This window comes from Bidens hawaiensis, unplaced genomic scaffold (genome assembly GCF_021521415.1).
Source record: "Bidens hawaiensis isolate Kalapana, Puna unplaced genomic scaffold, B.hawaiensis_p1.1 tig00024461_1, whole genome shotgun sequence".
Classification (NCBI taxonomy): Eukaryota; Viridiplantae; Streptophyta; class Magnoliopsida; order Asterales; family Asteraceae; genus Bidens; species Bidens hawaiensis.
Genome location: NW_027493864.1, coordinates 1,859 through 73,947, shown reverse-complemented (window position 1 = coordinate 73,947; position 72,089 = coordinate 1,859). Strand labels below are relative to the sequence as shown.

The following is a 72,089-nucleotide window of genomic DNA, read 5'->3' as shown; positions in this document are numbered from 1 at the left end:
AGGGAGAGGCTCTAGAGTGGTGGAATAACCTTATCATGAGCAAGGGAAGGCAAGTATTATACAATCTGATGTGGGAGGAGTTCAAGGAAATGATGATGGAGAAGTTATGCCCGATTCATGAAACTGATCAAAACGAATAGAAATTCCTTAATCTTAGGGTCGTAGGAACTAATCTTCGGGAATACAACATGAAATTTCATGAGTACTGCCGACTCGTGCCCCAGCTGGTAACCCCCGAGTCCAGCAAAGTCACTTGTTACATTTGGGGACTCCCGCGGGAAATCTGCGACATGGTAAGGTCTCACCTTCCACAAACTGCCGAATCCGCAATGGAATTGGCTGGTTATCTAATCAACGGTCTCATTCGCAATAACGATGAAGATAAAACGGTGGTACCGTCAAGCGAGCACAAGAAGAATGGAGGTGCCCGATTCAAGGGAAAGGGTGTGGAACAACGCGGAACCAACTCCAATTACACCCAATGAAAGACATGCAAAAAGTACTACAAGGATAAATGCCACTTTGCTCCGTCCTCAACCACAACTATCTGCGACTAGTGTCACAGACCCGGCCACACAACAGCCGATTGTTGGAAGAAGACGATGACTTGCTATAACTACAAGGAGATGGGACACCTAAGTTTTGAGTTCCCCAAAAACAAACCCGCTGCTGGTGGTGCGGGTGGAAGTGGCCAAAGAAACGAGGCAAAGAAAAACAGCGCAAGAGTCTTCATCCTCGATACAAAGAAAGCGGCTGACATGCCGGAAACCATCACCGGTACGTTCTTAGTTAACGACACATATGTTAGAGCTTTGTTCGATTCAGGTGCCAACTTAAGTTTCATAGATTATAAATTTTGTAGTCTATTAAACAAACCTTTAACAAAACTAAATAAAACTCTAAGCGTCGAGACCGCTAGTGGCGAAATTGTTAAACTCTTAGAAGCTCTAGAAAACGGAAAAATCTTATTAGCTGGTTACGTTCTGCCTATTCAGTTGTTACCAATGACTCTTGCTGATTTTGACATTGTACTTGGTATGGACTGGTTATCCAAAAATCAAGCCCGTATCATTTGCAATAGCAAAACTGTTGAACTTCGAGCCCTTGATAAACGAACCATTCGAATTAAAGGGGACAAAGATGCTGGCCAAGTTAGCATAATTTCCATGATTAGGGCTAACAAATGTTTAAATCAAGGTTGCCTAGCATTAATGGCCTACGTTACCGAAGAACCCAAACCCAAAGAAATAAAAGACGTACCTATCATTTCTGAATTCTTTGACGTCTTTCCCGATGAACTTCCCGGTATTCCTCCTGAATTTAGGATTGATCCTATGCTCGGAACTGCTCCAATTTCCAAAGCCCCATATCGTCTAGCTCCAACCGAAATGAAGGAATTGAAGAAACAACCTGACGAGTTACTCGAGAAAGGATTCATTCGTCTAAGTTTATCCCCGTGGGGAGCACCGATTCTGTTCGTCAAGAAGAAGGATGGATCTATGCGTATGTGTATCGACTACCGTGATCTAAACAAAGTGACCATCAAGAATCGATACCCTCTACCTCGAATCGACGATCTATTCAACTAACTTCAAGGTGCGATCTATTTCTCAAAAATCGATCTTCGTTCTGGCTATCACTAACTCAAAGTTCAATCCGAAGACATTCCTAAAACCGCATTCCGAACAAGGTATAGACATTATTGTTGGAATTGATCTGCCCAAGACACATATTAGAGTTGATGTGGCTAGTACGTATTGATCCAAGTCGGGTCATATCCAATAACAAGCTAGACAAACACCGAGAATATTTGTTTATGTATGATATGATCATAAGTAAATGAATATTGACACTTGAGTTATTTGGAAAAGGGTTTCTAAATAAAAATGTACTTGTGTAATAAACAAATCATATGGATGATTTATGTTTTATGAGAGAACATTACATGTTGTTAATTAAGTTGGTTAAATAACAATATGTGAATAATGGTTACTAAGCATGTCACCCAACATGTAATAAGTTTTGTTATATCTTATAAATATATATATGGATATATATTTATGTTATAAAATAAAATTAATAATATTAATAATGTAAAGGAATCTCTTACACTTGATATTATTTTATTATTAAAGTTGAGGTAGTGGAGACATGCAATGGATATCATTGGTGGAGAGAAAGATGCTTTTGAATAAAACCAAGTCTTTCTCTTTCCTTTTTTCATAACACATAATTAATTATACACAAGTAACAAAGGTTTCTCTATTTCTTTTCCTCTTGGATTTTCGGCCAAGGAAGAAAGGCAAGGAAGAAAGGGTTATCAAGTGTTCAAATCCTAGCTAGAAGTGGTGTCTTGTTGAAGCTTGGGGTATACTAGCTTGAGGAGCTTACATATTCAAGTTCTTGCCTTTCAATCATCATCCTTTTCACACTTCTTTGGTTACTTGAAAGGTAGTTTAACATGCATGAACTTATAGTGACATGCATGTGTTTGATAGTGTGTAATTCGTATTTGGATCCGGGTTTGGGTTTTGCATGTATTGAATTGGTTCTATACACTAAAACTAACAAGATTTAAAACGTATATCCGCTGCGTTTTTGGTAAAATAAGGATTTTATCACTTTGATAATCTTGTTAAAACCCAACAATGGCATCAAGAGCCGCTTATACGAATGCATGCTTCATTAGACCCAAAATTTTTCGGTTTTATGGTGGGTTTCACCATTTGGCCGAAAATTTTAGGGGTTTTGGTTACCCCATGGTTTTTCAAGGTTATACTTTACATGCATGTCGTAATCTTGAAAAACCAAGTCATTTGGATGATTGTTTAGTTTGTTTGGACAAAACCCGAAACTTTCGGTTTGCTTAAGCTTGGCCGAAAGTTTTGAGGCAAAAAGGGGAACCATTTTGGTCTTGTATTATTGCATATTTGGATGTGTAATAGATGCTCATAACCTAGCCATGGCCTTGTGTTTGGTTGAATGATTGTGTTGGTTGTTTGTTCATTCGATTTGGATGTAATATTTATTTGGGTTTGTAATCTATTTATTCATTCATATGGCTTGTAATAATAAGTAGATTAGATGTATTTCTTCTACTAGAAAAATGTATTAGGATATATTTTGTAAAAGAAGATGCATGGATGGAAGCCCAAATAAAATGATGAAGACCACAACACCGGGAGTAAACACTTGAAGCATATGGATGCGGAATCAAGTGGGAGTTCACCGACACAAGTGCATGTTCTTTTGGGTCCCTTAGGAGAGACTTTTTGACACACTTGTCTTCGGTCAACAAGTGTGGTCAACATTAGGAGGCTATGGTTATGAACTTGTGGTTGTGTATATTTTATGCTTGCATGGTTGATTTACTTATTATTTGCAATATGGTTTGCTTAACAACTTAAATCCACTAGCATAAAATTGGTTTCTTAGAAATCGTTAGGTAATAAAAATTGGTTTTATTAATAGCTAATGATTTCATAATAAAATGGGTTTTATTAAAATGAATTTTGAAAATGGGTTTTTCAACTAAGTACCATACATTTGAATGCATGCAAATGAAAGGTACAATAAATAGTTTTCCAATCTAGAATTTAGAAAACTAAAATCCCTTTTAAAACAAGTTAAACACCATCCTTTTATACGACACTTAGTCACTTGTAGACTTGATAGTGGGTTAGGATCACCTAAGCACTTTTAAGAAAACTTGTGATCTTAAGGTGATTTTACAAGTACTTTTGGCATTAGGATCACCTAACCACTTGTATGAGTAAACTCACACGTGTGTATAAGTAGGACGACTTGATTTGAAACCATGACTATAGGATCACCTTAACATGGCGTTCAAAGGTGTTGATGGGATTTAACATACCAACTAAACATATGATGTTTAACCGATCCCATAAAACTAGAAGTTGCAAAGGGTTGCAATTGTCAAACGTTGACTACCTTGTTAATTCGAATAGTAGGATAAAGGTCACCTAACTACTATTTGAATGAAACGTTGGGTTCTAGATTTTAATCAATAATTGTCTTGGAGACATTAAAGGGTATTAAAGATTAAAATTTTATTAATATCGAAAATACTAATTTGAACTTTGTTAAAATTCTTTTAGATGGCCGCAAACAACGCACCGAACGCAATTATCCCACACGTGCATAATCTATCACTAAGATCCATTCTGGATAAGGATCGTCTAAACTTTAACAACTTCATGGATTGGTATCGAAACTTGAGAATTGTTCTCAAGCAAGAAAAGAAGTCTTATATTTTAGACGATCCTATTCCCGATGAACCCGATGTCAATAACTTGGATGCCTATGCGGATTGGTTAAAATACACCGAGGATTCGGTGCAAGTTTCTTGCCTCATGTTGGGAACAATGATTCCCGAGATCCAAAAGGATTTCGAGAATCTTGGGGCGTATGACATGATAACCCAACTCAAGGAAATGTTCCTTACTCAAGCTCGGGTTGAGCGATTCGAAACGGTTCGAGCGCTTCATGCATGTCATATGGAAGAAACCCAATCTGTTTCATCTTTTGTACTTAAGATGAAGAGCCACATTGATCGGCTTGAACGGCTTAACCGTCCCGTCTCAAAAGAGTTAGCCACGGATTTAATCCTAAATGGCTTAACTAAAAGGTTTGAGACATTCGTCATGAACTACAACATGAATGGATGGGACAAAAGCATTGGTGAGCTTCACGCAATGCTTAAGACAGCCGAAGCCGGCATGGGTAAAAAGGTTTTACCCGTTCTTGCGATCAATGAGGGTGGCTCAAAGAAAAGGCATCACCCGGAACCAAAAGCAAAGGTTGCCGCTGGCAAGGGGCAAGTCAAGAAGGGGTTCAAGGGAAAGGCAAAGGCGGAACCAAAACCAAAGAAGCTAAAGGTTAGCGCTGAGGATCCGTGCTTTGGTTGTGGTGAGATAGGTCATTGGATGAGAAACTGTCCGACCTATCTCAAGGAGTTGAAAGCTAAGAGGGATGCGGGGAAAACCTCAGGTACAACTTTCATGATTCACATTGATCTTAATATTATTTCTTCTAACACATGGGTATTGGATACTGGATGTGGAACTCATATATGCAATTCATTGCAGGGGTTCAAAAGAAGAAATGAAATGAAGAAAGGAGATATAAGTCTTTTCATGGGCAATGGAGCAAAGGTTGACATCCAAGCCCGAGGAGATTATGTTTTAAAACTTCCAAATGGTTTGGAAATTATTTTAAAAAACATTTTATATTCCCCTAGTTTGACTAGGAATATTATCTCTGTTTCCGTATTAAGACAATCTGGTTATGATTTTATGTTTGTTGACAATGGTATTTATGTTTTCATGGATAATGTCTTTTATTTTAAAGCAATGCCGTTTAATGGCATTTATGAATTAATTCATGATGACTCATACATTGATAACTCGTTGTACCAAGCTAACACCAAAAGACTCAAAATGGATTTGAGTAATACTTTTATTTGGCATTGTCGTCTTGGTCACATAAACAAGAATCGTATTCATACACTTCGAAAGAATGGTCTTTTGAAATCAAATGTTGATTCATTTGATGAATGTGAATCTTGTTTATTGGGAAAGATGACCAAAGAACCCTTTAATGGAACAAATGAAAGGGCGAAAGACTTATTAGGTGTCATACATTCGGATGTATGTGGACCTTTTAGGACAATGACAAGAAATGGTGAAAGATACTTCATTACCTTTACCGACGATTATAGTCGCTATGGGTATGTGTTCTTGTTAAGACACAAAAATGAGGCCTTTTAAATGTTCAAAGTCTTCCAAAATGAAGTACAAAATCAACTCAACAAAACAATCAAAGTACTACGTTTTGATAGAGGAGGTGAATACCTCAATGATGCGTTTCTAGAACATCTTATGAGTTGTGGGATTGTCTCACAACTTACTCCACCTGGAACACCACAACATAATGGTGTGTCCGAAAGGAGGAATCGAACTTTATTGGACATGGTTCGATCCATGATGGCTAGAAGCTCATTACCTCTACCATTTTGGGTTTCGCTGTGATCTCTGCTGCCCGTATTTTAAATATGGCACCAACCAAGAAAGTGGATAGGATTCCTTTTGAAATATGGCATGGAAAGGCTCCAAAATTTTCATATTTAAAGGTATGGGGTTGTGAGGCTTATGTTAAGATCTACACCCCTGACAAACTTGAATGTCGATCCACTAAGTGTATATTTGTAGGATATCCCACGGATTCGATGGGATATTATTTCTACAATCCAAACGAGCATAAAGTGTTTATAGCTCGAAAGGAAAAGTTTTTGGAAAGAAGGTTCCTTATGGAAGGAACTGACAGAACTGTGGAACTCGAAGAAGATCGTGAACTACATGCCGATACACGTTTGATTGACACTAGCAATCAACAAGAGGTTGTTGAGGATGATCAAATGGTTGATCAAAACACACAAAACATTCGCAAATCTGGTAGAATTAGCATTCCACATGAGAGATATGGATTTTTCATGGACGGATGCTACGGGGTAGATTCGGATGAACCCACCACATACCGAGATGCAATGTCGCAATCTGATTGTGACAAATGGCTAGAAGCCATGAATGTTGAGATGCAATCCATGCATGACAATCAAGTATGGGACTTGGTTGCTCCACCTCTAAATTCCAAGCTGGTTGGAAGTAAGTGGGTTTTCAAGAAGAAAACTGATATGTATGGAAACTTGGATACTTATAAAGCTAGACTTGTAGCAAAGGGTTTCACTCAAACTCAAGGGGTTGATTATGATGAAACTTTCTCGCCCATGGCGATGCTAAAGTCTATTAGGATATTGTTTGCCATAGCCGCATATTATGACTATGAGATATGGCAAATGGATGTCAAAACTGCTTTTCTAAATGGGCATCTTAATGAAGATGTTTATATGGTTCAGCCTGAAGGTTTTGTCGATCCACAACATCCTAACAAAGTATGCAAGTTGAAGAAATCAATCTATGGATTGAAACAAGCATCTAGAAGTTGGAATCACCGTTTTGATGATGAAGTTAAGAAATTTGGATTCATCAAAAACGCTGATGAAGCTTGTGTGTATAAGAAAGCTAGTGGGAGCATCATAACCTTTCTGGTATTATATGTCGATGACATATTACTGTTTGGAAATGACATTCCAACCTTGGAAGGTGTAAAAGCCTGGCTTGGAAGCTGTTTTTCCATTAAGGATCTTGGTGAAGCCGCCTATATTCTGGGAATAAGGATCTATAGGGATAGATCAAGGCGGTTGATAGGTTTGAATCAAAGTGCATACATAGACAAGATCTTGAAAAGGTTCAAGACGGAAAACTCTAAGAAAGGTTTGGTACCTATTCAAAGAGGAACGATGTTGAGTGCTTCTCAATGTCCAAGCTCAAAGATGACAAGACAAAATGAGTGGTATCCCATATGCATCTGCTATAGGATCCATCATGTATGCCATGATTTGCACTAGACCGGATGTGTCATGCGCCTTGAGCATGACAAGTCGATACCAACAAAATCCGGGAACTAGCCATTGGATGGCTGTTAAGAGCATATTGAAATACCTTAGAAGGACTAAGGATATGTTTCTAATATATGGCTCTGGTAAGGAGGAACTCGTTGTAAAGGGTTACACTGATGCGAGTTTCCAAACTGATCGAGATGATTCTCGATCACAATCGGGATATGTTTTCGTTCTCAATGGTGGTGCTGTCTCATGGAAGAGTGCAAAACAAGATGTGGTAGCCTTATCCACCACTGAATCAGAATACATCGCCGCCTCATTGGCAGCTCAAGAAGCTGCATGGATTAGAAAGTTCAATACCGATCTAGGGGTAGTCCGTACCATTCAGGACCCTCTAGAAATCTTTTGTGACAACGAGGGTGCGATTGCTCAAATCAAGGAACCCCGCGCACATCAAAAGACTAGGCACATTGAGCGGAGATTCAACTACATAAGGGATGAAGTTGAAAAGGGAAAGATATGTATTCGCAAAGTTCACACTGATCAAAACATTGCGGACCCACTCACGAAACTCCTTGAAAGGCCGAAGCATGAGGGTCATACTTGCGCCTTAGGACTTCGATATTCTAGTGATTGGATTTGATCAAAATTTGTATTTGGATATTAGAACAATTTTATTTTAACTCAATCATATGGTTTTGGTTATGGTCATGTTCTTGAGTTATGTTCCATTTTAGTATGTTTAAATCCGTGATTAATTTGAATTATTCTAAACGTCCGTAGTCGTTCATATTTGTGGGAACAAATGTGAAAGTAAGACTATTATGAACTTGGATTGGTAGATATTCATGAGGTATGAATATAGCAAAGGGTTGATGCCAAGGTTCATAGATATTTATGGGATAAATATTGGACTGACCCGCTCTCAATTTTACTGCATGGAATCCTTGGGATTTGTGATCATAAGTAAATTTGAGTAAAGGCGAACTTCATAGTATCCTCCGACCTGAGATACATATTGGGTCTTGATATTCATCGACTATTATGCTTTGACTTAGTTCCTCGCTGCTCTGAAATATGTCAGTACATAAGGCTAAGCTCAAGTATAGTACAAGGTGATAGTGAGAGACGTATGTAGTCAATATGGGATTTGTCCCTCTTATTCATTGAGAGTTAAATGTCTAAGGTCTGACAAGTTAAATCAACAGAGAATGATCACTCTGTGTCTCTGGATTTAACATGACATTTGTGGTAAAAGGATAAATGATAGTTTCACCTAAATCATTTTCAAGTATGGGACTTGAAAGGGATGATGTTATTGAATGGCACTTCGTCATGCGTATTAGGGGTAGTAACCGTAGTTAGGCGGTATCTGCTACTTGCATCAATCTTCTATGTATCTTGTGCAAGTGGGAGATTGTTGGAATTGATCTGCCCAAGACACATATTAGAGTTGATGTGGCTAGTACGTATTGATCCAAGTCGGGTCATATCCAATAACAAGCTAGACAAACACCGAGAATATTTGTTTATGTATGATATGATCATAAGTAAATGAATATTGACACTTGAGTTATTTGGAAAAGGGTTTCTAAATAAAAATGTACTTGTGTAATAAACAAATCATATGGATGATTTATGTTTTATGAGAGAACATTATATGTTAATTAAGCTGGTTAAATAACAATATGTGAATAATGGTTACTAAGCATGTCACCCAACATGTAATAAGTTTTGTTATATCTTATAAATATATATATGGATATATATTTATGTTATAAAACAAAATTAATAATATTAATAATGTAAAGGAATCTCTTACACTTGATATTATTTTATTATTAAAGTTGAGGTAGTGGAGACATGCAATGGATATCATTGGTGGAGAGAAATATGCTTTTGAATAAAACCAAGTCTTTCTCTTTCCTTCTTTCATTACACATAATTAATTATACATAAGTAACAAAGGTTTCTCTCTTCTCTTTTCCTCTTGGATTTTCGGCCAAGGAAGAAAGGCAAGGAAGAAAGGGTTATCAAGTGTTCAAATCCTAGCTAGAAGTAGTGTTTTGTTGAAGCTTGGGGTATACTAGCTTGAGGAGCTTACATATTCAAGTTCTTGCCTTTCAATCATCATCCTTTTCACACTTCTTTGGTTACTTGAAAGGTAGTTTAACATGCATGAACTTATAGTGACATTCATGTGTTTGATAGTGTGTAATTCGTATTTGGATCCGGGTTTGGGTTTTGCATGTATTGAATTGGTTCTATACACTAAAACTAACAAGATTTAAAACTTATATCCGCTGCGTTTTTGGTAAAATAAGGATTTTATCACTTTGATAATCTTGTTAAAACCCAACAATTATGAGTTCACGGTCATGCCGTTTGGTCTCACTAATGCGCCAGCCGCGTTTATGGACATGATGAATCAAATTTGTAAACCTTACTTAGATAAATTTGTTATCGTATTCATCAACGACATACTTAGTTACTCAAAGTCTAAGGTAGATCATGAAACTCACCTCCGAATTTTACTTGAATTACTTCGAACCGAGAAGTTGTACGCAAAGTTCTCGTAATGAGAATTTTGGCTTCACGAAGTGCAATTTCTTGGACACATCATAAACGTGAATGGAATTCAAGTCGATCCCGCCAAGATTAAAGCTATCTCTAAGTGGGAGATTCCTAAGTCACCAATCGAGATTCGAAGTTTCTTAGGTTTGGCCGGCTATTATCGTAGGTTCGTTGAAAATTTCTCTCATATAGCCGTTCCTCTAACTTCTTTAACTCGTAAAAACATCAAGTATGAATGGGGAACTAAACAACAAGAGGCGTTCGATATACTCAAACAAAAACTCACCCAAGCACCTATACTGGCCTTGCCAGAAGGTACCAAGGACTTTGTTGTCTTTAGTGATGTGTCTCACTCTGGTTTGGGATGTGTACTAACGCAATGAAAGAAAGTAATTGCTTACGCCTTTCGTCAAATCAAGGTACACGAAAAGAACTACACAACTCACGATCTAGAGTTAGGTGCCATAATCTTTGCGTTAAAATATTGAGGTACTATCTCTATGGAGTCAAATTTGTCGTGTATACCGACCACAAGAGTTTAAAACATATCTTCGAACAAAAAGAGCTCAATATGCGTCAACGACGCTAGATGGAAACTCTAAATGACTACGATTGTGAAATCGTCAATCACGAAGGCAAAGGCAACGTTGTGGCCGACCCTTTGAGTCGTAAAGAACATGAAAAGCCAAAAAGATTTCGAGCTCTACGATTAGAACTCCAAATAGATCTCCTCGAACAAATCAAATCTTCCCAACTTCAGAAATCAATGAAAACAAGATCTCCGACGAAAAACGTAACGGCACCATTGACTATCTAGCCAAAGGTGAAGATGGTATCCTTAGACTTGGAAATACGATTTGGGTACCAATCGTTGGGGACTTACTTGAAAAGATCTTAAGTGAAGCTCATAAGTCCAAGTACATGATGCACCCCAGTAGTGACAAAATGTATCAAAATCTTAAACCGTACTACTGGTGGAACGGAACGAAGAAAGATATCGCTTTGCATGTTGAAAAATGTTTAACGTGTTTGAAAGTCAAGGCTGAACACCAAAAGCCATTGGGATTATTTCAGAAACCCAAACTTCCCATTTGAGAGTGGGAGTTAATAACCATGGAATTCATCACAAAACTCCCGAAAATGACACGATAACATAATGCAATATGGGTTATCGTCGATAAAATAACAAAATATGCACATTTCATACCCATTAATGAGTCATATTCGATGGATAAGTTAGCACGAATATATGTTAACAACATCGTTGCTTTGAATGAAGTGTCGTTGTCTATCATATCTGATCGAGACAGTCGTTTTACGTCTCATTTCTGGAAAAGCTTCTAACAAGCGTTTGGCACAAAATTAAACCTTAGTACCGCCTATCATCCTCAAACCGATGGGCAAAGTGAAAGGACAATACAAATCTTGAGGACATGCTCCGAGCTTGTGTGATTGAATTAGGTGGAAGTTGGGATGACCATCTTCCCCTAACGGAATTCTCGTATAATAATAGTTATCACACAAGTATTCAAGCCGCACCGATCGAAAGATTATACGGCCAAAAATGTAGAACACAGGTATGCTTGTATGAAACAGGAGATAATCAATTGGATGGACCCCAAATAGTCCAAGAAACCATCGACAAAGTCTTACAAATCCTAGAACGACTTAAGATGGCACGTGACCAACTAAAGAGTTACGCTGATGTCCGTCGTAAGCCGTTAGAATTCAATGTAGGAGATAGAGTTCTATTAAAAGTCTCGCCATGGAAAGGCGTTTTTCGCTTCGGTAAGAAAGGAAAGTTAAGTCCACGTTTCGTTTGACCTTTTGAAATACTCGAGCGAATTGGTACCGTCTCATACCGTTTGCGACTACCCGAAGAAATGAATGGGATACACGATGTATTCCACGTCTCTAATCTTCGAAAATGTCTAGCTGATGAATCTTTGTCTATGCCTTTAAAAGACGTCGTAATAAATGAAAATCTAAAATTCGTATAATGACCAATACAAATCGAAGATTCTAAAACAAAGAAACTAAAGACACGAACGTTGAAAATTGTCAAAGTAAAGTGGGACTCACGAAGAGGCCCCGAATACACTTGGGAACTTGAATCTGAAATGACGAAAAAGTACCCCTACTTGTTCTAAGAGCAAATACCGGGGACGAGATTCATTCCAATGTGGGAAGGATGTAACATAATGATATTTTCGGGTCAATAATACCAAGTTCAAAAAGTTAAAAGACCAAAAATGCCAAGTTTCAAACTACAAGGACCAAAAGTGGAAAATATGTTTTCCTGAACCATCTCGATACGCGATGGATCAGAAGGCAAGCCCATCGCGTATCGCGAAGAGCCTATTTATGAAACCAATGAAGTGGGCGGTGGGCGATACGCGATTGCCAAAGTACCAACGTCACTGCGTATCGCAACGTCACTGCGTATTTACAAGTACTTTTGGCATTAGGATCACCTAACCACTTGTATGAGTAAACTCACACGTGTGTATAAGTAGGACGACTTGATTTGAAACCATGACTATAGGATCACCTTAACATGGCGTTCAAAGGTGTTGATGGGATTTAACATACCAACTAAACATATGATGTTTAACCGATCCCATAAAACTAGAAGTTGCAAAGGGTTGCAATTGTCAAACGTTGACTACCTTGTTAATTCGAATAGTAGGATAAAGGTCACCTAACTACTATTTGAATGAAACGTTGGGTTCTAGATTTTAATCAATAATTGTCTTGGAGACATTAAAGGGTATTAAAGATTAAAATTTTATTAATATCGAAAATACTAATTTGAACTTTGTTAAAATTCTTTTAGATGGCCGCAAACAACGCACCGAACGCAATTATCCCACACGTGCATAATCTATCACTAAGATCCATTCTGGATAAGGATCGTCTAAACTTTAACAACTTCATGGATTGGTATCGAAACTTGAGAATTGTTCTCAAGCAAGAAAAGAAGTCTTATATTTTAGACGATCCTATTCCCGATGAACCCGATGTCAATAACTTGGATGCCTATGCGGATTGGTTAAAATACACCGAGGATTCGGTGCAAGTTTCTTGCCTCATGTTGGGAACAATGATTCCCGAGATCCAAAAGGATTTCGAGAATCTTGGGGCGTATGACATGATAACCCAACTCAAGGAAATGTTCCTTACTCAAGCTCGGGTTGAGCGACTCGAAACGGTTCGAGCGCTTCATGCATGTCATATGGAAGAAACCCAATCTGTTTCATCTTTTGTACTTAAGATGAAGAGCCACATTGATCGGCTTGAACGGCTTAACCGTCCCGTCTCAAAAGAGTTAGCCACGGATTTAATCCTAAATGGCTTAACTAAAAGGTTTGAGACATTCGTCATGAACTACAACATGAATGGATGGGACAAAAGCATTGGTGAGCTTCACGCAATGCTTAAGACAGCCGAAGCCGGCATGGGTAAAAAGGTTTTACCCGTTCTTGCGATCAATGAGGGTGGCTCAAAGAAAAGGCATCACCCGGAACCAAAAGCAAAGGTTGCCGCTGGCAAGGGGCAAGTCAAGAAGGGGTTCAAGGGAAAGGCAAAGGCGGAACCAAAACCAAAGAAGCTAAAGGTTAGCGCTGAGGATCCGTGCTTTGGTTGTGGTGAGATAGGTCATTGGATGAGAAACTGTCCGACCTATCTCAAGGAGTTGAAAGCTAAGAGGGATGCGGGGAAAACCTCAGGTACAACTTTCATGATTCACATTGATCTTAATATTATTTCTTCTAACACATGGGTATTGGATACTGGATGTGGAACTCATATATGCAATTCATTGCAGGGGTTCAAAAGAAGAAATGAAATGAAGAAAGGAGATATAAGTCTTTTCATGGGCAATGGAGCAAAGGTTGACATCCAAGCCCGAGGAGATTATGTTTTAAAACTTCCAAATGGTTTGGAAATTATTTTAAAAAACATTTTATATTCCCCTAGTTTGACTAGGAATATTATCTCTGTTTCCGTATTAAGACAATCTGGTTATGATTTTATGTTTGTTGACAATGGTATTTATGTTTTCATGGATAATGTCTTTTATTTTAAAGCAATGCCGTTTAATGGCATTTATGAATTAATTCATGATGACTCATACATTGATAACTCGTTGTACCAAGCTAACACCAAAAGACTCAAAATGGATTTGAGTAATACTTTTATTTGGCATTGTCGTCTTGGTCACATAAACAAGAATCGTATTCATACACTTCGAAAGAATGGTCTTTTGAAATCAAATGTTGATTCATTTGATGAATGTGAATCTTGTTTATTGGGAAAGATGACCAAAGAACCCTTTAATGGAACAAATGAAAGGGCGAAAGACTTATTAGGTGTCATACATTCGGATGTATGTGGACCTTTTAGGACAATGACAAGAAATGGTGAAAGATACTTCATTACCTTTACCGACGATTATAGTCGCTATGGGTATGTGTTCTTGTTAAGACACAAAAATGAGGCCTTTTAAATGTTCAAAGTCTTCCAAAATGAAGTACAAAATCAACTCAACAAAACAATCAAAGTACTACGTTTTGATAGAGGAGGTGAATACCTCAATGATGCGTTTCTAGAACATCTTATGAGTTGTGGGATTGTCTCACAACTTACTCCACCTGGAACACCACAACATAATGGTGTGTCCGAAAGGAGGAATCGAACTTTATTGGACATGGTTCGATCCATGATGGCTAGAAGCTCATTACCTCTATCATTTTGGGTTTCGCTGTGATCTCTGCTGCCCGTATTTTAAATATGGCACCAACCAAGAAAGTGGATAGGATTCCTTTTGAAATATGGCATGGAAAGGCTCCAAAATTTTCATATTTAAAGGTATGGGGTTGTGAGGCTTATGTTAAGATCTACACCCCTGACAAACTTGAATGTCGATCCACTAAGTGTATATTTGTAGGATATCCCACGGATTCGATGGGATATTATTTCTACAATCCAAACGAGCATAAAGTGTTTATAGCTCGAAAGGAAAAGTTTTTGGAAAGAAGGTTCCTTATGGAAGGAACTGACAGAACTGTGGAACTCGAAGAAGATCGTGAACTACATGCCGATACACGTTTGATTGACACTAGCAATCAACAAGAGGTTGTTGAGGATGATCAAATGGTTGATCAAAACACACAAAACATTCGCAAATCTGGTAGAATTAGCATTCCACATGAGAGATATGGATTTTTCATGGACGGATGCTACGGGGTAGATTCGGATGAACCCACCACATACCGAGATGCAATGTCGCAATCTGATTGTGACAAATGGCTAGAAGCCATGAATGTTGAGATGCAATCCATGCATGACAATCAAGTATGGGACTTGGTTGCTCCACCTCTAAATTCCAAGCTGGTTGGAAGTAAGTGGGTTTTCAAGAAGAAAACTGATATGTATGGAAACTTGGATACTTATAAAGCTAGACTTGTAGCAAAGGGTTTCACTCAAACTCAAGGGGTTGATTATGATGAAACTTTCTCGCCCATGGCGATGCTAAAGTCTATTAGGATATTGTTTGCCATAGCCGCATATTATGACTATGAGATATGGCAAATGGATGTCAAAACTGCTTTTCTAAATGGGCATCTTAATGAAGATGTTTATATGGTTCAGCCTGAAGGTTTTGTCGATCCACAACATCCTAACAAAGTATGCAAGTTGAAGAAATCAATCTATGGATTGAAACAAGCATCTAGAAGTTGGAATCACCGTTTTGATGATGAAGTTAAGAAATTTGGATTCATCAAAAACGCTGATGAAGCTTGTGTGTATAAGAAAGCTAGTGGGAGCATCATAACCTTTCTGGTATTATATGTCGATGACATATTACTGTTTGGAAATGACATTCCAACCTTGGAAGGTGTAAAAGCCTGGCTTGGAAGCTGTTTTTCCATTAAGGATCTTGGTGAAGCCGCCTATATTCTGGGAATAAGGATCTATAGGGATAGATCAAGGCGGTTGATAGGTTTGAATCAAAGTGCATACATAGACAAGATCTTGAAAAGGTTCAAGACGGAAAACTCTAAGAAAGGTTTGGTACCTATTCAAAGAGGAACGATGTTGAGTGCTTCTCAATGTCCAAGCTCAAAGATGACAAGACAAAATGAGTGGTATCCCATATGCATCTGCTATAGGATCCATCATGTATGCCATGATTTGCACTAGACCGGATGTGTCATGCGCCTTGAGCATGACAAGTCGATACCAACAAAATCCGGGAACTAGCCATTGGATGGCTGTTAAGAGCATATTGAAATACCTTAGAAGGACTAAGGATATGTTTCTAATATATGGCTCTGGTAAGGAGGAACTCGTTGTAAAGGGTTACACTGATGCGAGTTTCCAAACTGATCGAGATGATTCTCGATCACAATCGGGATATGTTTTCGTTCTCAATGGTGGTGCTGTCTCATGGAAGAGTGCAAAACAAGATGTGGTAGCCTTATCCACCACTGAATCAGAATACATCGCCGCCTCATTGGCAGCTCAAGAAGCTGCATGGATTAGAAAGTTCAATACCGATCTAGGGGTAGTCCGTACCATTCAGGACCCTCTAGAAATCTTTTGTGACAACGAGGGTGCGATTGCTCAAATCAAGGAACCCCGCGCACATCAAAAGACTAGGCACATTGAGCGGAGATTCAACTACATAAGGGATGAAGTTGAAAAGGGAAAGATATGTATTCGCAAAGTTCACACTGATCAAAACATTGCGGACCCACTCACGAAACTCCTTGAAAGGCCGAAGCATGAGGGTCATACTTGCGCCTTAGGACTTCGATATTCTAGTGATTGGATTTGATCAAAATTTGTATTTGGATATTAGAACAATTTTATTTTAACTCAATCATATGGTTTTGGTTATGGTCATGTTCTTGAGTTATGTTCCATTTTAGTATGTTTAAATCCGTGATTAATTTGAATTATTCTAAACGTCCGTAGTCGTTCATATTTGTGGGAACAAATGTGAAAGTAAGACTATTATGAACTTGGATTGGTAGATATTCATGAGGTATGAATATAGCAAAGGGTTGATGCCAAGGTTCATAGATATTTATGGGATAAATATTGGACTGACCCGCTCTCAATTTTACTGCATGGAATCCTTGGGATTTGTGATCATAAGTAAATTTGAGTAAAGGCGAACTTCATAGTATCCTCCGACCTGAGATACATATTGGGTCTTGATATTCATCGACTATTATGCTTTGACTTAGTTCCTCGCTGCTCTGAAATATGTCAGTACATAAGGCTAAGCTCAAGTATAGTACAAGGTGATAGTGAGAGACGTATGTAGTCAATATGGGATTTGTCCCTCTTATTCATTGAGAGTTAAATGTCTAAGGTCTGACAAGTTAAATCAACAGAGAATGATCACTCTGTGTCTCTGGATTTAACATGACATTTGTGGTAAAAGGATAAATGATAGTTTCACCTAAATCATTTTCAAGTATGGGACTTGAAAGGGATGATGTTATTGAATGGCACTTCGTCATGCGTATTAGGGGTAGTAACCGTAGTTAGGCGGTATCTGCTACTTGCATCAATCTTCTATGTATCTTGTGCAAGTGGGAGATTGTTGGAATTGATCTGCCCAAGACACATATTAGAGTTGATGTGGCTAGTACGTATTGATCCAAGTCGGGTCATATCCAATAACAAGCTAGACAAACACCGAGAATATTTGTTTATGTATGATATGATCATAAGTAAATGAATATTGACACTTGAGTTATTTGGAAAAGGGTTTCTAAATAAAAATGTACTTGTGTAATAAACAAATCATATGGATGATTTATGTTTTATGAGAGAACATTATATGTTAATTAAGCTGGTTAAATAACAATATGTGAATAATGGTTACTAAGCATGTCACCCAACATGTAATAAGTTTTGTTATATCTTATAAATATATATATGGATATATATTTATGTTATAAAACAAAATTAATAATATTAATAATGTAAAGGAATCTCTTACACTTGATATTATTTTATTATTAAAGTTGAGGTAGTGGAGACATGCAATGGATATCATTGGTGGAGAGAAAGATGCTTTTGAATAAAACCAAGTCTTTCTCTTTCCTTCTTTCATTACACATAATTAATTATACATAAGTAACAAAGGTTTCTCTCTTCTCTTTTCCTCTTGGATTTTCGGCCAAGGAAGAAAGGCAAGGAAGAAAGGGTTATCAAGTGTTCAAATCCTAGCTAGAAGTAGTGTTTTGTTGAAGCTTGGGGTATACTAGCTTGAGGAGCTTACATATTCAAGTTCTTGCCTTTCAATCATCATCCTTTTCACACTTCTTTGGTTACTTGAAAGGTAGTTTAACATGCATGAACTTATAGTGACATTCATGTGTTTGATAGTGTGTAATTCGTATTTGGATCCGGGTTTGGGTTTTGCATGTATTGAATTGGTTCTATACACTAAAACTAACAAGATTTAAAACTTATATCCGCTGCGTTTTTGGTAAAATAAGGATTTTATCACTTTGATAATCTTGTTAAAACCCAACAATTATGAGTTCACGGTCATGCCGTTTGGTCTCACTAATGCGCCAGCCGCGTTTATGGACATGATGAATCAAATTTGTAAACCTTACTTAGATAAATTTGTTATCGTATTCATCAACGACATACTTAGTTACTCAAAGTCTAAGGTAGATCATGAAACTCACCTCCGAATTTTACTTGAATTACTTCGAACCGAGAAGTTGTACGCAAAGTTCTCGTAATGAGAATTTTGGCTTCACGAAGTGCAATTTCTTGGACACATCATAAACGTGAATGGAATTCAAGTCGATCCCGCCAAGATTAAAGCTATCTCTAAGTGGGAGATTCCTAAGTCACCAATCGAGATTCGAAGTTTCTTAGGTTTGGCCGGCTATTATCGTAGGTTCGTTGAAAATTTCTCTCATATAGCCGTTCCTCTAACTTCTTTAACTCGTAAAAACATCAAGTATGAATGGGGAACTAAACAACAAGAGGCGTTCGATATACTCAAACAAAAACTCACCCAAGCACCTATACTGGCCTTGCCAGAAGGTACCAAGGACTTTGTTGTCTTTAGTGATGTGTCTCACTCTGGTTTGGGATGTGTACTAACGCAATGAAAGAAAGTAATTGCTTACGCCTTTCGTCAAATCAAGGTACACGAAAAGAACTACACAACTCACGATCTAGAGTTAGGTGCCATAATCTTTGCGTTAAAATATTGAGGTACTATCTCTATGGAGTCAAATTTGTCGTGTATACCGACCACAAGAGTTTAAAACATATCTTCGAACAAAAAGAGCTCAATATGCGTCAACGACGCTAGATGGAAACTCTAAATGACTACGATTGTGAAATCGTCAATCACGAAGGCAAAGGCAACGTTGTGGCCGACCCTTTGAGTCGTAAAGAACATGAAAAGCCAAAAAGATTTCGAGCTCTACGATTAGAACTCCAAATAGATCTCCTCGAACAAATCAAATCTTCCCAACTTCAGAAATCAATGAAAACAAGATCTCCGACGAAAAACGTAACGGCACCATTGACTATCTAGCCAAAGGTGAAGATGGTATCCTTAGACTTGGAAATACGATTTGGGTACCAATCGTTGGGGACTTACTTGAAAAGATCTTAAGTGAAGCTCATAAGTCCAAGTACATGATGCACCCCAGTAGTGACAAAATGTATCAAAATCTTAAACCGTACTACTGGTGGAACGGAACGAAGAAAGATATCGCTTTTCATGTTGAAAAATGTTTAACGTGTTTGAAAGTCAAGGCTGAACACCAAAAGCCATTGGGATTATTTCAGAAACCCAAACTTCCCATTTGAGAGTGGGAGTTAATAACCATGGAATTCATCACAAAACTCCCGAAAATGACACGATAACATAATGCAATATGGGTTATCGTCGATAAAATAACAAAATATGCACATTTCATACCCATCAATGAGTCATATTCGATGGATAAGTTAGCACGAATATATGTTAACAACATCGTTGCTTTGAATGAAGTGTCGTTGTCTATCATATCTGATCGAGACAGTCGTTTTACGTCTCATTTCTGGAAAAGCTTCTAACAAGCGTTTGGCACAAAATTAAACCTTAGTACCCGCCTATCATCCTCAAACCGATGGGCAAAGTGAAAGGACAATACAAATCTTGAGGACATGCTCCGAGCTTGTGTGATTGAATTAGGTGGAAGTTGGGATGACCATCTTCCCCTAACGGAATTCTCGTATAATAATAGTTATCACACAAGTATTCAAGCCGCACCGATCGAAAGATTATACGGCCAAAAATGTAGAACACAGGTATGCTTGTATGAAACAGGAGATAATCAATTGGATGGACCCCAAATAGTCCAAGAAACCATCGACAAAGTCTTACAAATCCTAGAACGACTTAAGATGGCACGTGACCAACTAAAGAGTTACGCTGATGTCCGTCGTAAGCCGTTAGAATTCAATGTAGGAGATAGAGTTCTATTAAAAGTCTCGCCATGGAAAGGCGTTTTTCGCTTCGGTAAGAAAGGAAAGTTAAGTCCACGTTTCGTTTGACCTTTTGAAATACTCGAGCGAATTGGTACCGTCTCATACCGTTTGCGACTACCCGAAGAAATGAATGGGATACACGATGTATTCCACGTCTCTAATCTTCGAAAATGTCTAGCTGATGAATCTTTGTCTATGCCTTTAAAAGACGTCGTAATAAATGAAAATCTAAAATTCGTATAATGACCAATACAAATCGAAGATTCTAAAACAAAGAAACTAAAGACACGAACGTTGAAAATTGTCAAAGTAAAGTGGGACTCACGAAGAGGCCCCGAATACACTTGGGAACTTGAATCTGAAATGACGAAAAAGTACCCCTACTTGTTCTAAGAGCAAATACCGGGGACGAGATTCATTCCAATGTGGGAAGGATGTAACATAATGATATTTTCGGGTCAATAATACCAAGTTCAAAAAGTTAAAAGACCAAAAATGCCAAGTTTCAAACTACAAGGACCAAAAGTGGAAAATATGTTTTCCTGAACCATCTCGATACGCGATGGATCAGAAGGCAAGCCCATCGCGTATCGCGAAGAGCCTATTTATGAAACCAATGAAGTGGGCGGTGGGCGATACGCGATTGCCAAAGTACCAACGTCACTGCGTATCGCAATGACGTGGTCTAACAAGTGTGACACGTGTCGCACCACGTGTCCATACGTGGCAACCCTATGGGTGACAGTGCATACCTTTGTTAAGTATTTGGGTATAATTGCGATATTGCAAGACCATTTGTTAAATAGATACTAAGACGAGATTTTACGAGTGTTCGGATTTGTCGGTTAGAGTCTTGATAATTGGTTAAGCCTGAAGTCGAGATTTCAAAGTGATAAATGTTATGAGATAACTCAATGAAAACAAAAAGAAACTTAACCAAGTGTGTAGTTCTATTAGAAAGAACCTTAACGTCCGTTAAGCGAGTGTTTGGCTTTATTGGTCCAAACTTGTTATAAGATCAAGTTGGATCCAACATACCATGTATTTTGAGAAAATAATTAAAATTAGTTTATAATATAGTTTTAAAGAAAAATATGAGATTCAGTGGCCCAAAACACAACTAGTTTGTCTTAAGCGAGTGAACACGGTTTAGTTCGGTCTTGGTTCGGTCCTTGACTCGGTATAAGACCGAGGATGTTTACCACATAACAAATACCATAGAACTTATTATAATAAGCTTAGAAATGATAATATTCAAGTCTTACATACAACATGTAAATAATAAAGTATTTAAGCAAGAGTTCGGTTTTGGTTCGGTCCTTGACTCGGAATGAAACCGAGGATGGTTGTTACATACCCAATACGATAAAACTCATCAAAATATTTTGGAAACTAAAGTAATTACAAACTAAACCACAATAGTAAGCTGGAATAAATTAAAGCATAGATTAAAGTGTTTAACAAGGACTATAATAGTCCTCAATGAAGCCTTACGTAGCAATTGTAACATCATGATATTTTCAGGTCAATAATAACAAGTTCAAAAATTTAAAGGACCAAAAATGCCAAGTTTCAAACTACAAGGACCAAAAGTGAAAAATCTGATTTCCTGAACCATCACGATACGCGATGGATCAGAAGGCAAGCCCATTACTTATCGCAAAGGGCCTGTTTATGAAACCAAGGAAGTGGGCGGTGGCGATACGTGATTGCCAAAGTTCCAACGTCATCGCGTATCACAATGACATGGTCTAACAAGTGTGACATGTGTCGCGCCACGTGTCCACACGTGGCACACCGTCCGCTACGTGCCACCACATGGCACCGTGTCTGCCACGTGGCAATCCTATGGGTGACAGTGCATACCTACGTCGTGATCAAAGGCCTATCGCGTACCGCGATGGGTCCCCGAATCAGTCTATAAATAAAGGTGACTAGCCTCTCATTCTTCACACCTCAAGTTCACAGCTTGTCTCTCTCTAAAAATACCACACTCTCTCTAAAAACCTCGTAAAGCGTGCCAAGCGTTCCCTCGATTTCCGTGCCAAACCGAAGTTACATTGACATACGTACAAAAAGCCAACGACAATACCTCGAAGAACGTGCTGCCAAGAGACGACCCAACGACCGCTTTGAAGTACATGCCGATCAAGATTGAAGTACGACGTGCCTCGATAAACGTGTCGAAGAAAGGTGCGGATCAAGACGCCCGAGAAAACAAATAGGTGTCGAAGTGCTGCTCGATTGTTTAAGGTGTTATAAGTGAAATAAGGTAGGCATAATGCTCAAGTAAAATAATAATAAAATGTTAAAAGGCTTAAAACCTAAATCGAAAAGATACTCGATACCTCAAGAATAAAATAAAGAAAATATAACAATGTAAATGTCAATAAGAAATATGTGATATAAAATACATCTTTGTTATTAATATTTGATTATTCTTAGATAATAATAAGTAAAGGATTTAAGAATGCGTTTCTTAAAAGAAGAAGAAACATAGAGTTTAAGATAAAGTAAAACAAGTTAAACTAAAGGTTTTAAACTTGTAAAAGAAAAGAAAGAAACGATATTTTAAACTAAAGGTTTAAAATACAGAAAAGATGTTTTGAACTAAAGGATCATAAACAAAATATAAATCGAGGTAAAGATTATAAAAAGAGTCTAGAGGTATTAAGCCGGATTAAATATCCGACTAACAAATGGTTATACTCGTACTATAGGTGCGAGATAGCAAAGAAAGGAAGAATCGATCAGTGTATCGAAGCTGATCTTTTCAAGAAATGTGAATATGCCCAACTTTATAAACTTGTTTAATCGTGTCAAATAAATGAAATAAATTACATGTAATTACGTATCTCTAAAACATTATAAACAAAAGTAATCGCTAGCCCTCAGCTGTCGTGTACGTTTGTTTGGATCCTTACACATGTGGTAAAAAGTCGTTGGGCACACTGCGCCACACATGGTCATGAGCCTCCGCCACGATGGGCCGGACCTAAGTTACGTCCGAGTGAGGGTGATCATGTGTATACGTATGGTACCTAAGTAATGTCGAACGCTGCGGTGTTTGCTAGGGTGTCTTGTGTGTAACTTAAGTTTATAATTGTGTTTTGTTTTAAAGCTTGATTATTCCTAAGCCATGATGAGCCAGAACTAAGTTATGCCTCGAGAGGTAATCAAGTAAAAGAAAATATTTTATGCGTCAGCTTATTCACCAGCATGTGTTGCTGACGTATTTTCTAAACATTTTACAGGTAATGAAGGTTAGAAGCAAGGAAAGATGAAGTGAAGTAGGTGATCTGATGGCTCAGATCCTTTTTGATAAACTTAAAATTTGAAATGGTGGTTTCATAAGAACAAGTAATATTTTTTAAAAAATTAACGGGTATTTTATAATCCCGTCTTTTTTAATGTAAACAAAATATTTTAATCCACATAAATATAACTTCCGCTTTAAACACGTAACTCGAATTTATTTACAATCGTGGTACCAACATATGTGTCATACGCCTAGGCCGTGGTTTGGGGTGTGACAGCAATACACCTAAACTGACCATGGTCGGAGAAGGGAAAGCTAAAGAAACAAGGGGAGTATGTTTTAAACAAGTTATAATAACAAACTTTAATCAACAAGATTTAGTTAGAAACAAAGATTAGAAGTAGTTTGACCTTGAGAAGTCAAACTATCAATAGTTTGAAGAAGAACACTTAGATCTAGACTAGGGAGAGTTTGAGGTGAATGAGCAAACCAAAATGGGATGCATTGGTCTTGTTTGTATAGGGAAAGAGTGAAGGGTTGGCCATAATGTTGCTTTCAAGAGTTACATGCCTTAGGATAGGTTAAAATGGTCAAACTTGGTGGATGGTGGGGGAAAAAGTAAGGGTTATTTATTAATTTTAAAACACCCCTTTATCTTTAGTTGTTTGGCGATTTGGGTCCCTAAATTTCGTTTTAAGTCGTTTTTAATAATGAAAAGGGTGTTTTAAGGCACCGTAAAAGGTGTTTTCTTGATCCAACAATTGTGAAACATAAATGAACATATAACCCAATATTTTATTAATAACGAAGGATCCGAAAGACCAAAACGGGTCTGGTTTTCCTTACAAATACAAATACGATTTAAACCGAAAATGACGAATGCCACAGTCTTCCCTAATTTAGGAAATTCCGTCCCGAAATTAGGGAGAATCCGTAATAAATAAATGTGGTACTTTTCCTTCATCGCGTCTTCTCTTTCCCAAGTAGATTCAGCGCCACGCCGTGATTCCAAACAGACTTTAACTAAACGGATGCGGCTACGTTTGGTTCGTTTCTCATTGCGATCCATGATTTCAACGGGTTTTTCGATCATTTGCAAGGTTTTATCGATACGTACTTCGTCGAGAGGTATATGAAAATTACCTTCGGCTAAACACTTTTTGAGGTTCGAAACATGAAAGGTTGGATGAACACCGGTAAGTTCTTACGGTAAATGGAGTTTATAAGACACTTTTCCAATCCTTTCGAGGATTTTGAATGGGCCTATGAAACGGGGTGCTAGTTTTCCTTTCTTTCCAAAACGGACTACCCCTTCCAAGGGGATACTTTGAGAAGGACAAGGTCGCCAACATTGAACTCGAGAGTCTTTTGCCGTTTGCGACATAGCTCTTTTGATGACTTCTAGCAGCGAGAAGATTTAGGCAGATTTGATCGATACTATCGGTAATGTCTTGGAACATCTAGGGACCAGTGATTTGGGATTCACCAATCTCATTCCAACAAATCGGGGAACGACATTTACTAACATAAAGAGCTTCGAAAGAAGCCATACTAATGCCAGAGTGATAACTATTGTTGAATGAGAATTCGATGAACGGGAGATGGGAATCCCAATTTTCACCAAAATCAAGACACAAGATCGAATCATATCTTCAAGGGTTTGGATTGTACGCTCGGACTGACCATCGGTTTGATGGTGATAAGCGGTACTAAGATCAAGGCGAGTACCCAAAGCTTCTTGAAGCAATTTTCAAAAACGGAAGGTGAAACGAACATCACGATTGGAAATAATGGTCAACAGAATACCATGGCGGCATACAATTTCATGAACATAGATTTAAGAGAGTTGTTCCACAAAGTACTTCCCTCGGATCAGGATGGAGTGAGCCGATTTGGTTAATCGATCGATGATCACCCAAACAGTGCCATTTTTCTTTTGAGTGGGGAGTAATTTGGTGATTAATGTAACATCACGAAAATAACGGGTCAAAAATATCAAGTTCAAAAAGTTAAAGGACCAAAAATGACAAGTTTTTAAACTTAAAAATCTAAAATGAAAAATCTGTCACCAGGCCTGATCGCGATATGCGACGGCCATAGACCAAACGTCATCACGTATCGCGATGACGAGGTCTGACAGGGTGACACATGTCCTGCCACATGTCACCACGTGGCATAAAGCCATGATAAGATGACACAGTCGACACGTGTCACCTGGTGGCATTATGTGTTGCAACGTGTCACCACGTGGTATCGCGTCCGCCACGTGGCAACTCTAGAGGGTGACTCATCATGCCTACATCGTGATACGCAATGGCATGATCAAGGGACCATCGCGTATCGCGATGTGTCCCGGGAAAAGTCTATAAATAGCAAGTTATGGCATCTCATTTTTCACACCCATTTTCACACACTCTTTCTCTCTCTAAAAACTCTAAGAAACATACCCTCGACCCCCTCGTTTTCCGTGCCAAAAACCTGACATTATACCTTGTAATCCTTGCCATTTAAACCGACGATACCGAAGTACCGACGACATTACCTTAAAGCGCGTGCTGACCCGAGACGACCCGGCAACCACCTCGAAGAACGTGCCAATCCAAGAACGTGCCTCGAAGTACGTGACGACCCGACGTTCCGCCTTGAAGTACGTGTCGACCTGAGACAACCCGACAACCCGCCCCGAAGTGCGTGCTGACGAGACTTGAAGACCGGCGTGCCTCGATTTGCATGCCAAGGAGGTGTGGATCAATATTCTCGATATACGTGCCAACGTCGAAGTGCTGCCCGTGAGTCTAGATAATAATAAGCCAAACAAGGTAGGCATAATGCCCGAACAAAATATTAATAAAATAATACAGGCTTATACCCTAGTCAAGGGTATGGTCTATACCTCGAAAATATACAAAAGAAAATAAAGGAAAGAAATTAAATAAAGAAAAAGATATAAATATAACTATTGTTTAAATAGATTTTTAAATAATAATAAAAAGAGAAAGAATAAAGAAACAAATAAAATAATCTTTATTAATAAATAAAGATAAAAGTGTTATTTAAAGATACTTTAAATAATAATAACTAAATAAAAATATATATATTGTTTATATTATGAACATAAACTAAAAGATATATATATATATATATGTGTGTGTGTGTGTGTGTGTGTGTGTAAATATACATTTTGAAAAACATAGATTTTAGAAAAGAAAAACATGACAGACTAAAGGTCCGAATATGAGAATAAGAGATATATGATTTGGACTATAGGTTCAAACATATTATATAAGAAAAGGAAAAGATAAAGTAGAAAATAGTTCTAGTTGTTAATATTATTTAAGATTATTATTATCATTCTTAATAAAAGAAAGTGTACGTTTCTTAATGAAGAAGAAACGTAAAGTTTAAGAAAAAGGTAAGCAAGTTAAACTAAAGGTTTATCTTGTAAAAGAAAAGAAAAGTAAATAAGTTAAAAAAAGAGTTTAAACTTGAAAAAGAAAAGAAAGAAATAATATTTTAAACTAAAAGTTTAAAATAAAGAAAAGATGTTTTGAACTAAAGGTTCGTAAAGAAATTAAAATCGAGGTAAAGATTTTACAAAATAGACTAGAGGTCTTAAGCCGGATTGTATATCCGACTAACAAAAAGTTATACTCGTACTATAGGCGCGAGATAACAAAGAAGGGGGAATGACCATCGGACAGTGTATTGAAGCTGATCCAAAAGAAAATGTTATATTTGTACTATAGGTGCGAGATAGCAACGGGAAAGACCCTCGGACGGTGTATTGAAGCCGATCCAAATCGAAAAGGTGAATACGCCCCAAATTTTACAATTGGTTTTAAAATAAATCAAACGTGTTATATGAAAAAGGTTTACATGGGATTACGTGTCTCTAAAACATTTATAAACAAAAATAAAAGCCTATCCCTCAGGCTGTCGTGTACGTGTGTCTGGATCCTTACATATGTGGTATTACGCGGTGTGCGCATCGCACCACACTTGGTCGTATTATGCTATCCTGCGGGGAGCACGACCATGTGTATACGAACGGTACTTAACTAAGTTGAACGCTGCGGTGTTTGCTGGGGTACTTAGGTGGAGACTTGAGTTTGTAAATAGTATTATAACTTTGTTATTCCTAAGACAAGATGGGCCGAGGCTTGCGTAACCCTCGAGGGGTAACAAAGTAAAAGAAAATATTTTAGCGTCAGCGTATTCACCAGCATATCGCTGACGTATTTTCTAACATTTCAGGAAAATTACAGTATCAAGAATTGGAGCCATTCATGAAGTAGTTGTTCGCAAGGTAAAGATGGCTCAAAGTTTTAAATGAATAAAATTTTGACAACAATATTTAAACAAGTTTTATAAAATTAACACAAAGTTTATAAATCAACCACTTGGATATTTATTATTCGATAAGTTTTCTAATAAATCAAAATGTTTCATTAAAGTGTACAAATAAACTAATGTTTAGAAATATATATATTTTATTATAAATAAAAGTTTATAAACAAATTAATATTTCAAAATATACTTTTTAAAAAGACTTCCGCTGAACTATAATACATTTACAAAACCGGTACCAACTGTTGGTCACACGCCTAGGCCGTAAGTCGGGGTGTGACAATTAAGTCCATAGCAACGTCTTCCCATTTTCAAACAGGAATAGGTGGTTTCTTGAGTAAACCAAAAGGTTATTGATGTTCGGCTTTAACCTTTGAGCATGTAAGACATTTTGAGAGGTAAAGCGCCACGTCCTTTTTCATACCCTGCCACCAATAAATAGATCGAAGATCGAAGTACATCTTATCCGCACCGGGATGAACATAATATCGCGACATATGAGCTTCATCGAGGATGAAAATACGAAGTTCATCACTATCTGGAACCCACAAATGATTGAGAAAATAAAGCAAACCATCGTGTTTGGTTTCGAGTTGAGGTTTGGCTCCACATGACATTTCGTCTACATATTGCCAACATCAATAGAGGCGCATTGGGCTCGATAGATGCGGTCTTGAAGATGGGTTTGGATGATAATTCTATGAAGCAGAACGGATTTGACATTAACTTTACTAATAAGGGCATCGGCCACGACATTCTCTTTACCGGGATGTTAGCGAATTTCTCAATCGTAATCACTAAGTAATTCGGCCCATCGACGTTATATCATGTTGAGATCTTTTTGGTCAAAAATGTGTTGAAGACTTTTATGATCGGTGAATACAACACATTTCGTGCCATAAAGATAATGTCTCCAGATTTTGAGAGCGAAAACGACGACACCAAGTTCGATATCATGAGTTGTGTAACTCTTATCATGAACCTTAAGTTGTCTTGAGGCATATGTGATAACTTGACCTCGTTGTATGATAACGCAATCGAGACCTTGGTTGGATGCATCGCAAAATACCACAAAGTTATCGTTTCCATCGAGAAGGGTTAAGAAGGGAGCATTACAAAGCATATGCTTTAGAGTTTGGAAAGCTTCTTCTTGTTTCGGTCCCCATTTATAAGGTTTTCCCTTATGAGTTAGTGCGGTGATGGGTAACACGATTTTGGAGAAGTTTAGAATGAATCGCCGATAATACCCGGCCAAACCAAGGAAAGATCGGAATTCCGTGGGTGCGAATGGAGTTTTCCAATCTTCTACGGCCTCGATTTTGGCAAGATCAACATGAATACCTTTATTGTTAACGATGTGTCCCAAAAATTGAACTTCCTTTAACCAAAATTCACATTTTGTGAACATGGCATAAAGTTGTTCTTTTCTTAGGAGATCAAGAAAGGAACGTAAATGATGTACATGTTCGGCTTTGGTCTTGGAGAAGATGAGGATGTCATCGATAAAAACAATTACGAATTTTTCCAAGAATGGTGTGCAAACGCGGTTCATGAGGTCCATGAATACCACGAGTGCATTAGTTAATCCAAATGGCATAATTGCATAACCATGAATTCGTAATGTCCATACCGAGTACGAAAAGCGGTTTTAGGAATGTCATTTTCATGAACACGCAATTGATGATAACCCGATCGAAAATCAATTTTCGAAAAACAAGTTGTGCCTTGGAGTTGATCGAAGAGGTCGTCAACTCAAGGCAAAGGGCAACAATATTTGAAGGTGAGTTTATTGAGTTTACGGTAATCGATACATATGCGAAACAAGCCATCTTTCTTTTTCACGAAGAGAACGGGAGCGCCCCAAGGGGAAGATCTTGGGCGGATAAAGCCCTTATCGGAAAGTTCTTGAAGTTGGTTCGATAACTCTTGCAATTCCGAAGGAGCTAAACGATAGGGAGCCTTGCCTACGGGAGTCGCGTCGGGCACAAGGTCGATTCAAAATTCAACCAGACGAATGGGCGGGAGACCAGAGACGTCTTCGGGAAAACGCCAGGAAATTCACAAACAACGGGAATGTCTTGCATTTTCTTTTGTTCGAGGTCTTTTACCACCGCTTGGGCTAGGAAAGGAACGTACTTTTGGCATAAGTACATTCGGGATTGAGAGAATGACATGAGGTTGAGTTTCTTGGGAATTGTTTTGCCAGATACTTTGAGGGCTTTGCCATTGACGAGTGGGTTTCGAATAAACTTGTCATAACAAACGACTTTGGCACGGTGCAAAGCTAACCAAACCATACCTACTCTAATGTCGAAGCTTCCAATTTGCATCGGAATGTGGTCGATCGAGAATTCGTGCTTGCAAAGAGTGAGGATACAATCGCGAATAACCGAAATATGGCGACTTCGACAGAAAAATGGCGAGAAAGTTTAGTGCAAGGCACGGAAAGGATAGATTCAAATTTAAAAGAAACAAAACTCGTATCAGCTCTGGTATAACAAAAATTGAAGCTAAATTCTCATTAACTAAAAACGTACCGTTCACCACGTTATTAGCAACTTGAGCTTGGTTGGCGTTCATCATAAAAGCATGCCATTGGTTTCCGTGGTTGACTTGTTGAGCTGGAGGATGAGGAGGAAGAGCTTGCATTGCTTGCGGAATGGCTTGCATCGCTTAGAGCGGTTGAGCCGAAGGAGCCAAGAGTTGCGGAACTTGCGGTTGATAGGTTTGAACTTGGTAGGCTTGGGTTTGGTAGTATGGTGCGGGAATGATTTGAGCTTGGTTAACAAACGCAATTCGAGGATAAACATTGTGGAAATGATTCGGATCTCCACAATTGAAACAAGCTCTAGGTTGATGAGGAGGTTGAGCAAAAGGCACGGGACGGTTTTGGTTGGATGGAGCAAATCTTGGTGCAGCGGGTTGCCCACGGGAGGTTTCCCAACAAATGTTGCTAAGGTGACCATAGCGGTTACATTGCGTGCAATGGCGACCAGAGGAGTAGGAGGGATGATGGCGTTGGCAAGTGTTACACAAGGGATGCGAGAAGGAATACGGTTTTCGGTTTTGAAGTGTTTGGGATTGAGATTGGGGTTGAGATGGGTGAGTGACGACATAGTTTCGGTAGTTGGGTTTGCTTTTCTTCTTGGACTGGTGGGATGAGTTGGAGTAGTTGATGGATTGAGGTTGAGGGTCAACTTTGGTGAGGGTTGATGGTTCGGGTGTACTCTTTTCATTGGGTTTGTTGGAGCTTTTGATAGTGAGGGTACCGGCCATGACATGGTTTTCAGAAAGAGCACCGGCTAAGGTAATTGCATCATGGAGTGTTTGCGGTTTACTACTCATCACTGAGTCACGGATTTGCATATGCAAACCGCCGCCATACTTGTCAATTGCCCGCTCGAGGGGAGTCACCAAGTGAGGAACCAAGAGACTAAGCTCATGAAAGCGGTTGGAGTAGGCGGATTTGTCACCACTCTCTTGCTTAAGTTCCCAAAATTTGGATTCGAGTTTTTGAAGTTCATGTTTCGGGCAAAATTTCTTTATCATGACTTTTTTGTGTTTGGTCCATGAGTAGGCCATAGCTACTTCCATCCCATTGGCGAACATTTCGCTATTCCACCAAGTGCGAGCGGTTTTCTCGAACATGCTTGAGGCGTATGTGGTCTTCTTGGATTTGGGGCATTCACAAAGATTGAAAACACTTTCCATGTTTTCGAACCATTGCAACAAGGTAGTGGCACAGTTCTTGCCAAAATATTGAGATGGGTTGGCACCGGTGAATTGTTTCATGGAGAAAGGTGCGGGATTAGGTATGGCTTGGGTAACAGTGGGTTGGGTGGCTTGAATTTGAGTTATCAGTCCAGGAATCATAGCGTCAATTTCTCTAGCAACCATAGCGGCCATCCGACGACCGGAGTTAGTCTTGCGAGTGTGGCGACGAAGAGGAGGCATTCTAAAATAATAAAAGAGAAATGACATAAGTTTAGGGTAATTGATATAAGTATGAGGATGATGTGTAAACATGGAGTGTTAATGATTGTGTTTCCTAGAGTTACGAGGATGAGTATGTTAGAATTTTTTTTCCCTTTTGTTAGTAAATCAAGTAATTAAATAAAATGTTAAGTCTTTGGAATTTGAAAATAATGTGTTAGGATTTAAAAGCGGGAAAACTTGCATGAACCACCATGACTAGTTGTCCCAAAATTAAATCTTAAAAATCGTGGTAAAGTGGGGAGTTGAACATGTGCACGAAATCCCCGTGTTTGACATGTTTTGTCCCAAATATCGTAATAATAACAATAACAAGTAAACAATGAGGTAATCGAAATGTTGAAAACATTAGTCCATGTATCACCGTGGCTCTTATACTTCCAACAAAATTATAAGGAGGCCATCAGAACGCTTTCATTCGAAAACTTAAAGTTGTTGACTTGTATAACACGGTTCGTTGGCCTAGAAGACGAACACTACAATTCAATCATCCCAGGTAAGTAAATTACCTTCGATTCTTGGAATATTTGTATCAAATGATCGTTTCATATTGTTTCGCCCCCTAATGTGGCTACAAACCCATTATAGCGTCAAGCTTTAAGAAGATTATAAATAACGGGATCCAAATTAAGTTTGTGATCCATAAAAATTATCACAAAAACCTACTTTTTGCGGTAAGGTAAGGATACCTTGGAATACTATGAGAGTGTGTGCATGTGTATACTTTTGGGATTAAATAAAATAAATATATAAGTGTAATGAACAATCAAGTAGGGTAACATGTATAAGCAACATGTATAAGGACCCTAAAGCAAAACTATACTAGGTCGTTACGTCTAACCGCCTATCCTAAATTCTTGGCTCTAATACCAATCTGTCACACCCCGACCAAAGGCGGTGGAACATGCCGGGATGCAACGGATTTCTCAAGAACACAAGACACTATTAAAGTGACAATATTTAAACAAATCATTAATTTCATTCAATCTTCAAAAGTAACACATCGTGTTCATACAAAATAACACCAAATATAAGAATTTAATTGTTCATTCTTCTAATAACCTGAACGGTCTCAAAATAAGATAGCATCTTCAAACTCTAATTAACCAATAATCAAACTTGTAACAATGCATAAAATTATATTTGTCAACACGAATGTTGGTGAGCAATTTTATAGTTTTGAGTATATATAATATGAGGCAAAATCCACAACTCGTACATGAAACGATAAATAAAAGCAACAACTGCGGTATATAAATCATAAATAAACGAGGATCCTTTCTAATCGGTAACAACCGACATACTCAGATAATGAGGCCATATTCTACTGGCACAAGACTAAAGTAGTTAAGGGTGCGGATGATCATACTTATTGAGGCTCAACAACACCAAAAAAGTAAACACTTGTGCACGTAAAACATATGAAACATATGAAACATATAACACACAATAAAGCAAGTATTCTAAGTATTATACAATCTAGAGTTTGTGGTTTGAGGATAGAGTATTATAAATCATTCTTGTTTTGAATAGGTATGCATGTTACCCCCAAAGTATAAAAAGGAAAACAGGGGATGAAATGTACTCACGTGAAATAAGTAAAACGGAATGGTAAGTTCAGCGAGCAAGACCTAGATTAAAAAGGGTCTTGAGTTAGTAGATGGACTTAAAAGCTTTAAAGTAAAATAACATGACAAGTAAGATAAATAATTAAAGTTTGAGGGTTTAAGTGTAAATACATAAGAATTAAAGTAATGGTTTTAGAAAAGTAAGTTTACTCGAAATCGGGTCTTGGTATTCTATTTATTAGTTTTACTTAACCTTTGTTAAGTAAGTATTTGGGTATAATTGCGATATTGCAAGACCCTTTGTTAAATAAATACTAAGACGAGATTTTACGAGTGTTCAGATTTGTCGGTTCGAGTCTTGATAATTGGTCAAGCCCAAAGTCGAGATTCCAAAGTGATAAATGTTATGAGATAACTCAACGAAAACAAAAGAAACTTAACCAAGTGTGTAGTTCTATTAGACCTTAACGCCCGTTAAATGAGTGTTTGGCTTTGTCGGTCCAAACTTGTTATAAGATCAAGTTGGATCCAACATACCAAGTATTTTGAGAAAACAATTAAAATTAGTTTATAAAATAGTTTTAAAGAAAAATATGAGATTCAGTGGCCCAAAACACAACTAGTGTGTCTTAAGCAAGTGAACTCGGTTTAGTTCGGTCTTGATTCGGTCCTTGACTCGGTATAAGACCGAGGATGGTTACCACATACCCAATACCATAGAACTTACTATAATAAACTTATAAATGATAATATTCAAGTCTTACATACATCATGTAAATAATAAAGTATTTAAACAAGAGTTCGGTTTTGGTTCAATCCTTGACTCGGAATGAAACCGATGATGGTTGTCACATACCCAGTACCATAGAACTCATTAAAATGATTTGGAAACTAAAGTAATTAGAAACTAAACAACAATAGTAAGCTTACATAAATTAAAGTGTTTAACAAGGACTATAATAGTCCTCCATGAGGCCTTACCTAGCAATACGCCTAAACCGACCATGGCCGGAGAAGGGAAAGCTAAGAAAACAGGGGGAGTATGTTTTAAACAAGCTATAATAACAAACTTTAATTAGCAAGAGTTAGTTAGAAACAAAGATTAGAAGTAGTTTGACTTTGAGAAGTCAAATTATCAAGAGTTTGAAGAAGAATACTTAGATCTAGATTGGGGAGAGTTTGAGGTGAATGAGCAAATCAAAATTGGATGCATTGGTCCTGTTTTTATAGGGAAAGAGTGAAGGGTTCGCCATAATGTTGCTTTCAAGAGTTACATGCATTAGGATAGGTTAAAATGGTCAAACTTGGTGGATGATGGGGGAAAAATTAAGGGTTATCTATTAGTTTAAAACACCCCTTTATCTTTGGTTGTTTGGCGATTGGGTCCCTGAAGTTTGTTTTAAGTCGTTTTTAATAATAACGAAAGGGTGTTTTAAGGCACCGTAAAGGGTGTTTTCTTGATCTGACAATTTTGAAACATAAATGAACATAAAACCCAATTTTTATTAATAACGAAGGATCCAAAAGATCAAAACGGGTCGGGTTTTCCGCACAAGTACAAATACGATTTAAACCGAAAATGACGAATGTCACATTTTGTAACATGTGTTTTTATATATTAACGAGTGTTTACCCAGCGCGTTGCGCCGGGACAGGTCGGTAAAACCCGGACGATGGTAAAATCAAAACAAGTGGTAATCAACACGAACTTGTCAGTTTTGGTTACGTTCCTTATGGTATCGGAATTGGAACAAAAAATAAAACAAAACAATATAAAACGCAGGTAGACCAATAGGGTGGCTTCGATCAGTAAAACTCGGGTGTTCCATCACCTTCGTTACGGTACCGGAACTAAAACAAAAACAAAATTGGCATTATGTCGGTTTTTGTTAAGTTCGTTACGGTATCGAAACTAAAACAAAATGCGGTGATTCTACGCAAATTCGGTCGATTTCACTTAACAACTCACCTATCCGGCCTACACCAAAGTTAATGTTGAAAAACAACCATTCTCACGTATACATAAACACAAATAACACACTTGAAAAAAAAAATAACCAAAACCATAAATAACTTGAATAAAGTAACCATATATATCACATTTGATTAAAAAACCAATGTTGCATTAGAGTAGGATTTGATCCCTGGTTGCGGGCCAGCATAGGTGTTTTACACAATCAACACACCCATACAACCAACCCCAACATACATGCTCAAATACAAAACAAATATTACATATACAAATAGATAAGGAACCCATTTTGTGACACAAAACTTTCTAATTATATTATAGTAATAATTTTTGGAGTATGTTCTGATACCATTACGAACCTTATCGATGTTGATCAAATTCATGTCGACTAGGCACGCAGTATCGGTGTTTTACCAATTTATGTTGTTTTAAATATGTTCATTTATAAACTTAACTTTTGAGGTTAGTTATTCTACCGTAACGAACCTAACCGATACCTACATCAATTGATCATTGCAACTCCCAGGTTTTACCAACGCATGTTAACCGATGCCAATCAAACTCGCGTAGCCGCAATGCTGCAGGTTTTACCTAGTTATAAACAATGTGACTTTTTTAAAAAAAAAATACAATAAAAATACTTGACTTAAAAAAATACAATAAAAATACTTAAGCATAAACCCTAAACTGCTAAACCCCACGGTAGAATTGAACAAGCACACACATAATCCCCAAATTAAAACCCTAATTTACTCTCCAGCAAAATTAACCAGAAGTCGATTACCTTTAACTAATAATCCGATTCACAGGTTAGTTTGTTGTTCGATTATTAGGGTATACGATTCCAATTTCTTGTTCGATTCAATTTGTATGCTGATTTTTTTGGTTCGATTGAGTATGGGTATTTGTGGGTTTTGATTATTAGTTAACTGGGTGTTCAGTTTTGTTGCTAATTTGAAGTTTTAGATGTTCATTTTGTTCAAGTTAGTTATTTACGAAAATGCCATTTTGTTGTTGAAGAGTATGGAAGTTGATAGATTGGATGGCCGGACTGCGAATCAACGAAGGCCGGTGGTCTGTACCCGAGGCGTACTGCATCGGGCTCATGGGTCTGCTAGCTGGGCTCAAGGTAGTTCAGTTTTTCTATTTCGTTTCGACTAGGTTCAAGATTTGCTCGTTTTGACTTACGAGAGCTCGGCTTGTTTTAAGCTCTTTATATAAAGCTTGAGTTCTCTGGCTCGGTTTGTTTATTATTTATTAAATAGTTATATGCATTTATAGTTCTTTTTATATATTTTATGAAAACCTTTAATGAGCCTAAGCTTGGCTCGAGCTCGTGTGCAGTAGAGGTGCACATAGAAACCAATTAACTGACCTGACACGAGGAACCGAATCGGCGATAGAAACCGTAGGTGCAGGATCAGTTTATAATTCTCACCGTCGAAACTGGTTAACCGAACCAAATTGGCCAAAAATTGATCAAAGCCGGTCAAGAAACTGATCATAACCCGGTCTAGAAACCGGATTGTACTCAACTCGGTTTGATAACCCACCGGACCTGGTTTCAACTGAACCGGTTTGTGCTCCTCTAGTGTGCAGTACCTTAAACGGGCCAAAGCTCTGCTCGAGCTCAGCATTGCAGTGTGAAATTAAAACAAAGAAGCCCTAAAGAGGTTAAACTTAGAAATATACAGGCCTGTTAAGGCTCGACGAGCCTAAATGAGCTTCCCATACAAGGCTCAAGCTCGAGCTGGATAACTAAACGAGCTTTATTTGAGGCTCGGCTTGAGCTCGAAAAAGCTCAGCTTCTTTCGAGCTTTTTATCGATCCGAGCACGAGTAACTTGTGAGCGGATTGGCTCGTTTGCACACCTAGTTTTAGTTTCAAAATTTACAAAATATCTATAAATTGAATGAAAAATTCCAATTTGGATTCAAGATCACATATCGTGTGTTTATGGTATTAGGTGAGACAAAGGTGATTGCAGCTGTTTATGGACCCAAAGCTGGAACAAAGAAAAATGAAAATCCTGAAAAGGCTTGCATTGAAGTCATTTGGAAACCAAAAACAGGACAGAGCGGTGAGTGTTTTGTTTAATGATTATCTGCTACGTATGTCGATTCTTTTTGTTACCATTTATTTCACGGGGTTAGTTTTAGAACAAAATACTAAATTGGGATTGGTTTGATTATTAGGGAAACAAGAGAGGGAATTTGAAATGGTATTAAAGAAAACCTTGCAAAGCATCTGTCTTTTGAATGTTCATCCTAATACAACAACATCGATTATAGTTCAGGTTTGTTGATTCTTAATTCCTTGCTTTTATATGTGTACATATGTATCTATGTGTTTGTGTATGTATATTGGGAAGGGATCATGGGAAAAGAAGTTATGAGAAAACTACGACTAACCAATCAAGTTTTTTTCTCTCTTTTTCTTATAAGGTTAGAATGTATAAAAAATTAAAAATTAGCTCAAAACGTTATCTAATTTTTACGCTACATATGTGTTCCTTGTATGAGTTACGTTTATGTAACTTCGTGACCTACATATATGTAACTTCATGAGTTACATATTTTATTTATTTACTTTTTTTAAATTATTTTTACATTTCTTACCTTATAAATAAAAGATATGAAATATAAATTAAGAAAAAAATGATTGCTTGGTAGTAGTTTTCTCGGTTTTCTCTGGAACCCTATGTATATACGTATATAAAGGGATTCATACGCATTGCTCTAAATGTGACATTTAACGGTTTTATTAATGATTGTTGGCTTCTTTTTCTTTTTCTTGATATTTATGATCAGCTTGATTATTATATATTATGTGCAGGTTGTCAATGATGATGGTGCCGTATCCTTTTAATCTAAGATGTTTTAAGTTTTTCTTTGATCGGTTTTGGTGTTTCTTGACTATATATATGTTTAGCTACTTCCATGTGCGATAAATGCAGCCTGTTCTGCTCTCGTGGATGCTGGAATTCCTTTAAAACATCTTGCTGGTAATATGTTGTGATTGAAATCCATAGTTTTATTTTCTCTATATTAAACGAACTTCATATGGCATTACTGGTTATTGTAGTTGCAATATGCTGTTGTATGGCTGAAAGTGGGCATGTTTTTCTTGACCCCAGCAAGTTAGAAGAGCAGGTTAGTGCAATTTTTCGTTAAACCCCATGGACGTTGGTGGCTTTACAGATACACCCTTTAACGCTCTAGTCTATAACGAATATGTTCGTTTTTGTCTTTATATTGTCATGTGTGAAGTGGTTGCCATGTTGGCTAATTTTGCTGACATTGACATAACAAGTTAAAGTATTATTATTATCAAAGACAAGTAAGGGGCTTTTTTGTGAAAAAACAGGAGTCTGTAGGGTTTTTTCTGCAATGTCTTTTTTGACATTTTTTAATTGGTTTGACATTTTGTGTTGGGAAGGATTTTTCATTGAAGATTACTAACTTTGTTAATGTAAAATAGCTATTTAATATAAACCCTATGGATTTTGTGATTTCATGTATATGTCAATTTACACTTGAATTTGTAACGTGTGTCCGTTTCTATCTTTTAAACAGTCGTAATTGATGTGATTGCCATTTTGGCTATTATTGCTGACATGGACGTAGGGGTGTAAACGAGCCGAGACCTAGCTTGATTAAGCTCGAGCTTGAATCGTTAACTTACCAGCGCTGAAGCTTGATTTCGGCCCGTAAGTAGCTTTTTCATGCTCGTAGTGAGTAATTTTTTTTAAGCTTGAGCTCGGGTAGTGAGTAGTTTTATTAAGCTTGAGCCCCGCTAGTTTCATATTTATTAATTAGTTTATATACATTTAAAATTAGTTTTTATACATATGTATAATTAAAATTTGCATATTGCATAATATATATTATTTAGTTATTTTTATAATAACTTTATATATGATAATATTTGGCATATAAATATATATAATTAATGGGCTCGTGTAAGCCGACTTGAGCTCGATAAATGAAGCTTTGGCTCGGGCTTGATAACTAAAGCTTTGGCTGGCGCTCCTTGATTAAACAAGCTTATTTTGAGCTCGACTCGATTCAAAGCTTGTAGCAAGCCGATCTTGATTATCTTACAAGCGGCTTGGCTCGTTTACATCTCTACATGGGCGTAACAAGTCAAAAGATCCATTCTTGTACAAGATGTGCTTATTTACTAAAAAGGGAGTCTGTAGGGTTTTCCTGCAATTTTCTTTTTTACATTTAAAGAATCGGGTTGACTTAGTTAAAGCATCTTATTCATGTAAAAATGTGAAAAAAGTATTACAACGATTTTCTTGATACTTTCTCAACTTTCTAGTACTTTTTAGTAACATTTGGCCTTCACTTGCAGACTACAAAGGCATTTGTATATTTGGTCTTTCCAAGCTCGACAATGTCAGTCCTTCCACAAGGTTCCGAGGTTAAGGAACATGGGATTATTACATCCGTCACTCATGGCGTAATGGCAGGTACCATTCAGACACACACGCGTTACTTCACTTTTCCTGAAATTAATTAATGTTTTATTAAACTTACAAATATATGTATCGTATTGTATTAGTGGATGACTACTTTAGCTGCGTGAAGATGGGACGCGCTGCGGCAGCTGAGCTGTCCGATTATGTTAGGAACAGTTTGAAGTTGAAAGCTGGGAATGATCTATCTAAAGCCGGTTGACCGTTGACGCGATTAAGAATATGAAGTTGTTAACATTATCATTGCCAGTTTTATGAATTGGAATTAGATGAACAGATTACATCATTTAAAAAATCAGTTTTGTTGTATGTTTTCTAATTTGGTGTTCTCATCTCCTTAAAGATGAAAAAATCATTGCTTCTACAGCACATCATAATCAGTATGACTAAATGGATGTGTTTCTGTTTAGCTAAACGAGTTGTGCTTAGGTTGACTTGTTTAACTCGTAGCCCTGTAGGTTGACCCACCAACCAGTTTATGACCATTTAACTGAATTTTTTTACAACTTGCCAACCTTTACAACTTGATTATGACCGGTTACCCTTTTTGACACTCTTTGATAAGTGGTTTGATTAACACATCCAGTGATATAAATATATATCATTATAGAAACATCCAGATTGCAACAAATTATGTTCTTAACATTAACACACCAAATGAATGAATGTTTATGATAACCTGGTATTGTATACATCAACAATATAAATGGCTGGTATATATAAATAGTATTATTTATTTTATATTGACAAAATTTGACAAGTGTATTTGTTTGTATTACTAATCATGTGTTTGAGTGGGGTATGCTGACCTAAAAAAGTTTGTAAATGGTCCATGGATGGATATGTGTCCTGTTATCAAACAATGACACATTTGTCCTCCAAACACCTTTGAAATTATATGATTTTAAATTATATCATTCGTGTTAAACAAGTATAAAATATCAACCCATTATATTAGGAAGACATAATTAGTCATTTGGAATTTTTAAAGCACTAATGTTTATTAAAATCATTTTTGGGTACCTTTGCCTTGATTATCCTTGATTAATTTAGTTTTTATTGAAGCCTTATCTTAATCGACTCTTAATTTTTTTAAGAGGTTATTTAATTAGGAATTAACAGTGAAATAAAACAAATAAAAGTGAATAGGAATTAACAAGAAGCGTAGAAGTAAGAACTATCAAGAACTAAATAATTAAACTTATGCATTTAATCTGTGAAATAAACAGGAACTTAACATGTATTAAAAGTAAACTTATCAACTTAGAAAAAGAAGAAATCACAAGAACACTATTTTTATTAAACTTTTTTGGGGCATCCTATGTATTACATATGATAATCAACAGGGCCAACTATACACACACCATCTTATATTTAATTCTACACAATTTTAAACGGTCATCCAGATAGAGATGGGACAATCGTTTTTACCAAATATGTTTAAAGTTTGAACGTCCATGGTCATAACGTTCGTCCGATTGTTAGCTGAACGACCTTTCTGACCAACAATTTTAAGAGTTTGAACAACATGTGGTTAGAACGGCTGTCCGGATAGTGTTCAAACGTCTGCTTAGACCAAATTATCAAAGTATTGACTTTTTTTTTTGTCAAAACGGTCAACTGAGTGTATTGTGGACGATCATTTTATAATGTGAAATTAGATGGATATGGTGTAGCTAATAGCATGACCCTAATCACTATATTCCAAAATTTTTGAGGTGCATTTCATCAAACCTTACAACTCCATTGGATCAAGAACTTTTAGCCCAATTGTTTCTTATGTGTTGGGACGACTACGAGCTGCCATAAATACAAATATTGTACTATTTAAACCTTGGCCTGACCCGTGTCAACCCACATTTTTCTAAAGTTTACACAACACGACACATCCGTTTCCCTACTCGCGTAACCTTACAATACAAGTTCAACTCATTTTCGTTGATGTTGTAGAAATAGTTTTAGTAATAGGAAGGTAAATACTTTTCAATGTTATATTAAGCATTTCATTATCAAATAGTGAAAAATATTAACATTATGAACTAAACAAGTAAAACTCAAACATTTGTCATTTATTAAAACACGATAAAATACATTAAATAGATGCGGATGGTAGCACGGCACCTTAAAGACAATGAAAGACAGACAAAGGCGGCCAATGAATAAAACAAATTAAGAAGACATGGACCATGAGACCAAATTTTTATTATTTGATACTAAATTTCCACTAATTTATAATATCTTGAAGATGACCAATAAGACAACATCCCATAAAATGAACCAACAAACACCATGTGTTAAACTTAACTGTTAATATCACTCAAGAACTCCAAATCTCTTGAATGAATCACTTAAAATTGATCAAAACCCTTTTCTTGATCTATATCTTCTTCAATCTCTTTTCCAATGTTTTTGCCCAGCAAGATTCACCCGATTCTAGTTCTGATGATGTTCCGCATCCGGTGCATCCTAGTGTTGTTATCATCATTGGGGTCCTATGTACCATGTTTTGTTTATCGTTTCTGATACTCGCGTGCATGAAGTTTTGCAACTCGGATTTCACTCTCCAGGTTCCTATTGTGATTCCTAGCTCACGCTCACGAATCTCTGGGATTGACAAGAAAGCGATAGAATCTTTGCCTCTTTTTAGATTCTCTGCGCTTAAGGGATCTAAAGATGGGCTAGAATGTGTAGTATGCTTGTCGAAGTTTGAAGATTCGGAGCTATTAAGGTTGTTGCCTAAGTGTAGGCATGCATTTCATATGAATTGCATAGATCAATGGCTAGAAAGTCACTCTACTTGTCCTCTTTGTCGGTATAAAGTTAATTTGTCAGATATTACAAATTTTACTTTCTCGAATAGTTTAAGGTATACTCCGGATGAGGGTTTGAACAATCTTGAAATCTTTGTTAAGAGGGAACATGATGGTTCATCTAGGTCATCAAGGTTTAGTATTGGAGGTAGTTTTAGGAAATTTGGGAAAAGTCCTAAAGAAGATGTCTTGATTCAATATGGAGATCAAAGGTTGTTGGATAAGTTCAAACATAGGATCATCGTATCCGACATTGTTTGCAAGAGCCGATGGAGCGATGTGAATTCCTCAGATTTAATGTTTTTGAACTCCATGATGCTTAATGACGCATCAAGCAAGCGTTTTTCTCCTTCAAGTAGTGAGAGATTCGGAATAGATATTGAACAAGTAACGAAGTTTAAGGAGTATATGGAAAGAAGAAGATTATGCGAGTCCATGATCGGTCGAACCACTGATGGTGGCGAAACATCTGTTACAACTTCACACTTTCCTAGGTTTGTGAAAAATGAGGATTATGAAGGTATTGAGAAGAGATCCATGTCAGAGATTACAAACGTCTCAAGATTCAAAGATACTAGAAGTTCGCTTATGGAGAGTAGTCGGAAAGATGACAACTTACAAAGGGTTTGGTTGCCCATGGTGAAAAGGACCATTCAATGGTTCACAAACCGGGAGAGAACTTCGCTTCAATTGAGAACCTGATCACGTTTGAACCTTGTTTGGTCGGTTTTCATTGTTAAAAGTTCTATTTTATAGGTTTAGTTCACACAATATGAAAATGAACTAAAAACAAGATAACTTGTATCATTTACTACTTGTAAAAAGAAATGAAAGTGGACATATAGTGTTTGCAAAGATATATTGTGTAAACTTTCAAAGTTAATATTAATCTCATATTTACTTATAAAAATTGCATGCGAAACTATATATTATTTTCCTTCAAAAATTACACACAAGATCTTTGTCACATTTGTTGACAAAAGTTAAAGGTGTTCAAAGCCTTATCACAATGAATTTACTCTAAAAACTCTGTTGCACCATATTGAATGTAATATCATATTAAAAATATCATACTTCACAGGTGTTAAATGCCATAGAAAATGTTGTTGTACCTTCTTAACTCTCTGGAACATCACTAGATATCTTCTATTCGATATCGAAAGAAGAATGTTCTTCAAACTCACGATATCCTTCTCTTTAATAAAGACCGAAAACGACTCCCAACTCAAGATCTCAAAGAACGGTGGCCGGGACAAAAGTGTCGGATATTATTACAGGAACGCATTCGTAAAAAGTTATTAACTTCATAACCTTTAGCACATGTACAATACTTGCTACTCTTCATGTATTCAGTATAGCTTATCTTGTTTTAAGATTTGTTAAGATTACTGAAGATTTTCATGTCAGGGTCTTTGTTTTCCCAATGTTGCAAGAGACTTGACCGGACTTCGCCGTGCATTCGGCCTGCAAAGAAAGCGAGAACCTTGCGTCGAGAAGGGGGTTTTCCTCCAAGTCTACCTTAAAGGGTTTTCAGGTGAACGAATGAACGTTTCAGGGGAGAGATACATCTTTTCCTAATTAGAAATGTTCTTTTATATCCGAATTGCATAGAGCCCTTATGCAACCATCCATAGATCTCCTTGTTTCGTATGTCGCCTGAATGGAATTACAGTGTTCAATCGAATACAAAGAATACCAAGTCAATTAAAACTTGCAAAACTGGAACATATTTTCACACCTGTACGTTTTTATCAAGATAATGATTTAGAATATTACGAGAAGAAATAACATACTTCTCTTAGGTTGATCAAAGCCGTCATGGTTAAAAATTATTAAAATTTGGGTCTGTTTATATGCACACCGCCTAATAACATTTTCGCTGTATTATACGGGCAATAAATATTTTCGCTGTATTATATGGGCAATAGAAGATATGACGAAAATGTAAATACACGCCCATATAAAGTGATATACAGGTTGTATATGATTAGATAATTTGTTTTCTATGGCTCGTATGATTTGAAAATTTGTTTTTTACGGCCCTCATAATGTGACAGTTTAGTCGTTTGCGAAATACGAGCCCTAACTTTATTTAAAAACCGTAGAATGTTGTGATAGTATCAAGATGGACGTTGCTACTTGAGTTTTATACATGGGTTAACAGCAAAACGAAAATGTAATATTAGAACATGTAGGCCTACCTAATCATGACAAGCAACAACAAAATGGTTCGATCTATATGTTCGATTCCAAAATCTGTATTGTCGCGATTGAAGAAACGTGGATCTACTCGCTGGTAGCAGATCTACTTTCCTCGGGTTTTGATTGTACTATTTCACCGATGGTTCTTCTGGATCTGTGTTCTTCCACCTACAAAATGAACAACGCCGTTAACTTACCCCTCAGAAAGGGACAGAGGGGTCCTCTTTGGGGTAACCCTCCGGCGTGAGAATAAGTATATGGTGGAGAAGATAATAATAATCTGTCAGTAAGGGAATCTCAAGAGTATTGCTTAATAGCTGAATACTGTATGATTGTGTGACTGTGTGTTTGTATGTAACTGACTGTGAGTGAATGTAATTCAATATGATTGAATGTGATATCACTGCCTGTAACTGTCAATGATTGAGTATGAATGTGTCCATCAAAGTGGAGTTGATGCTGTATTTATAGTGCTAGGGTTTCCACTGGTTGGGCTCAACCTCGTTGGCCTCCTCCAATCGCACTGCGCCACGTGTCCTCTGGGACACCTGGCGCTTTCTCGTTGGTTGTAATCACGTGGTAGCACATGTGTCATGCTGAGTTGTCGACCTTTCATTTGGCAGCTGTCAACATCAGCATATTCTTACTCCTTAAAAAGATGCCTTCTGGAAGGTTGTCTGACGTGCACAATCAAGGTTGCCCTAATCCTGATTTGGATAAGGACGAGGTCGATTATGTGCATGTGTGATATGCGCCAATCCTGAGGATGCGCGAGGTCTTCTCTTTATTCTCACGCGCAGATATTTCATGCGCAGATGTGATATGCACGAGCATGTGATATGCGCCGCGCGCTGGTGCGCCGCGCGCATATGTGATGCGCCAGCATATGTGATATGAACGAGCACGTGATATGCGCCGCGCGCATATGTGATGCGCGAGCATATGTGTGCCTGGGCATATGATGCCTGAGCATGTTTTGTATGCGCCATGCGCATAGGTTTTGGCTTTGTGCCTTCATAATGTGTTTATCTTGTGGGTTGACCCGCCTTGCTCGGTGTTGAGGCGGGTACATACCTCTTCAAGCCCCCCCAGTCTAATGTGTGTCTTATCTCGCGCTAGCGCGGTAAGATAGATATTAGACTTACTGATGGGGTTTTGTCGTTTTCTTGGTTGTTTCTATCGTTGCGCGAAGTTCTATCCATTTGGTTGAAACGAAGGGTCCAAACACGTGGTTGGTTGGTGGTGTCGTGCGCCGTAAACGTGTCAGACGTTTCGTGTGCTCGAGGTGCTACAGTTGCCTTTCATGTCCCCTCGCACAGCTGTCTGGAACACGTGTCGCGCTCTCATTGGTTTGCACCTGCGAGTGGGGGCGCGTCTCTGCTCCGTGGCAGGTCCGTTACGTTTTTATGTCCCCTCAACAGTGTTAGGGACACGTGCCGCGCCCTCGTTGGCTTACACCTGCGAGTGGGGGCGCGTGAAATCCGATCAGTTGCCACTTTTCTCTCTCCTGGGCCTATAAAAGCAGGCCCTTAGGAAAAAATTTTATCTTCATCTTCATTGTTGCTAATTTTCGAATTTCTGCCTTTCATATTCTGATTTGAGTGTATTCATCGTTTCGAATCTTCGATTATCTGTTGCTGCAGTTGTATGTCTGATAGTTCAGACTCCTCTAACCCCTCAATCACCTCTATTGCCTCTCGAAGACGCCGTGTGAAATCTGTGGTGATGTCGACATTGAAGCAAAAGGGCAAGGGGAAGAGGGTTGTTGAGACCACATCGGAGGAAGTAGGGAGGACCAAGGCCACGAAAAGGTGGAATGAAATCCCCTGCAAATTGTGGCAGGCCGATCTCGACAGCCTCATCTCGTCACAGGGTTTTCTCCCTGTGTTTGGCTGCATGTTGCCTGTGGCCGGGCAAACGGCGGCGGACCCGCCTCCCGGCTATATTTCATTGTACACCCATTTTTTCACCCACTGCAACCTTCGTCTTCCGATGACAAGGTTTGTAGGCGCGGTGTTACGGTTTTTCGGGATTCATATATCCCAAGTCCATCCGTTTGGACTTGTGCGCATGACTCATTTCGAGTTCATGTGCAAATCACAGCGCGAGGAGCCCACCCCTCGGCGCTTTCAATTTTTTTACAAGCCCAAGATCCAAGATTCTTGGATTTCATTTATTCCTCGCAGTCAGAAGGTTAAGTGCAGCACCATGTCATTCAAGAGCCTTCATGACTGGTCTGAGAGGTTCTTCTACATCAGGGCTGGTGTAATCCCCATCCGCATGACGATGCGCGCGATCGATTCTGCGCCCGCGGATGCGGATGTTATTAAGAACCCAACCGGCGCTTGGGTTAAGAAACTGACCGCCGAACCATCCCCCGCCAAGAAAATTCGCGAGGAGGCGCTGGTGGGGGTCGGCATGAGTAAGCTGTGGACCGACAGCGCGCTTGAGCCCGTTATCCAAGTCGACGGGTTGTGTAAGTTTATTTCATTGCTTTATTTCTTTTTCTGCGCGAACATAATTCTTTTTGCTGATATCACTTGACTTGTTTTTGCGCAGTCACCAAGGATTATATCCACGCCGCTTATGATGATCAAGTGGAGGGTGGCTCCGTCGCGCTTGGCGCTGGGGAGGTGGGCTTCCCAGATCGCTTCGATGACATGTTCATCCCTGTCGATCTGGCATTTGACTTTGATAGCGACGCGCCTGGTAAGCCTTCGCACTTATGCTTATTCCTTTAGAATACCAAATTTTGCTAACACTTGTGTTGCATGTATTGTAGATGCGCTGGAGAACTACGAGCTGGAGCTCGCGGAAGAGGAGGAGGAGGAAGAGGAGGCGCCCCTACTAAAGCGCAAAGCTAAGGGGAAATCCGGCGCAGGGGGCAGTAAGAAACAGAAGAAAGACGACACCCCTGTCGCTCATCCCCATGCTCAAACGAAGGGACCTGAGGAAACCCAGGTGTTTACCACCAAGGTTTCTTTAGCTTCCCTGCCTGTGAAAGTGGGCAGACCTCCTGTCCACTTGAGGTATGGTGGCGTGACCTCCTCCCTTCGCGCGGCTGAAGAGAGAAGCAGTGCCGCGCCTGCGAAAGGTATACTTTGCTTACCCATAATTATGATTGAACTTTTATTACATCTTTTCGCATTTGAATGTTTGCAGGACCGGCGACGGTAGCAGATCAGCCTCAGGCGCAACAAGGTGCTGAGGCTGCGCCGGGGGCTGCTTCGAAGTCCCCTGTTCTACCCTCAGAAAAGGGTAGAATGAACTTTATGGCGATGTTCAACGCGCGAACAGAATTGCGCGAAGGTATGTTTTGCGCCATTGTCTTCTGAATTTTTTGTTTTGATCAAATCATAAACCCTTTTTTGTTGTTGATTTGTTCATAGGAGTTGTAGCTGGCGTACAAGCTGCTGGTGACACTCCTGGCGCCGTTGCCGGCGCCGCTGGTTCTGGTCCTGCTCCTGCTAGTGCTGAGTCTCCCCTTATTGGGATTACAAAGGAGCAGGAAGCCGTATTGCGCGCCGAACTGGCGGCGTCGAGACCTCCCTCGCCTCCTCCTACGCGCAGCCCTCTCCGCGAGGCTGGTTTGGAGCCCTCCAGGTCGCAGGAGAAGAGGCCTATTGAAGAAGATGAGGATGATGAGGGGGCTCAAGCTGAAGACTCCTTGGGAGACCGCGCCAGCCCTGCGATGCCACAAGACTTCGCAGCGCAGACTTCTGGTGGGGCTGGCGCTGACTTTTCTGCTTCATCCCCGCAGGTATGTTTTAATTTGTTGCTCCGCTGCGCGTACCTCCATATAAGTATGTTTTATGACTTAGAACATTTCTTGTGTTTTGCAGGAAGGTGACCACGTTTACCGCCCGAGATGGAATATTAATGAAGATAGTTCCTTCCAATCCATGGGCGTATGCGAGGACTTCTGGGCTCATGTCGTGCCTCCTACTGAAAGGAGGTATCAGGAGGAGCGCACCCGCGCTGACTTGCTCAATGATCACATTTTCGCTGGGTCAGCTTTCTTTGCTGCCTCCCAAGAGCTTCATCGTGATTATATTAAAGTACGCGATGCTCTTGTGGCAGCCCAGCAAGAGGCTAAGGTGGCTGCCTGGAACCTTTCTGATGCTCGCGCACGAGCTGAGAAACTCCAGGCGGAGCTCAGCGAAAACCGAGCAAGTGCCAACACCGCCTTTATTAAGCGCGGGCATGAGCTCCAAGCTCCGCGGGAGAAGCAGCAGGTGGCGGAGGCCGAAGTTGCCAAGTACGCGCGGAGAGTGCGTGTCTTGGAACAGCAGGCGGAGGCGCGTGACCAAGCTATCGTCCAGAGTATCACTGAGAAATCATCACTGGAGAGCGAGGTTGCGCGCCTGAAGAAGGAGTTGGCGGCCGCGTAGGCCGATAGGGATGAGGCCTTGGCGACGGCAGCGTCTAGCCAGGAAGCACTTGATGCTGCGCAGGCGGAGAAAGAAAAAATTTTGGCGGCAGCAGCGTCTGATAAAGAGGAGCTAAAAAAGACCAAGGAAACTGTTGAGTTATTAAACTCCCAGGTTCCTGCCCTCGAGACGTCTGTTGCTGGCCTCGCGCAGGATCGCCAATGGCTGGTGTCACAGGGCATGACTCGTTGCGCTTTGGCGATGAAATATTCTGCCGAGTTTCAGGCCCTTGTGATGGACTGCAATGCTGCCGCGCGTCTTGTGGGTCGAGCTGAAGGGTTTACGGATGGGTATGAATATGGGATGTTGAAGAAGAACCCATCCGAGTACCCTTACAAGAGCGACGCGGCCTGCGCGGACATGGCCGCGGTGGGGGAGAAGTATATGAATACTCCCATCCCCATCCTTGTGCAGGTACCTTGACCTTAATGAATTTTTCTTGATTAATTTTCCAAGTTTTTTGTACTCAATCCTTTTCTAATGATTTGCAGATAGCTGCGCTTGCTGACCAGCCCGACCTCGGCGCGCTAAAAAAGTTGCTCGATGAATGCGAGGGGGCTGGTGGCGATGATGGTGGCGCGGGGGATGTTGCCCCTGCCAGCGGCTCTGGCGCGGCGAAAGAATCTGCTCCTGACACCGTCGTGATAGAAGACTCCATTGAGGAGGAAGAACTTGACTATGGTCAGTTCGGAGATGAGGAGCGGGCCGCGCCAGATGCTGCGGGAGATGATGAGGGTGATGAAGTGGCTGACGTCGACGTGGAGACTTGAGAAGCCCTTCATCTTTCTAATTTTTTTTTTTGTTTTTTGTTATACTTGTAATTTGTAACTCATCACACTTGTAAATTTCAATGCTATGGAATGAAATTTGTTTTCCCTTTTTCATATCTTGCGCATTTCCATTCATCTCTTCATGTTTGCTTGTATAGATATAAGATATGCTTGCACGTTAAAATAAGAACAAGGTTGTAAGGAAATTATTTACTTAACCATAGTCCTATTTTGTAAGTGGTTTCGCAGTATCTTGTTTATGCTGACATGCGCGATGACTTTTCACTACTCCTTTTTTGCGCGTCGTTGTCGCACGTTTTTTATATGAGTTTTAGCCATTACATGTCAGCATGTGTTACTCAGATATCCACTTTTATTCCGCGCGCGACCTCGACCTGAGACCTTAACAACTATGATTTGGCATGTACTTTGCCTTAGTTGTGTTTAGGGATTTTTATGATCAGGCTGCGCGGGATGTAAGATGGATGTTTGTGAGTGTTTTGAGCTAAGGCTCTTTGTTTTGGGCTAAGGCCCTGACGTTTTTAGAGTTAAGACTCGTTAACGTGTTTGAGCTAAGGCTCGTAGGTTTGGGCTAAGGCCCTGACGTTTTAGAGTTAAGACTCGTTAACGCGTTTGAGCTAAGGCTCGCGCATGTATGTTTTACTTCGTTTTATTTTGTTTTGAAGTCAATATAGTGTTGTCATATTGCTCCAAGTTAATAAAGGAAGTGTGAAACATGTATGCAAAGGTAATAGAACAAATATTGAAAGATAGCGCGAATCATCATTCATGATGGCTTAAAAGCCTTGATTACATATTTGAATTTTTACATGAAGCATTTTCTAAGCTGTGCTGCGTTCCACGCGCGCGGTATCTTTTTTCCATTCAAATCTTTTAAAGTGTACGCGCCTTTCCCCAATTCTTCTGAGATTTGATAAGGTCCTTCCCAATTGGGGGACATTTTTCCTGGGGGTATTGCGCGGCTAGCTTCATTGTTTCGAAGGACAAAATCATTTTTCTTGAAGTGGCACTCTTTAACGCGCTGATTATAATATTTTTCCAGCTTTTTCTTGTATTTGGCTTCATTGATGATAGCCGCTTCTCTGCGCCCTTCAAGCAAGTTAAGGTCCAATCTTCTTTCGCGCTCGTTATCAGTCTTGCTCATCATGAGTACCCTATGGGATGGGCATCCAATTTCTGCTGGGATCATAGCCTCTGTCCCATAGGTTAGGCTGAACGGGGATTCGCCATTGCTAGTTTTGCTTAATGTCCTGTGCGCCCACAGGACATTAGGTAACTCTTCGACCCAAGAATGGGATTCTCCCTCCAACCTTTTCTTCAGCCCATTTAACAAACTTTGATTCGCGCGCTCCACTTGGCCATTCCCCTGAGGGTGGTAGACCGAAGTGAAGATTTGGTTGATGTGCAATTCTTTGAGCCAGCTGGATATCTTCCTGTCAGTGAATTGTTTGCCATTGTCGCTCACAATTTCCATAGGAAGGCCAAAACGGCAAATGATGTGGCTCCAGATAAATTGCTTCATCGCCTCAGCTGTGATTTTTGCTAGTGGCTTGGCCTCAACCCATTTAGTGAAATAGTCTACCGCTACTACCAAAAATTTCACTCGCCCTTGCGCTTGCGGCAGGGGCCCCACAATATCAATGGCCCATTTGTGGAAAGGCCATGCGGAGGTCACTGGAATCAAGTTGTTCTTTGGCCGCATGGTGTTTGGCGCGTAGCTCTGACATGCCTTGCATTTTTGTATTTCTTTTAGCGCATCCAAGTACATGCCTGGCCAATAGTAGCCCGAGCTCATTGCCTTGGCAACCACCATGCGCGGGCCAGCGTGTATTCCGCAGATTCCTTCGTGAATCTCCCTAATCACATAGCTTGCTTCTTCAGCATCCAGGCATTTCATGAGCGGTCCAAGATAAGAGCGTCGATATAATGTACCATCAAGTAGTTCATAGTTCTGCGCCTTGTGTCTTATCTTTCTCGCCTGTGCGCGTTCGTCCGGTAACTTCCCCTCCTTCAGGAATTCCATTATTGGAGTTATCCAGGATGAAGGGGTTGTATGAATTACAAGGACAGATTGCGTTTGCACTGACGGGTTGCTCATCACTTCCACCCTGACATCTTTGCCAAAGTGATCAAAATTAGTTGATGCCATCTTACTCAACGCGTCAGCGGACTTGTTTTCGCTGCGCGAGATGTGTATGATTTTGAAGAAGTCAAACTGCTCAACGAGCTTTTTTGCCTGCTCTAGATATAGAGGCATGGTGTTCTCCTTGGCATCATAAAGGCCATTGACCTGTGCAGCTACCAAGTAAGAATCAACATGGGCCTCTAGCCTTTTAACTCCAAACTTGCGCGCAATGCGCAGACCAGCCAGCAGGGCTTCATACTCAGCCTCATTGTTGGTACTCTTGAAGTCCAACCTAATAGCATAAGTATATTCATGATTATCAGGGTCCACCAGTTTGAGGCCTGCACCGGACCCTTCGCTGTTGGAGGCTCCATCAGTGAATAGCCTCCAAACATCTTCTCCATCATTTGCTCGCGGAGGGTCTACCTCGCGCTGAGCTTCTTCAATCTTTCCCTCTGGGATTTCCGTGATGAAATCCGCTAAAACTTGACCCTTTATTGCTGGACGGGGCTTATAAGTGATCGTGTGTTCACCCAATTCCAGCGCCCACTTTGTCAGCATTCCGGAGAGCGCGGGGCGTCGCAAGACTTGCTGGATGTTGTATCCTGTCAGAACTTCAATCGGATGACCATTGAAGTATCTGTGAAGCTTGCGCGACGCGTGTGTTAGTGACAAAACTAACTTTTCCATGATGGAATAGCGCGTCTCAGGGTCTGTCAGCACCCGACTCACATAGTATATTGGCGTTTGGATCCCCTTGCGATCCACCAATAATACTGCGCCGATGGCGCGGTCTCCAGCTGACAAGTACAATGTAAGGGTTTCGCCAGGAAGTGGAGCTGTGAGCGCGGGCAGCTTTATGAGACATTCTTTTATCTCACTGAAAGCTTGCTCAGCCTCAGGCGTCCACTTGAATTGGCTCTTCTCCAAGCAGTTCCTCAAAGTGTTAACGAATGGAGTAGATTTGCTGGCGTGGTTCGCTAGGAACCTGTTGATTGACACCAATCTACCATTCAGCTTCTGAACCTCTTTCATGGTGGATGGTGAAGGCATGTCAAGGATGGCTTCCACCTTTTCAGGGTTCACCTTGAAACCATCCTTAGTGACCATTACACCAAGAAATTTCCCCTCTTCCGCGCCGAAAGTACATTTGCTCGGGTTGAGCTTCATGTTGACTTCCGTTAAGCGCTGAAGAGTTTCCTCGATGTCTTTGAGCATTTGTCTCTCCTCCCTGCTCTTGATCACCAAATCATCAACGTAGACTTCTAGATTTCTTCCGATTTGTTCACTGAAAACCGAATCCATAAGTCTCTGATAAGTGGCGCCCGTATTCTTTAAACCAAAGGGCATTTTTGTGTAACAAAAAACACCCTTGTCGGTTCTGAAGGCAGTCTTGTCTTCGTCTTGTGGTGCCATTTGAATCTGGTGATAGCCTTTGTAGGCATCCAGGAAACATTTGAGCTTGAATGGCGCCACGGAGTCCACCTTTGCGTCGATGTTTGGGAGGGGGTAACAGTCTTTCGGACATGCTTTGTTGAGGTCCTTGAAGTCAATACACATCCTCCATGACCCGTTGCTTTTCTTTACCATCACAGGATTGGCTACCCACGTCTGGTATCGGATCGGGCGGATGATGTTTGCGCGCAACAGGTCCTCAACTTGCTCATTCATGGCCTTCGCCTTTTCATCCCCCATGATTCTCTTTTTCTGAGCAATTGGCTCCACCGACTTGAACGTGTTAAGAGAATGTTGCGCCAAGTCTCGCGGGACCCCAGTCATATCGGAGTGTTGCCACGCGAAGACCGACGTGTATTTTGTGAGCAACCTTTTCATTCTCAATCTCGTTTCGTCTGAAATGGTAGCGCCAATTGTGACCGTTTGCTCTGGGAATTTTGGGTTTAAAATCCACTTCTCTGGCGCATTGTCCGCCATTGGAAGTTTCATTCTCCCTTCCCGCGGCGTACTTGTCACTGCGCACAAATGATCGCGGTAAACAAATGTTACGCCCGTTGGTGTAAGGAACCCCAATGCGCCGTGCGCTGGCGACGGTATAGCATTAAATTGGGCGATCGTTCCCCTACCCAGGATCATATTGTGGCATGACGTGGTGGGCAAGACAAAGAAGTTGACAACTTCGGCTCGCTTGTGCTCATCATCCCCCATAGTTAGTTCAAACTGAATTTGACCTAGGGGATGGATGATTTCATTTGAAACACCACAAATTGGTGCGTTCACCATCTCGAGCCGCGCTTGGTCTGCCGGGTCTAACTTTCTGAAACATTGCTCATACATAATGTCAGATTCGCTTCCAGTGTCCACCAGGACCTTTGACACTTCGTAATGAGCAATGTGTGTGGTGATGACGAGAGGGCTGCTGATTGAACGGCCTCCCCTGATTCTTGGGAAGATAACTTGCTGCTCGCGCCAATCTCCGTGGATTTGCGCGCTTCTCTTTTTTGACGTCTGCCCTTGTCGTCCCCCCTCAGCCACACAGATTCTTTTGTATTTCTTGTTGGCAGAGGCTCCTTCCGGTTGCTCATCCTCTATTCTTGGGTTTTTCACCAAGTGAGCCAGCCTGCCTGATTTTACATCCTTCTCGATCGCATCCTTTAAATGATGGCATGCGTCGGTGTTGTGGCCCGGGGACCTGTGAAATTCACAATATTTGCCACTGTTTTGCGGTCCCTTGTAGTGTAGTTGCTTGGGGGGCTTGAATTGGACATTCTCAGTACTTAACACCTGTGAAGGTGTTTTAGTGAGGGGAGTCCATATTCTTGGCAGAGGTCTGCTAGGATCTCTGCCGCCCTCCCTCTTGTCACCCTCCCCGCGATTACGAACATCTTTTTGGGGCTGGGGTGAGCTTGGTTGCGTTTGCTTTTCTGTGGAAGAAAAACTTGTTGGTTGCAACCTGGACCATACAGAGTTCTGTTTGGCCCTCTTCTCTTTGCTGCGCGGTGACTCAGCCTGATGCGCTCTTTCTCTTGCCCTATCTTGGGCAATCTGCTTTTCATTTCTCGCGAAGACTCGCGATGCTTCCATTAGTTTTGCCCAAGTGGTGGGCATACCATCTCTGCTTACGAGAGCTCAGCGGAGTTGATCACTGCGCGCGCCTTGTATAAAAGCCACGCGCAGGAGTTGCTCAGTTATACCCCCGATTGCCAGAGACTCCTGATTGAAACGAGTGATGTAGTCCTCAATCGTTTCATCATTCCTGCGCACGCAGTGCATGATGTCATCAGGATCGCGCGTGTGTCTGCGCTGCTGTACGAAGTGGGCTTGGAACTTTTCCAATAGTTCCTCGAACCCATCAATTTGCCCAGTCGGCAAGCTCTCGAACCAGACCCGCGCCGCGCCCGTAAGGCAGCGGGCAAACATGTGACACCATGTTGGCATCGTCCAGCTCTCTAGGTTTCCCGTGTTATAGAAACCTTGCAAAAAGTCATCTGGATCTGTTGTACCATCATATTTGCCCAGACCACTTGGCATCTTGGTCTTGTGCTGGATGGGGGCCTTAGCGATGCGCTCAGTAAATTTTGAGTGCTTCACTAAGATGGCCGGCCTGTACGGCGTTGTTACGTCCACTTGCCCCCTCACTGGCGGGCTGTACGGCATGTGCAGATCCAGATCTGCTCTGGCTCCAGGCGCCATGTTCACAGGCGCGCGGAGTTGTGAGCCTCCTGCATGAGTATCTCGCGTCTTCCTCATGCTATGCACTTCTTCATCACTGAACTCAGTGTGTGCAGTGTGAACAGAATGTCCTTCTTCCGGCGCGCGCGTCCTTTTTGTAGTCTGCTTATCAAACGCTTGCCTTTGTGTTTGGTCGGCTAGCTTTTTCTGTTTGACTATTTCATTGTACTTTTCCAGTAGACGCCGCTGCTCGTTTATGAGCCATTCATTCGGATCATTCGTTTCTTCTTCTGGACCCATTGGTCCTTTTAGTTTCGCGCCGGCAAGATTTTGTAACGTGAGATCGTCTGGAGGAGTTTCAGTCTGGCCGTGAGGGGTTGTGATGAAGGGACGGTTACTGGTGGTGCGCGTAGAATCACGCGGCACCCTCAGAAACTGTTGTCCCTCATTGACACCCTCACGTTCAATATCCTCCAGAGCTTGATCAGCGTTACGAATGCCAGAAACCATGGTGATTGATTTTTTTTTTTTTTTTATGTAGATCTGATGAGATCTGATTGCCGTTTGTAACAGTGGATGGCGCCAATGAAGAAACGTGGATCTACTCGCTGGTAGCAGATCTACTTTCCTCGGGTTTTGATTGTACTATTTCACCGATGGTTCTTCTGGATCTGTGTTCTTCCACCTACAAAATGAACAACGCCGTTAACTTACCCCTCAGAAAGGGACAGAGGGGTCCTCTTTGGGGTAACCCTCCGGCGTGAGAATAAGTATATGGTGGAGAAGATAATAATAATCTGTCAGTAAGGGAATCTCAAGAGTATTGCTTAATAGCTGAATACTGTATGATTGTGTGACTGTGTGTTTGTATGTAACTGACTGTGAGTGAATGTAATTCAATATGATTGAATGTGATATCACTGCCTGTAACTGTCAATGATTGAGTATGAATGTGTCCATCAAAGTGGAGTTGATGCTGTATTTATAGTGCTAGGGTTTCCACTGGTTGGGCTCAACCTCGTTGGCCTCCTCCAATCGCACTGCGCCACGTGTCCTCTGGGACACCTGGCGCTTTCTCGTTGGTTGTAATCACGTGGTAGCACATGTGTCATGCTGAGTTGTCGACCTTTCATTTGGCAGCTGTCAACATCAGCATATTCTTACTCCTTAAAAAGATGCCTTCTGGAAGGTTGTCTGACGTGCACAATCAAGGTTGCCCTAATCCTGATTTGGATAAGGACGAGGTCGATTATGTGCATGTGTGATATGCGCCAATCCTGAGGATGCGCGAGGTCTTCTCTTTATTCTCACGCGCAGATATTTCATGCGCAGATGTGATATGCACGAGCATGTGATATGCGCCGCGCGCTGGTGCGCCGCGCGCATATGTGATGCGCCAGCATATGTGATATGAACGAGCACGTGATATGCGCCGCGCGCATATGTGATGCGCGAGCATATGTGTGCCTGGGCATATGATGCCTGAGCATGTTTTGTATGCGCCATGCGTATAGGTTTTGGCTTTGTGCCTTCATAATGTGTTTATCTTGTGGGTTGACCCGCCTTGCTCGGTGTTGAGGCGGGTACATACCTCTTCAGCGATCAAATGAACGTAATTCTTCAAGTGTTGTACCAGGTTCTTCTTATTGCGAGACCCGGGCACATATAGTTTCACTTCTAACATTGGAGAGCTTAAAGGAATGTAAAAAAGATGGGCATTTATTGGGTTCCTAGTAACAAAATGTTTGCTTTCTTTAATATTCTTCATGAACCATCCCTATAGATGCATAAACTCCTCTAAGCATAGCCTCCGGCTCGTGGCATATCGGTTTCTCCCCTTCTTTGTAAATGTAAACCTTAAGAGTCTTTTCCATTAATTCATAGCTACTGCATTATGTCCAAGAATTTTAAATTGAACTTGATCTTCACACATACAGTTGTTAGTGTGGCCAGATGATGACATTGATAGATTGAACAACACAAATATACGTGTTGTCTATCACTTTATTTGTTCAATGTTACGGAGTTGATCCAAGCATAACTTGGGTAGAGAGTGAAGTTACGGGGTTCATAATAGTGGAGGCTAAGGTCTCAACAGCCAGTTGATCATGTGGCAAACAGTCATAGGCGGTTTGACCATTTGTGGCTCCGATTTCGTAAAATTTTCCCTCTAATTTTGCATATTTTTAACCATTCCATTTCTGGTGTAAAAACGAGTAAATCATTAATTGCCTTAAGTTAAACATTAAACATATATTTATGTCTTTAATTTTAGTATTTAATTACAAGTTGTCAATCTACAAAACTTAGCAATAATTGTCACATTTAGACTTTTTTACAAAATGGACCCTAATGGGATGTTTTATTCATTCAGTAATACACTACTTTCTTTGAGAAATTCATCTGTTAACTTGTTTTGCTTTCGCTCGACGTCATTCTTGATCATACGAAAACATATTTATCTAAACATAACATAGTCAAGTTTTGTTTACCTCTTAAACCTTGAAATGTATGATAAATAGGAATAAAAGGTTGATCACTGTCATTGACATGAGTATTCTCAATCTGCAACTTTGCATTTAGTAATTCCTGATCAACTGTTGATGACCATTGCGGTTTCTACAAAAGAACAGTAGCAATGTTAATTAATTAAGCAACAAAAAATATCTCGTCGCTATCATAAGAAGAGTTTGTGGAGGTTGCATATATACTATTGAACGAACGGAAGCACGATAATGTCGTAAAGTATCACGCATTTCTGCGATTGTCAATATATCCACAGTAGGACTTTTAGAACTCATTATCACCGGTGGAACAGTGTTCACATACGAGTCATCTGTCGACACAAACGTGGTTTATTGTAAAAGATAGAGCTGATATTTGAAATGTGTTGTTATCAAAAGCCATTGAGGTAGCCTTTATAGCGGTAGACCGGTAGTATCTGTTAAACTTTTGGCAAGTAAATCAATACCATAAACTTTATTAAGAAAACGACAAACGAGAAAAACTTAATAATAACTAACACATTGAGCCTAGGGTATATATAAACCCAGGTTCAAATCTTACACTAACTCAAATACAGAATTTGAATCCAAAACAAATAGGATTAAATAAAAATAAGACTACTATCTTATAATAATAAACTAATTATTATATTAAATATCTCCAAAATACTAAGAGTCTTTAATCTGTTTTGGTGTTGGACACGTTTAACAGTATCGGCAGTCATTTGTGGTGCTTGATGGCTGCTGGAAGAATATAAGGGAATTGTAACACCAACATATGGATATTCAAAGTACTGCCTCATTATTACCACACCAAAAACCACTGCCAATAGCCAAACTAATCTCTTGTGTTTTAATTTATGCTGACTTTGATGACCCATTGCTGTAAAGTAACCAAAGCTTATGTATTTCCACCTGCAAAGGGGAAATTAAGTGCCTTGATATGTAAAATAGAGAAATTAATAAATTTGAAAATATTGTATTATTTAAAAGGAAACATGGTTGAATATTTGTGAGTTTGTTCGAGGTTTTTATGGTAGATGTGCCAATGGGCAAGTGTGAATATATTAATTTTATTCTCAACTTGATTGGAAAACGATGCAAGATCCTTTGTGTATACGCGAATGATAGACAAAATTGCAACTAGCCCTTAGTTTTTAATCTCAACTAAGTAGCAATACTATTAGACATGTGTAGCGGTTTAACTAAAAATTTAAAAACGTCTCATAGCGTCATTGTAACGTAGGCATGCACAGGACACTCACTAATATCTTACTAAAAAATCCGTAACAGTTTAACTAAAAACACAGTTATTATTTTAATTTTTTCTTAACATAAAAATATGAGTGGGGAATTTTAAATGTTAGAATTGATTTTGGCCCCACTCTTAAGCCCCTTTGTCATTAATGCAATAGCGCCCATGTGGGTTGTTTCCATTTGGGCGCCCTTGGTTGTGGGGTTGGTTTTGGTTTTAAACTTTGGAAGGCGTAAGCGTGCATGTCCCACCCTGAACGGTCTTGTTATAAATTGAATCACAACAAAATCAATTAATATAGTTGAGACTTACTTGATAGTTGATACCATATGGGTTTTAGATTAAGTTATAACATAAGTGCATACTTAGATATATAAGTAGAAAACAAATTTGACTTGTTGGTTGTTTGCTGTTTGAAAAAAGGGAGGGGTTGAAATATTAACTAAATATTTTGTGAAACAGTTCAATAAAGCTAGGACTAATGTTAGTTTGTTTTAATATCAGGTTATATATATTTATGAAATTACAAAGTTGAGGGATTGTAGCAAGACGGGCTTGTGTCATCCAGATACAAGTGTGAGGGGCTTATAAGTTATAATTATCAAAACAAGGTAGATTGCCCCGCGCGTTGCCAAACGTGAACAGGGACTACATTTGTATTAATGTTTGACTTGTAACAAAGCAAGCGAAACCCATGCGATAACAGAACGTAATTTGGTATCGGGTCATAGTGCGGAACTGTAAAAAATATAAGTTCATTTACTTTTATTCTTTCGGTATCGGATTATGGCGCCGAAAATAAACCAAATAATAAAATTTTCAACACCTAAATACAAAAAAGTCACATATTTAAAACGGAAACCATGACGAAGATGAAAAGAACTGTGTGCCGTGGTGACGAACAAACACGAATTTGGCCGGAATCAACGATGTCAACACTTAGTATATAACAAAATGTTACAACTAAATTTGTTTTAAATAAGAGAACAGAAAAACTAAATGAAAAACAAAAAACAAAAATGAAATCAAAATTTTGTTTTAAACAAAATAACAGAAAATAAAAAATAAAAAACAAAAGTATAATCAAAATTAAAAGGACCAAACTGGTGCCACAATATATGAGAACCAATTGGCCCTTTGCCACCAAACCATCATATTTAAACTACAGTAGTAATTTTTATTATAGTAATGCCAAAGGGTAACCTTTGGTGGAGTAGATAAGCATGTTGTCACATTCAAGCATCCTTCCAACTTCAGCGACGACTATATATGGTTTATGTTTCCATAAAACTGTGTTAGTGTCTACTAAAATCAATTAATTGTCATTATTTAAGGATTAAGTTAACTACCTCTAGAGTTTTTGCTAGAATGAAGTAACTTGAGTCAACAGGTACCCAAAACGCGTGTTGTCTCTCCTCCGGTGTTCCATCCACAGGAAAGATTTCTTCTGGTTGATACCAAATGTTGTTTAGTAAGTTATCAGACTTAATATCAGTCGAATAATTTGCAATGTGTAAGTAGCCGATGTCACGTGTGTAGTCTCCACTGTCTTCAAGGGGTAATTTGTCTTCTGGACCATTTCCATATCTCTACAGTATATAAAAAATATGTTCCAACATACAAATAAATAGATTTAATTATAATCTAAACTTATTATTTTTTTGTTACAATTGAAAATAAAAAAGTTTGTAATTTACCTGCCAACTCCATAGAGCAGAATGAGACCAATATTGAGGAATTGCAACATCTCCAATATTAAGTGAAGGGTTAGCATTTCCAGTTATGCCATAATGTACAATTCCTTCAATGTCAAACAAACTTAGTAATAACTGTGTTGTAACTCCTGCATTAAGCTGTTGTGCATGCACACAATTAAATATAATTAAAACCTACATAATTTTGAGTTTTTAAATCACTCTTTTTGTATTTTGTTTCATGACTTGTCCATATATGATCAATCACTGAATTCAATTTCAATTTTCAACTTTTTTTTTGACAATTATATGTGTTTACAAGAGGAAAATTATTTTATAACGAATTACATGCAAGATTAAAACCATCTTGTTTGGTAGTCAATTAAACTCAATATATGATGATAACTTTTGGAAAACATTATCAATCTACGTACCATGCCTAAACCGGTCATAACCAAAACAACCCGTTTTTGGCCAACTGATCCAAACCGAAATCTCCTTCCTATACAAACAATACCAAATCAAATGAGAAGCAAACACCTTAAAGGTATGAATGTCAACGTCTTATCAGTCGGGCATAACGAATTTTGACACCAGAACTTGACGCCTTCACAAGTTTAAGTAACTTGACAATTACGTTATGCAATATCATAAGCATCACCGTACCTAAACTTTCACAGTTTATGAGAAAGCTCGTGGCAAGTCAATCATGAGTATTTATTATATATACATACCTCCTACATCGATGACGAGTTTACTAGACTTGTACTCGGGATAATTGAGTAGAGGGTTCATTTCAAATAGGTTAGGGATCACAATGCCTATATATGGCCCCTTTCTGTTAGCCTTGTGGATCAACCTTTTGGTTTCTCCAATCCTTTTACCATTTCCTTGTACAATAAGCAAAACTGAAACAACAAAAACAAAGAAAGTAACATTTTTCATCTTGTTAGAGATAAAAGAATGAGGACTTGGTACTTGAGGGATAAGATTGAATCATATTTATAGAGTTGAGGGTTTCTTAATTTCTTTAGTTTGAATAATGATTCACACATGTGTTGTTTAATAAAATATCTCCAATCACATAAAATATTAATCATAAATGTATTAGGCGATCGATACAACTAATAAACAAAGAGATTTAGTCTGCTTGAAAAAACATGGTAGGATCTTAATTTGTATGTGTGGTTACTGTTAGAAAATATGATAATTATTATTAGGGTGTTGCTATTCGCATGCCATCCCCACTTTTACATACACCTTGCATACAAGTCCTATACATACGACTCGTATGAACTTTGCATACCTGACAGCATACAAAACGTGTCAATTTTGTTGTTGACGGAGCTCCTATAGGAGACCCGGGCTAATTATAGAGACAATAACACTTTCCGGCCAAGTGCCAATTATTGTTTACGACTTGTATAGTGTCATATGATTCGCATATACATGATAATTATTCGAGCCATACCAAGATTCCCATAGGTTCGTGTGACAGAAATTATTTGACACGATACAATCAACTGTCAATTATTTGACAAGATATAATATTCTACCGAAATGAACACACAGACACACACATATAAGACTATATGTTTCTTCATTTTCTTCATGTAACTATCGTTTTCTGGTTAACTATAGTAGTTATAGAGTTGAGTTTATATTTTTTTTAAAAAGGGTTAGAGATGTTGTATTTAGACGATGACAATCAAGTCAAGATGAAATAAAGGAAACTCAATGGAATAAGGCAATGGATAACGAGATAGCCTCAATTGATGGAAAAAAAGAAGTATGGACGCTGGTTGATACACTACCCTACGTTAAACCTATCGGGTTAGAGTGGGTTCATAATCAAACAAGACGCAAAAGGGGTGTTGCTTAAATACAAGGCACGAGTTTAGAGAATCATGGCTGATTTCGAGTTTAAAAGGCAAATGGAGACCCATTTCAAGATGAGTGATATCGATCTCCTACACTATTATTTAGGTATAGAAGTTGCTCAAAACAACCAAGAGATCGAACTACCGCAAATGAGATACGCCATCAAAGTGTTAAAGCAATCCGGCTAGTGGGATTGTTACTTGACCCGAGACTTATCCAATTTAATATAGGAAAAACAATTGGAATTTTTCGATATCTAACCCACACACTACCCAATATCAGCTACTTTGTCGGTTATATAAGTCATTTAATCCAAGATCCAACTACGATACATGTTGAAGCGGTAAAATAGTGTTATGAGATTTGAAGGGGAGTCTTGGTCATGATATATGATATAGTGTATCCGAGGGGCGGTGACAAAGTTTTATGCAGATTCAATAGTAGTGGTCATTCAGATTAAAGCATTACGTAGTGCCTCATAGGATGGAGTGGAGCCATAAAACGTAACATTAGGGGTTTCCTTTTATTATGCATGAAAGAAATGAGAGTGAAGATAGAAAGAAAGAGAGAGAAAGGATACCATTTGTTAGCGGTGTCCGTGACCATGCTCATGCTCACCCCGTCACTAGTGAGATGGAGGTGGACGACATGGTGTTCGTGTGAGACCATTCGTGGCATGTTAAGCAAAGTTTTGAGTTTTTTTTAGTTTTCATTTCCTTAAAATTTCGGTAACAATTGTTCTTCATCAACCACTCTTTGTACAAGTCAACTATCCAAAAACATGGATAGTTTAATGCATATATGAAAGATGAAGGATCAATAGAGTTGAACTAACAATCTATTAAAAATCATGGAGATGCTTTGTAGAATGCAAAATGTGTTTTTAAAATCAATTTCACACCTCACATTTTTAAATTCACTCATAAAGGTAGTGTGTACTATTAAGCGTACAATAATATAAGCTTGCAAACGAATCAAGTCATTACCAATCAAGAAAATGATGCAAACATCAAGAAATTAAATGAGTTAACTTGTAACGAGGCAAGGGTTCAAAGGTAAAACCATCTATAATGGAGCATGATGCCATTACATAATCTCTTACCATTATAAATGCATGGACGTTTCCATAATAAAACTATATGTGACTTGAAATGGTAATGATTGAAGAGACATTAACCATTACATAGCTTGGCTAAAAATAGTAATGATGATGATGCACCGGAAATTGCCCCTTAAAAAGCATTAATCATTAAGTATGGCTAAAGATATTTAGGAATAAATGGCTTAACGTATCAAAACTAGGCGTGTTAAATGATATCATGAAACAGACTAAAGTCAAATTCATTTGGGGTACGAGTCATGATATTAATCCTATGAGTTTTAGGTATATTTGTTTTGCTCATTTATGCGGTTACAACTATATAGGGGAAGAAAGAAAAAGAAATTATATACTTAAAAGACATCCTCGAGTTAAAATAAAATATAAAAAAGTGTTAATTGCATTCTTTAGTTAGATCGGAAAGAAAAGATAGGAAAAAAAATGTAAAATTACAATTATATTCTCATAGCAACATAAAAAGAAGAATTAAAATAGGGTAAATTAATAATATTGTAATAAGCTTTAAAGTTTTCCTTCACAAATCAGGCCATATTATTATTATTATTATTATTATTATTATTATTAACTAGGTTTAGTGTATATAGGTTTTGGATGGTATCCATTTACTTATTTTGAACATAATTACTTGAATGTGATACACAAGTAGACATGCACAAATCGGGTTCACCTTGAAAACCCGAACCGGTTCGAAACCAGTTTTTCTTACAACGGGTAGAAAATGACACCGGTTCCAGTCAGGAACCGGTTCGGTTCCCGACCCGAACCGATGCCAAGAAATGCAAACTTTTAGGAACCGGGTAGGGTTGGAACCGGGACCGGTTATTACGTAAAAACCGGTTCCACCGGTTTTTTTGAAATTCAAACATTATAGCCGTTAGAAACGGATTCCAACGGCTATATAGCCGTTTTTGACCGTTGGAACCGGTTTTATTACTATATTTAGCTAATTTTCATTCTATAAATATCAATGTATGAGTGTGTACTTGTTAAACCACTTCCAAAACTATAAAACACACTCCAAAACACAATTAAGCTTAAACCGACAACAAATGACAACTAATGACGACGTTGTTATGGTGATCGAAACAACAAGATGCCCCGATGTTTGGGTTCATTATGATTTGTGTCTAATGACCGACTCATATGAGATGGCACGTTGCAAATATTGCTCGAAGTTTCTTAAAGTAGGGTCCAACTCGACATTACGAAAACATACGAATAAGTATTGTCGAGAGAAAAGAAGTTTGGATGCTAAAAAAGCGGAAGTGGGAGAATCGTCCGACTCTACAACCCAAAAATAAGTATTCCCGAATTAAAACGACGGAATTTGTTTTTTAAGTTTTAGTTGTTATGTTTAGTATCGTTTATGTTTTAATAATGTTTGTAATAGTTATTGTATAAATAAATAAAAGGTTCGTCGTTATTAAAAAAGTAACAAAAAATTAATCATGTGTAACAAAAGTAATTATAATTAAACAAATCAAAACTAAATATTAGTTGAACAAGTTACAAATAATTTTACTAAAACAAATAAAAAACACAAATTACAACTCTTCTTCGTCTTCATTCTCGTCTTCACCCTCGACTTCGTTATCGGAAGAAACCCCGTCCTCCGCCTCCTCATCATGAATATGACGCTCTATTGGGTCCTCCGTAGCAGGAACGGGGGCAACAAAAACACTCTTCTTAGCCTTCTTGTTAGTTTTTTTGATGGGTGCCATAATAATATTTAGTTGAATGGTCGGGAAACGGAACGGGTTTGCTAAAGGAGTAGTATTTTAGTTTGTTTTTGAGTTTGGTGGTGAAACAAGTAACGGAAAACAACTTATATATAGTTTTTGGGCTACAAGAACCGGTTTCCACGGCTATATTACCGTTGGAACCGGTTCCAACGGCTATTATTTGTCTCAAAAACCGGTCCCAACGGCTATATTACCGTTGGAACCGGTTACAACGGCTATTTTGTGTTTCAAAAACCGGTTCCACCGGCTATATTACCGTTAGAACCGGTTCCAACGGCTAGTTTGACCTATGTTTGACTTTTCAAAAAAAACCCGCCGGAACCGGTTTTTCGGGTAGGAACCGAACCGGTTACAATTAGGAACCGGGTTGGAACCGATGGGGACATACAAATAGGAGAACCGGGTACGATTTTCGGGTACAAAAATACCCAAACTGGGAATAGGGCCAACCGGGTAGGAACTGGAACCGGTTCCGGTTCGGTTCCACCAGTTAGGTTCAGGAACCGGTTTTTTTGTGCACGTCTATACACAAGTGAGTTAAAAATTTTACAAAAAGAGGTAGAGAAAAACAATTTTACGTCCCAAAGATGCCTAAGTACTATCATACGGACCACAAATTAAGGTGTCTAAGCATATTTCAAAGATGCATGATCAAGAAGTGTGTTTTGGCTCTAAAGTACGTTGCCAAAGTATCAACGAATAGTTGACAAAGATGCCTAAGCATATTTCAAGATTGTATGGAGTAACGTATTTGGGCTCCAAACATGTCTTAAATATTAACACGTCGGTTATAAATTAGGTTCCTAAGCGTATTTTAATTCTTAAGATTATATATGGTAGTGTTTGTGAATAATCACTCAACGAGTCAATGACTTTTACTCATTTACGACTTTTGTTCGTAATTCCAATTCCAAAATTTAAGATCCTTTTGAGATAGTTATGAATTTGTTTATTCTTAAGGAGGTAGGTAGCTAGTTTGGTGGTGACCTGGTCATGGCCGACCTAGATATAATAAACGATTAAAAATCAGTTTTTAACTTATACAAAAAGTTATTCGGCACCTATTAATATCTATAATCTATCTATATCTATCTATATTCTATATAAACGAAAACATAAAAATCTTACGTGTCACGATATAGTCGCTTTCTCTTTTTTTGGAGTCACCAGATTTTGCTTGATTTTTAAGGGGATTTTTACATATATCCCCTTATTAAGCCTTTTAATTACATATTTCCCCAACTTCAAAAATCTAATTACATATTTCTCATTTTCATATTAAATTACCTTTTTACTCTTCTTAAAATGCTTAAATATCCTTTACAACTATAAAACTAAAAAAAAAACAAAAAAAAAAAAATTAATAATTAAGAGTGACATCTTCTTCTCCAACCTAGACTTAGTGACTTGATTTTCCGGTGAGGCGAGTCTCCGGCCACTTCACACTACCGGAAACCACCGTCATCTTCTCCAACCTACTCTCTTTCCCTCTTTATTTATGAAAATGTCAACCTTAATTTCATATTCTACTTGCTCCACACCCCCTCCTCTTCCACCGTTTCCCTCTACCTAACCCCACCGGTGATGCCGATTCCTCACCCCGCTGCTATCAACACGATTGTAGAATCAAACGATTGCCTGAATCTTGAGCTTACTAGTTGTTTGGATAGGTTTGCTTCACATCTGAAAAACTTGAGTGTTGTGGTGTTCGCCGGAAATCGGATCTGCCAAATCGGTAAAACAAGATGGTTGGTTGCGTGTGCTGGTTCGTTAACTCCAATGACGAATTAGGAATCGAGAAGAGTGGCAGATGGAGTGGATGAAGTGATGGTGGTGCGATGGTTGCTCATCGGAGACGAAGACTCTTTCATTTACCTCTTTGGGGCACTAGACATAATACTTGGATAAGATGATGTTTATATATTTTTTTAATATAAAGGGTAAAATAGTAAATTCAAAGGTTATTTTTTATAAAATGGATAAATATGTAATATATATGGTTTAAAGAGGGGAAATATATAATTGATTTTTATGGTTGGGGATATACGTAATTAAAGATGTTTAAGAAGGGGAAATATGTGAATGCCCCATTTTTAAATGGAGGCTTCTTATGCATTTGATCCGAATTCACGGGTATGGGTCTTATCAAATCCCTATATTTCTTAAACGAATTATAATATCTCATTAAATTAAAAATTAATCTCACCAAATATTCGATATAAAAATCATATAAAGTAGGGATATATTAAAAATTAATATCTGCTTTATTTAAAAAAAAGATGTATATTATTAATAATTAAAAAACCAATTTTATAGTAAAAAAAATAAACGGGTTTTGGGTCTCATCAAACCCATATAGCTTTTAAACCGGGTTATAACATCTCATTTATTTGTAAAACAATTTATCATCAAACCATAAGTATATTATTAACTTTTATAGAATAAAAAAATAAATAAATATTAGAAACAAATAATATAAAACAACCCCCGTAATACACCGGAATTCTTGTATCGCCTCCTAGCTTCATTCGTTATACCTCCGTGTCTCAACCGGTTATTTATTAACCGACGTAAGCTTAAATACCGTCATTTAATGTTTATCTTTGTTTGGATGATTGATTCGTGCTCGTATTGTTGTAACTGTATCATGCTCGGTTCCGTTTTGATGGTTACCCATTTTGTTTTCCGTTGCGTTTTGTTTACTTGTTAATATGATTAATAACTTCGAAACAAATCTTATAATCGGCTTTAAATTATTAAACCATTGTCTGAAGATATTTCTTAAACGAGTTATAACATCTCATTAAATTAAAAACTAATCTCACCAGATATTTAATATAAAAATTCTATAAAGTAGGGATATACTAAAAATATAAGATTTATTTAAAAAAAAGATATATATTATTTATAATTAAAAAACTATTTTTATAGTAACAAATATACGAGTTTTGGGTCTCATCAAACCCATATAGCTTTTAAATCGGGTTATAACATCTCATCTATTTGTGAAACAATTTATCATCAAATCATAAGTATATTATTATATAAAATAAAAAAAATAAAAATTCAGCAAATAAATAAATATTAGAAACAAATAATATAAAACAACCTCCGTAATACGAGGGATAAAAACTAGTAATCATATATAGCTGCATAATTGCTGCACAATAAGGATATTTAAGTTCGTTATTTTTGTACCAAGTTGGCGTTTATAATGTAGAAACACCGTTCATAAAATGCAATAAAACTGAAACTTTATTTCTATAACGCATATTACAATACAAAACAAGAAAAGAAAATTACAAGATAGGAACTAGAATACAAACAAATTAGAAAGAAATAACAAAACTAGAAACAAGGTGACTTTGGCACGTGTAAAACACGTTTCCCTTAAAATAAATTTTTGGGCCACCCAGGTGAACCCGTCTGTTTCCCATGGTACAACAACTTAAGCACCTGAACTATACCTGAAACAAAAGTGCGTAAAACAAAGAAGTCTAGAAATTCCTTTGGAGTTGTGGGTGGTGTATTTTTCATATTGTTCCAACAAACTCCCACATGAATGGAGATCGATCCGTACGCCCACGTATCAAATATAGTTACAGCGGTTGGGTGTTGTAGGAGAAGTAGGCGGTCCCTTTGAACCCTCCTTTGTGAAATACACTTTGTCTCCTAGCGGTTAGTAGACGCGGTGTCCTTGAACCAACCCCTTTTGACGTAGACGTTATTACATTTCACACAACACTCTTCCTAGTCTGGCCAACCCCTCATTGTCATGTCCGTTATAATCATGGAACACAAGCCTGATTCTGCAAGAGCTGTAGGATTTGCACGCCCCACAAATCCATTCGAAGCGACCCCACTTCTCTCTCACATAGGTGATTTTTTTATTCTACAAATCATTAAAAGCGTTATGCTTAACCTCCTTTGACATCACTGATTTATTATCGGAATGGAATAGGAAGTATACAACTTCTTTTATATGTTGAGTACTCCTCACTACCTTAGTTTATGCAGTTAGGTTGTCCTATTGAACTTAGATCATGGGATCTCCAGTCTTCTAGGATAGGTTTTCCTTTGTAAAAACTTACTCCATGGGCTTTAGTCCCATTCCACCCAAAGAATTACATACGACCTCTCTTCTTAATCCTTTTGTAAGCGAATCCGCAATGTTATCATCACGTAGTCAATGGTGATAACTCTCGTTGAGAGAAGTTGTCGTATAGTATTGTGTCTACGGCGTATGTGTCTAGATTTGCCATTATGCATTGCACTTAGAGCTCTTCTAATCGCCGACTGGTAGTCACGATGTATGCAAATAGCCGTAACAGGTTTTGGCCATCCTGAAATATATTCCAAAAATTGGTGTAATCATTCCGCCTCTTCACCAGCTTTGTCTAAAGTAATGAACTCAGATTCCATCGTAAATCTAGCTATAAGCGTTTATTGGATGATTTCCAAGATATAGCAGCTCCTCCAAGGGTAAACACATAACCACTTGTGGATTTAGAATATTTCATGTTGGATATCCAGTTAGCATCACTGTATCCTTCTACAACAGCTGGGTCTTGGCCATAATGCAGTCCACAACTCCTTGTGTATCTCAAATATCTTAATAATCTTGTCATACTCTTCCAATGTTCAGAGCTAGAATTACTAGTATATCTACTTAGCCTGCTCATAGCATATGCTAAGTCCGTCCGGGTACAAGACATAAGATACATAAGACTGCCAATTATCCTTAAATACTCCAATTGAGCAACACCCTCACCTCTATTCTTTGACAAATGTTTGATAGTATCAATTGGAGTTTGAGCTATATTCGTATCTCCTGCATTAAACTTTTCAAGAATTTTATCTACGTAATGAGATTGACTTAACTCAAAACCGTTTTGGGTTCTAGTGATCTTAACGTACTCTAAAATCACATCGGCTAAACCCATATCTTTCATGTCAAATCTCTACTTCAACATATCTTTAGTAGATTTGATCATCTTATCATCGCTCCCTATGATAAACATATCATCCACATACAGGCATAAAATCACATAACCTCTAGATGTGTCTTTCACATAGACACACTTGTCGCACTCATTTATTTTAAAAACATTTTCCAGCCTGGCTTGGTCAAATTTTTGGTGCCATTGTTTTGGAGCTTGCTTCAAACCATATATGGACTTGATGAGTTTGCAAACTTTACTCTCCTGGACAGGAGCTGAAAAACCCTCAGATTGTTCCATATATATTTCTTCGTCTAACTCCACATTTAGACGTGCGGTTTTTACATCCATTTGATGTATTTCCAAATTTTCTCAAAGCAGCAATCGCAAGCACCAACCTTATAGAGTTTATTCGAGTCACAGGTGAGTATGTATCAAAATAGTCTAGACCTTCCTTATGTCTAAACCCTTTGATTACTAACATCGTCTTGTACGTATCAATGGAACCATCCGTTTTAATCTTCTTTTTGAATATCCAATGATATCCAAGAGGTTTACAACCCCGTGGAAGATCCACTAGTTCCCAAGAATGATTCTCTAAGATAGAATCAATTTCATTTTTAATGGTTTCTTTCCATTGTGGTTCTTTTGAAGAGGTGAATGCCTCTTAATAGGTTTGGGGCTTACCCTCAACCAAGTAAGTAAGAAAATCAGGTCCAAAGGATTTCTCAGTCCTTTGCCTTTTGCTTCTTCTTGGCTCAA

At 38.7% G+C, this 72,089-nt stretch overlaps 2 protein-coding genes and 3 pseudogenes across 2 annotated transcripts; 2 read left to right on the top strand and 3 right to left on the bottom strand.

The window, feature by feature from the left end:
- Positions 1–36,559: 36,559 nt before the first annotated feature.
- LOC143569351 (exosome complex exonuclease RRP46 homolog) lies at positions 36,560–40,543 on the top strand. The gene is made up of 8 exons (XM_077055292.1): positions 36,560–36,852; positions 37,690–37,803; positions 37,919–38,019; positions 38,559–38,579; positions 38,655–38,727; positions 38,808–38,875; positions 40,083–40,200; positions 40,293–40,543. The coding sequence occupies exons 1-8, from the start codon at positions 36,690–36,692 to the stop codon at positions 40,406–40,408; spliced, it is 774 nt and encodes a 257-aa protein (XP_076911407.1). The 5' UTR covers positions 36,560–36,689; the 3' UTR covers positions 40,409–40,543.
- Positions 40,544–42,167: 1,624 nt separating this feature from the next.
- Positions 42,168–43,854, top strand: LOC143569349 (E3 ubiquitin-protein ligase ATL42 pseudogene; annotated as a pseudogene).
- A 166-nt stretch (positions 43,855–44,020) lies between these two features.
- LOC143569353 (putative glycosyltransferase At3g07620) lies at positions 44,021–59,576 on the bottom strand (annotated as a pseudogene).
- A 1,463-nt stretch (positions 59,577–61,039) lies between these two features.
- Positions 61,040–63,017, bottom strand: LOC143569352 (bark storage protein A-like). Its single transcript, XM_077055293.1, has 5 exons — positions 62,379–63,017; positions 62,079–62,146; positions 61,648–61,803; positions 61,300–61,539; positions 61,040–61,213 (listed from the first exon to the last, which is right to left on the bottom strand). The coding sequence occupies exons 1-5, from the start codon at positions 62,587–62,589 to the stop codon at positions 61,040–61,042; spliced, it is 849 nt and encodes a 282-aa protein (XP_076911408.1). The 5' UTR covers positions 62,590–63,017.
- A 7,803-nt stretch (positions 63,018–70,820) lies between these two features.
- On the bottom strand, positions 70,821–71,330 carry LOC143569348 (secreted RxLR effector protein 161 pseudogene; annotated as a pseudogene).
- Positions 71,331–72,089: the final 759 nt, after the last annotated feature.

Coding starts and splice junctions, on each gene's coding strand:
- LOC143569351 (XM_077055292.1), top strand. CDS start 36,690: ATGTTCATTTTGTTCAAGTTAGTTATTTACGAAAATGCCATTTTGTTG. Junction 38,020..38,558: donor CAACATCGATTATAGTTCAG/GTTTGTTGATTC, acceptor TATTATGTGCAG/GTTGTCAATGATGATGGTGC. Junction 38,728..38,807: donor TCCTTTAAAACATCTTGCTG/GTAATATGTTGT, acceptor TGGTTATTGTAG/TTGCAATATGCTGTTGTATG.
- LOC143569352 (XM_077055293.1), bottom strand. CDS start 62,589: ATGAAAAATGTTACTTTCTTTGTTTTTGTTGTTTCAGTTTTGCTTATT. Junction 62,147..62,378: donor ACTCGTCATCGATGTAGGAG/GTATGTATATAT, acceptor TTGTTTGTATAG/GAAGGAGATTTCGGTTTGGA. Junction 61,214..61,299: donor TTCTAGCAAAAACTCTAGAG/GTAGTTAACTTA, acceptor AACCATATATAG/TCGTCGCTGAAGTTGGAAGG.